This window comes from Pan troglodytes, chromosome 20 (genome assembly GCF_028858775.2).
Source record: "Pan troglodytes isolate AG18354 chromosome 20, NHGRI_mPanTro3-v2.0_pri, whole genome shotgun sequence".
Taxonomy (NCBI): Eukaryota; Metazoa; Chordata; class Mammalia; order Primates; family Hominidae; genus Pan; species Pan troglodytes.
Genome location: NC_072418.2, coordinates 29,877,444 through 29,949,532, shown reverse-complemented (window position 1 = coordinate 29,949,532; position 72,089 = coordinate 29,877,444).

Sequence of the window (72,089 nt, the reverse complement as noted above, 5' to 3'; positions counted from 1 at the left end):
ATACAAAGATATTTCCCTTTCTAAGATTGGCCTGAAATCGCTTGAAATCTCCACTTGCAAATTCCACAAAAAGAGTGTTTGCAAACTGCTCTGTCTAAAGGAAGGTTCAACTCTGTGAGTTGAATAGACACAACACAAAGAAGTTACTGGGAATTCATCTGTCTAGCATTATACTGAGAAATCCCGTTTCCAACGAAGGCCTCAAAGTGGTCCAAATATCCTCTTGCAAACTTAACAAACACAGTGTTTCCCAACTGCTCTATGAAAAGAAAGGTGAAACTCTGTGAGGTGAACGCACACATCACAAAGTAGTTTCTGAGAATGATTCTGTCTAGTTTTAAAACGAGGATATTTCCTTTACTACAATTGGCCTCAAATCCCTTGAAATCTCCACTTGTAAAATCCACAAAAAGAGTGTTTCAAATCTGCTCTGTCTAAAGAAAGGTTCAACTCTGTGAGTTGAATACACACAACACAAAGAAGTTACTGAGAATTCATGTGTCTAGCTGTAGATGAAGAAATCCCGTTTCCAACGAAGGCATCAAAGAGGTCTAAATATCCCCTTGCAGACTTAACAAACAGAGTGTTTCCAAACTGCTCTATGAAAAGAAAGGTTAAACTCTGTGAGTTGAACGCACACAACACAAAGTAGTTTCTGAGAATGATTCTGTCTAGTTTTTATACAAAGATATTTCCCTTTCTAAGATTGGCCTGAAATCGCTTGAAATCTCCACTTGCAGATTCCACAAAAAGAGTGTATGCAAACTGCTCTGTCTACAGGAAGGATCAACTCTGTGAGTTGAATAGACACAACACAAAAAGTTACTGGGAATTCATCTGTCTAGCATTGTCCTGAGGAATCCCTTTTCCAACGAAGGCCTCAAAGTGGTCCAAATATCCTCTTGCAAACTTAACAAACAGAGTGTTTCCAAACTGCTCTATGAAAAGAAAGGTGAAACTCTGTAAGTTCAACGCACACATCACAAAGTAGTTTCTGAGAATGATTCTGTCTAGCTTTTAAACGAGGATATTTCCTTTACTACGATTGGCCTCAAATCGCTTGAAATCTCCACTTGTAAAATCCACAAAAAGAGTGTTTCAAATCTGCTCTGTCTAAATAAAGGTTCAACTCTGTGAGTTGAATACACACAACACAAAGAAGTTACTGAGAATTCATGTGTCTAGCTGTAAATGAAGAAATCCCGTTTCCAACGAAGGCGTCAAAAAGTCCAAATATCCTCTTGCAAACTTAAGAAACAGAGTGTTCCCAAACTGCTCTATGAAAAGAAAGGTGAAACTCTGTGAGTTGAACGCACACATCACAAAGTAGTTTCTGAAAATGATTCTGTCTAGTTCTGAAACGAGGATATTTCCTTTACTACAATTGGCCTCAAATCGCTTGAAATCTCCACTTGTAAAATCCTCAAAAAGAGTGTTTCAAATCTGCTCTGTCTAAAGAAAGGTTCAACTCTGTGAGTTGAATACACACAACACAATGAAGTTACTGAGAATTCATGTGTCTAGCTGTAGATGAAGAAATCCCGTTTCCAACGAAGCCGTCAAAGAGGTCTAAATATCCCATTGCAGACTTAACAAACAGAGTGTTTCCAAAGTGCTCTATGAAAAGAAAGGTTAAACTCTGTGAGTGGAACGCACACAACACAAAGTAGTTTCTGAGAATGATTCTGTCTAGTTTTCATACAAAGATATTTCCCTTTCTAAGATTGGCCTGAAATCGCTTGAAATCTCCACTTGCAAATTCCACAAAAAGAGTGTTTGTAAACTGCTCTGTCTAAAGGAAGGTTCAACTCTGTGAGTTGAATAGACACAACACAAAGAAGGTACTGGGAATTCATCTGTCTAGCATTATCCTGAGAAATCCCGTTTCCAACGAAGGCCTCAAAGTGGTCCAAATATCCTCTTGCAAACTTAACAAACACAGTGTTTCCCAACTGCTCTATGAAAAGAAAGGTGAAACTCTGTGAGTTGAACGCACACATCACAAAGTAGTTTCTGAGAATGATTCTGTCTAGTTTTTAAACGAGGATATTTCCTTTACTACAATTGGCCTCAAATCGCTTGAAATCTCCACTTGTAAAATCCACAAAAAGAGTGTTTCAAATCTGCTCTGTCTAAAGAAAGGTTCAATTCTGTGAGTTGAAAACACACTACACAAAGAAGTTACTGAGAATTCATGTGTCTAGCTGTAGATGAAGAAATCCCGTTTCCAATGAAGGCGTCAAAGAGGTCTAAATATCCCCTTACAGACTTAACAAACAGAGTGTTTCCAAACTGCTCTATGAAAAGAAAGGTTAAACTCTGTGAGTGGAACGCACACAACACAAAGTAGTTTCTGAGAATGATTCTGTCTACTTTTTATACAAACATATTTCCCTTTCTAAGATTGGCCTGAAATCGCTTGAAATCTCCACTTGGAAATTCCACAAAAAGAGTGTATGCAAACTGCTCTGTCTAAAGGAAGGTTCAACTCTTTGAGTTGAATAAACACAACACAAAAAGTTACTGGGAATTCATCTGTCTAGCATTGTCCTGAGGAATCCCTTTTCCAACGAAGGCCTCAAAGTGGTCCAAATATCCTCTTGCAAACTTAACAAACAGAGTGTTTCCAAACTGCTCTATGAAAAGAAAGGTGAAACTCTGTAAGTTCAACACACACATCACAAAGTAGTTTCTGAGAATGATTCTGTCTAGTTTTTAAACGAGGATATTTCCTTTACTACGATTGGCCTCAAATCGCTTGAAATCTCCACTTGTAAAATCCACAAAAAGAGTGTTTCAAATCTGCTCTGTCTAAAGGAAGGTTCAACTCTGTGAGTTGAATACACACAACACAAAGAAGTTACTGAGAATTCATGTGTCTAGCTGTATATGAAGAAATCCCGTTTCCAACGAAGGCGTCAAAAAGTCCAAATATCCTCTTGCAAACTTAAGAAACAGAGTGTTCCCAAACTGCTCTATGAAAAGAAAGGTGAAACTCTGTGAGTTGAACGCACACATCACAAAGTAGTTTCTGAGAATGATTCTGTCTAGTTTTGAAACGAGGATATTTCCTTTACTACAATTGGCCTCAAATCGCTTGAAATCTCCACTTGTAAAATCCTCAAAAAGAGTGTTTCAAATCTGCTCTGTCTAAAGAAAGGTTCAACTCTGTGAGTTGAATACACACAACACAATGAAGTTACTGAGAATTCATGTGTCTAGCTGTAGATGAAGAAATCCCGTTTCCAACGAAGCCGTCAAAGAGGTCTAAATATCCCATTGCAGACTTAACAAACAGAGTGTTTCCAAACTGCTCTATGAAAAGAAAGGTTAAACTCTGTGAGTGGAACGCACACAACACAAAGTAGTTTCTGAGAATGATTCTGTCTAGTTTTCATACAAAGATATTTCCCTTTCTAAGATTGCCTGAAATCGCTTGAAGTCTCCACTTGCAAATTCCACAAAAAGAGTGTTTGTAAACTGCTCTGTCTAAAGGAAGGTTCAACTCTGTGAGTTGAATAGACACAACACAAAGAAGGTACTGGGATTTCATCTGTCTAGAATTATACTGAGAAATCCCGTTTCCAACGAAGGCCTCAAAGTGGTCCAAATATCCTCTTGCAAACTTAACAAACACAGTGTTTCCCAACTGCTCTATGAAAAGAAAGGTGAAACTCTGTGAGTTGAACGCACACATCACAAAGTAGTTTCTGAGAATGATTCTGTCTAGTTTTTAAACGAGGATATTTCCTTTACTACAATTGGCCTCAAATCGCTTGAAATCTCCACTTGTAAAATCCACAAAGAGAGTGTTTCAAATCTGCTCTGTCTAAAGAAAGGTTCAATTCTGTGAGTTGAACACACACAACACAAAGAAGTTATTGAGAATTCATGTGTCTAGCTGTAGATGAAGAAATCCCGTTTCCAATGAAGGCGTCAAAGAGGTCTAAATATCCCCTTACAGACTTAACAAACAGAGTGTTTCCAAACTGCTCTATGAAAAGAAAGGTTAAACTCTGTGAGTGGAACGCACACAACACAAAATAGTTTCTGAGAATGATTCTGTCTACTTTTTATACAAAGATATTTCCCTTTCTAAGATTGGCCTGAAATCGCTTGAAATCTCCACTTGGAAATTCCACAAAAAGAGTGTATGCAAACTGCTCTGTCTAAAGGAAGGTTCAACTCTTTGAGTTGAATAAACACAACACAAAAAGTTACTGGGAATTCATCTGTCTAGCATTGTCCTGAGGAATCCCTTTTCCAACGAAGGCCTCAAAGTGGTCCAAATATCCTCTTGCAAACTTAACAAACAGAGTGTTTCCAAACTGCTCTATGAAAAGAAAGGTGAAACTCTGTAAGTTCAACGCACACATCACAAAGTAGTTTCTGAGAATGATTCTGTCTAGTTTTTAAACGAGGATATTTCCTTTACTACGATTGGCCTCAAATCGCTTGAAATCTCCACTTGTAAAATCCACAAAAAAGTGTTTCAAATCTGCTCTGTCTAAATAAAGGTTCAACTCTGTGAGTTGAATACACACAACACAAAGAAGTTACTGAGAATTCATGTGTCTAGCTGTATATGAAGAAATCCCGTTTCCAACGAAGGCGTCAAAAAGTCCAAATATCCTCTTGCAAACTTAAGAAACAGAGTGTTCCCAAACTGCTCTATGAAAAGAAAGGTGAAACTCTGAGAGTTGAACGCACACATCACAAAGTAGTTTCTGAGAATGATTCTGTCTACTTTTGAAACGAGGATATTTCCTTTACTACAATTGGCCTCAAATCGCTTGAAATCTCCACTTGTAAAATCCTCAAAAAGAGTGTTTCAAATCTGCTCTGTCTAAAGAAAGGTTCAACTCTGTGAGTTGAATACACACAACACAATGAAGTTACTGAGAATTCATGTGTCTAGCTGTAGATGAAGAAATACCGTTTCCAACGAAGCCGTCAAAGAGGTCTAAATATCCCATTGCAGACTTAACAAACAGAGTGTTTCCAAACTGCTCTATGAAAAGAAAGGTTAAACTCTGTGAGTGGAACGCACACAACACAAAGTAGTTTCTGAGAATGATTCTGTCTAGTTTTCATACAAAGATATTTCCCTTTCTAAGATTGGCCTGAAATCGCTTGAAATCTCCACTTGCAAATTCCACAAAAAGAGTGTTTGTAAACTGCTCTGTCTCAAGGAAGGTTCAACTCTGTGAGTTGAATAGACACAACACAAAGAAGGTACTGGGATTTCATCTGTCTAGCATTATACAGAGAAATCCCGTTTCCAACGAAGGCCTCAAAGTGGTCCAAATATCCTCTTGCAAACTTAACAAACACAGTGTTTCCCAACTGCTCTATGAAAAGAAAGGTGAAACTCTGTGACTTCAACGCACACATCACAAAGTAGTTTCTGAGAATGATTCTGTCTAGTTTTTAAACGAGGATATTTCCTTTACTACAATTGGCCTCAAATCGCTTGAAATCTCCACTTGTAAAATCCACAAAAAGAGTGTTTCAAATCTGCTCTGTCTAAAGAAAGGTTCAATTCTGTGAGTTGAACACACACAACACAAAGAAGTTACTGAGAATTCATGTGTCTAGCTGTAGATGAAGAAATCCCGTTTCCAATGAAGGCGTCAAAGAGGTCTAAATATCCCCTTACAGACTTAACAAACAGAGTGTTTCCAAACTGCTCTATGAAAAGAAAGGTTAAACTCTGTGAGTGGAACGCACACAACACAAAGTAGTTTCTGAGAATGATTCTGTCTACTTTTTATACAAAGATATTTCCCTTTCTAAGATTGGCCTGAAATCGCTTGAAATCTCCACTTGGAAATTCCACAAAAAGAGTGTATGCAAACTGCTCTGTCTAAAGGAAGGTTCAACTCTTTGAGTTGAATAAACACAACACAAAAAGTTACTGGGAATTCATCTGTCTAGCATTGTCCTGAGGAATCCCGTTTCCAACGAAGGCCTCAAAGTGGTCCAAATATCCTCTTGCAAACTTAACAAACAGGGTGTTTCCAAACTGCTCTATGAAAAGAAAGGTGAAACTCTGTAAGTTCAACGCACACATCACAAAGTAGTTTCTGAGAATGATTCTGTCTAGTTTTTAAACGAGGATATTTCCTTTACTACGATTGGCCTCAAATCGCTTGAAATCTGCACTTCTAAAATCCACAAAAAGAGTGTTTCAAATCTGCTCTGTCTAAAGGAAGGTTCAACTCTGTGAGTTGAATACACACAACACAAAGAAGTTACTGAGAATTCATGTGTCTAGCTGTATATGAAGAAATCCCGTTTCCAACGAAGGCATCAAAAAGTCCAAATATCCTCTTGCAAACTTAAGAAACAGAGTGTTCCCAAACTGCTCTATGAAAAGAAAGGTGAAACTCTGTGAGTTGAACGCACACATCACAAAGTAGTTTCTGAGAATGATTCTGTCTAGTTTTGAAACGAGGATATTTCCTTTACTACAATTGGCCTCAAATCGCTTGAAATCTCCACTTGTAAAATCCTCAAAAAGAGTGTTTCAAATCTGCTCTGTCTAAAGAAAGGTTCAACTCTGTGAGTTGAATACACACAACACAATGAAGTTACTGAGAATTCATGTGTCTAGCTGTAGATGAAGAAATCCCGTTTCCAACGAAGCCGTCAAAGAGGTCTAAATATCCCATTGCAGACTTAACAAACAGAGTGTTTCCAAACTGCTCTATGAAAAGAAAGGTTAAAATCTGTGAGTGGAACGCACACAACACAAAGTAGTTTCTGAGAATGATTCTGTCTAGTTGTTATAAAAAGATATTTCCCTAAGATTGTCCTGAAATCGCTTGAAATCTCCACTTGCAAATTCCACAAAAAGAGTGTTTGCAAACTGCTCTGTCTAAAGGAAGGTTCAACTCTGTGAGTTGAATAGACACAACACAAAGAAGTTACTGGGAATTCATCTGACTAGCATTATACTGAGAAATCCCGTTTCCAACGAAGGCCTCAAAGTGGTCCAAATATCCTCTTGCAAACTTAGCAAACACAGTGTTTCCCAACTGCTCTATGAAAAGAAAGGTGAAACTCTGTGAGGTGAACGCACACATCACAAAGTAGTTTCTGAGAATGATTCTGTCTAGTTTTTAAACGAGGATATTTCCTTTACTACAATTGGCCTCAAATCGCTTGAAATCTCCACTTGTAAAATCCACAAAAAGAGTGTTTCAAATCTGCTCTGTCAAAAGAAATGTTCAACTATGTGAGTTGAATACACACAACACAAAGAAGTTACTGAGAATTCATGTGTCTAGCTGTAGATGAAGAAATCCCGTTTCCAACGAAGGTGCCAAAGAGGTCTAAATATCCCCTTGCAGACTTAACAAACAGAGGGTTTCCAAACTGCTCTATGAAAAGGAAGGTTAAACTCTGTGAGTGGAACGCACACAACACAAAGTAGTTTCTGACAATGATTCTGTCTAGTTTTCATACAAAGATATTTCCCTTTCTAAGATTGGCCTGAAATAGCTTGAAATCTCCACTTGCAAATTCCACAAAAAGAGTGTTTGCAAACTGCTCTGTCTAAAGGAAGGTTCAACTCTGTGAGTTGAATAGACACAACACAAAGAAGTTACTGGAAATTCATCTGTCTAGCATTATACTGAGAAATCCCGTTTCCAACGAAGGCCTCAAAGTGGTCCAAATATCCTCTTGCAAACTTAACAAACACAGTGTTTCCCAACTGCTCTATGAAAAGAAAGGTGAAACTCTGTGAGTTGAACGCACACATCACAAAGTAGTTTCTGAGAATGATTCTTTCTAGTTTTAAAACGAGGATATTTCCTTTACTACAATTGGCCTCAAATCCCTTGAAATCTCCACTTGTAAAATCCACAAAAAGAGTGTTTCAAATCTGCTCTGTCTAAAGAAAGGTTCAACTCTGTGAGTTGAATACACACAACACAAAGAAGTTACTGAGAATTCATGTGTCTAGCTGTATATGAAGAAATCCCGTTTCCAACGAAGGCGTCAAAAAGGTCCAAATATCCTCTTGCAAACTTAAGAAACAGATTGTTCCCAAACTGCTCTATGAAAAGAAAGGTGAAACTCTGTGAGTTGAACGCACACATCACAAAGTAGTTTCTGAGAATGATTCTGTCTAGTTTTGAAACGAGGATATTTCCTTTACTACAATTGGCCTCAAATCGCTTGAAATCTCCACTTGTAAAATCCTCAAAAAGAGTGTTTCAAATCTGCTCTGTCTAAAGAAAGGTTCAACTCTGTGAGTGGAATACACACAACACAATGAAGTTACTGAGAATTCATGTGTCTAGTTGTAGATGAAGAAATCCCGTTTCCAACGAAGGCGTCAAAGAGGTCTAAATATCCCCTTGCAGACTTAACAAACAGAGTGTTTCCAAACTGCTCTATGAAAAGAACGGTTAAACTCTGTGAGTGGAACGCACACAACACAAAGTAGTTTCTGAGAATGATTCTGTCTAGTTTTTATACAAAGATATTTCCCTTTCTAAGATTGGCCTGTAATCGCTTGAAATCTCCACTTGCAAATTCCACAAAAAGTGTGTTTGCAAACTGCTCTGTCTTAAGGAAGGTTCAACTCTGTGAGTTGAATAGACACAACACAAAGAAGTTACTGGGAATTCATCTGTCTATCCTTATACTGAGAAAACCCGTTTCCAACGAAGGCCCCAAAGTGGTCCAAATATCCTCTTGCAAACTTAACAAACAGAGTGTTTCCAAACTGCTGTATGAAAAGAAAGCTGAAACTCTGTGAGTTGAACGCACACATAACAAAGTAGTTTCTGAGAATGATTCTGTCTAGTTTTAAAACGAGGATATTTCCTTTACTACAATTGGCCTCAAATCTCTTGAAATCTCCACTTGTAAAATCCACAAAAAGAGTGTTTCAAATCTGCTCTGTCTAAAGAAATGTTCAACTATGTGAGTTGAATACACACAACACAAAGAAGTTACTGAGAATTCATGTGTCTAGCTGTAGATGAAGAAATCCCGTTTCCAACGAAGGTGCCAAAGAGGTCTAAATATCCCCTTGCAGACTTAACAAACAGAGGGTTTCCAAACTGCTCTATGAAAAGAAAGGTTAAACTCTGTGAGTTGAACGCACACATCACAAAGTAGTTTCTGAGAATGATTCTGTCTAGTTTTGAAACGAGGATATTTCCTTTACTACAATTGGCCTCAAATCGCTTGAAATCTCCACTTGTAAAATCCTCAAAAAGAGTGTTTCAAATCTGCTCTGTCTAAAGAAAGGTTCAACTCTGTGAGTGGAATACACACAACACAATGAAGTTACTGAGAATTCATGTGTCTAGCTGTAGATGAAGAAATCCCGTTTCCAACGAAGGTGCCAAAGAGGTCTAAATATCCCCTTGCAGACTTAACAAACAGAGGGTTTCCAAACTGCTCTATGAAAAGAAAGGTTAAACTCTGTGAGTGGAACGCACACAACACAAAGTAGTTTCTGAGAATGATTCTGTCTAGTTTTCATACAAAGATATTTCCCTTTCTAAGATTGGCCTGAAATCGCTTGAAATCTCCACTTGCAAATTCCACAAAAAGAGTGTTTGCAAACTGCTCTGTCTAAAGGAAGGTTCAACTCTGTGAGTTGAATAGACACAACACAAAGAAGTTACTGGGAATTCATCTGTCTAGCATTATCCTGAGAAATCCCGTTTCCAACGAAGGCCTCAAAGTGGTCCAAATATCCTCTTGCAAACTTAACAAACACAGTGTTTCCCAACTGCTCTATGAAAAGAAAGGTGAAACTCTGTGAGGTGAACGCACACATCACAAAGTAGTTTCTGAGAATGATTCTGTCTAGTTTTAAAACGAGGATATTTCCTTTACTACAATTGGCCTCAAATCGCTTGAAATCTCCACTTGTAAAATCCTCAAAAAGAGTGTTTCAAATCTGCTCTGTCTAAAGAAAGGTTCAACTCTGTGAGTGGAATACACACAACACAATGAAGTTACTGAGAATTCATGTGTCTAGCTGTATATGAAGAAATCCCGTTTCCAACGAAGGCGTCAAAAAGGTCCAAATATCCTCTTGCAAACTTAAGAAACAGATTGTTCCCAAACTGCTCTATGAAAAGAAAGGTGAAACTCTGTGAGTTGAACGCACACATCACAAAGTAGTTTCTGAGAATGATTCTGTCTAGTTTTGAAACGAGGATATTTCCTTTACTACAATTGGCCTCAAATCGCTTGAAATCTCCACTTGTAAAATCCTCAAAAAGAGTGTTTCAAATCTGCTCTGTCTAAAGAAAGGTTCAACTCTGTGAGTGGAATACACACAACACAATGAAGTTACTGAGAATTCATGTGTCTAGTTGTAGATGAAGAAATCCCGTTTCCAACGAAGGCGTCAAAGAGGTCTAAATATCCCCTTGCAGACTTAACAAACAGAGTGTTTCCAAACTGCTCTATGAAAAGAACGGTTAAACTCTGTGAGTGGAACGCACACATCACAAAGTAGTTTCTGAGAATGATTCTGTCTAGTTTTTATACAAAGATATTTCCCTTTCTAAGATTGGCCTGTAATCGCTTGAAATCTCCACTTGCAAATTCCACAAAAAGTGTGTTTGCAAACTGCTCTGTCTTAAGGAAGGTTCAACTCTGTGAGTTGAATAGACACAACACAAAGAAGTTACTGGGAATTCATCTGTCTATCCTTATACTGAAAAAACCCGTTTCCAACGAAGGCCTCAAAGTGGTCCAAATATCCTCTTGCAAACTTAACAAACAGAGTGTTTCCAAACTGCTGTATGAAAAGAAAGCTGAAACTCTGTGAGTTGAATGCACACATCACAAAGTAGTTTCTGAGAATGATTCTGTCTAGTTTTTAAACGAGGATATTTCCTTTACTACAATTGGCCTCAAATCGCTTGAAATCTCCACTTGTAAAATCCACAAAAAGAGTGTTTCAAATCTGCTCTGTCTAAAGAAATGTTCAACTATGTGAGTTGAATACACACAACACAAAGAAGTTACTGAGAATTCATGTGTCTAGCTGTAGATGAAGAAATCCCGTTTCCAACGAAGGTGCCAAAGAGGTCTAAATACCCCTTGCAGACTTAACAAACAGAGGGTTTCCAAACTGCTCTATGAAAAGAAAGGTTAAACTCTGTGAGTGGAACGCACACAACACAAAGTAGTTTCTGAGAATGATTCTGTCTAGTTTTCATACAAAGATATTTCCCTTTCTAAGATTGGCCTGAAATCGCTTGAAATCTCCACTTGCAAATTCCACAAAAAGAGTGTTTGCAAACTGCTCTGTCTAAAGGAAGGTTCAACTCTGTCAGTTGAATAGACACAACACAAAGAAGTTACTGGGAATTCATCTGTCTAGCATTATACTGAGAAATCCCGTTTACAACGAAGGCCTCAAAGTGTTCCAAATATCCTCTTGCAAACGTAACAAACACAGTGTTTCCCAACTGCTCTATGAAAAGAAAGGTGAAACTCTGTGAGTTGAACGCACACATCACAAAGTAGTTTCTGAGAATGATTCTGTCTAGTTTTAAAGCGAGGATATTTCCTTTACTACAATTGGCCTCAAATCCCTTGAAATCTCCACTTGTAAAATCCACAAAAAGAGTGTTTCAAATCTGCTCTGTCTAAAGAAAGGTTCAACTCTGTGAGTTGAATACACACAACACAAAGAAGTTACTGAGAATTCATGTGTCTAGCTGTAGATGAAGAAATCCCGTTTCCAACGAAGGCATCAAAGAGGTCTAAATATCCCCTTGCAGACTTAACAAACAGAGTGTTTCCAAACTGCTCTATGAAAAGAAAGGTTAAACTCTGTGAGTTGAACGCACACAACACAAAGTAGTTTCTGAGAATGATTCTGTCTAGTTTTTATACAAAGATATTTCCCTTTCTAAGATTGGCCTGAAATCGCTTGAAATCTCCACTTGCAGATTCCACAAAAAGAGTGTATGCAAACTGCTCTGTCTACAGGAAGGATCAACTCTGTGAGTTGAATAGACACAACACAAAAAGTTACTGGGAATTCATCTGTCTAGCATTGTCCTGAGGAATCCCTTTTCCAACGAAGGCCTCAAAGTGGTCCAAATATCCTCTTGCAAACTTAACAAACAGAGTGTTTCCAAACTGCTCTATGAAAAGAAAGGTGAAACTCTGTAGGTTCAACGCACACATCACAAAGTAGTTTCTGAGAATGATTCTGTCTAGTTTTTAAACGAGGATATTTCCTTTACTACGATTGGCCTCAAATCGCTTGAAATCTCCACTTGTAAAATCCACAAAAAGAGTGTTTCAAATCTGCTCTGTCTAAATAATTTTCAACTCTGTGAGTTGAATACACACAACACGAAGAAGTTACTGAGAATTCATGTGTCTAGCTGTATATGAAGAAATCGCGTTTCCAACGAAGGCGTCAAAAAGTCCAAATATCCTCTTGCAAACTTAAGAAACAGAGTGTTCCCAAACTGCTCTATGAAAAGAAAGGTGAAACTCTGTGAGTTGAACGCACACATCACAAAGTAGTTTCTGAAAATGATTCTGTCTAGTATTGAAACGAGGATATTTCCTTTACTACAATTGGCCTCAAATCGCTTGAAATCTCCACTTGTAAAATCCTCAAAAAGAGTGTTTCAAATCTGCTCTGTCTAAAGAAAGGTTCAACTCTGTGAGTTGAATACACACAACACAATGAAGTTACTGAGAATTCATGTGTCTAGCTGTAGATGAAGAAATCCCGTTTCCAACGAAGCCGTCAAAGAGGTCTAAATATCCCATTGCAGACTTAACAAACAGAGTGTTTCCAAACTGCTCTATGAAAAGAAAGGTGAAACTCTGTGAGTGGAACGCACACAACACCAAGTAGTTTCTGAGAATGATTCTGTCTAGTTTTCATACAAAGATATTTCCCTTTCTAAGATTGGCCTGAAATCGCTTGAAATCTCCACTTGCAAATTCCACAAAAAGAGTGTTTGTAAACTGCTCTGTCTAAAGGAAGGTTCAACTCTGTGAGTTGAATAGACACAACACAAAGAAGGTACTGGGAATTCATCTGTCTAGCATTATACTGAGAAATCCCGTTTCCAACGAAGGCCTCAAAGTGGTTCAAATATCCTCTTGCAAACTTAACAAACACAGTGTTTCCCAACTGCTCTATGAAAAGAAAGGTGAAACTCTGTGAGTTGAACGCACACATCACAAAGTAGTTTCTGAGAATGATTCTGTCTAGTTTTTAAACGAGGATATTTCCTTTACTACAATTGGCCTCAAATCGCTTGAAATCTCCACTTGTAAAATCCACAAAAAGAGTGTTTCAAATCTGCTCTGTCTAAAGAAAGGTTCAATTCTGTGAGTTGAAAACACACTACACAAAGAAGTTACTGAGAATTCATGTGTCTAGCTGTAGATGAAGAAATCCCGTTTCCAATGAAGGCGTCAAAGAGGTCTAAATATCCCCTTACAGACTTAACAAACAGAGTGTTTCCAAACTGCTCTATGAAAAGAAAGGTTAAACTCTGTGAGTGGAACGCACACAACACAAAGTAGTTTCTGAGAATGATTCTGTCTACTTTTTATACAAAGATATTTCCCTTTCTAAGATTGGCCTGAAATCGCTTGAAATCTCCACTTGGAAATTCCACAAAAAGAGTGTATGCAAACTGCTCTGTCTAAAGGAAGGTTCAACTCTTTGAGTTGAATAAACACAACACAAAAAGTTACTGGGAATTCATCTGTCTAGCATTGTCCTGAGGAATCCCGTTTCCAACGAAGGCCTCAAAGTGGTCCAAATATCCTCTTGCAAACTTAACAAACAGAGTGTTTCCAAACTGCTCTATGAAAAGAAAGGTGAAACTCTGTAAGTTCAACGCACACATCACAAAGTAGTTTCTGAGAATGATTCTGTCTAGTTTTTAAACGAGGATATTTCCTTTACTACGATTGGCCTCAAATCGCTTGAAATCTCCACTTGTAAAATCCACAAAAAGAGTGTTTCAAATCTGCTCTGTCTAAAGAAAGGTTCAACTCTGTGAGTTGAATACACACAACACAAAGAAGTTACTGAGAATTCATGTGTCTAGCTGTATATGAAGAAATCCCGTTTCCAACGAAGGCATCAAAAAGTCCAAATATCCTCTTCCAAACTTAAGAAACAGAGTGTTCCCAAACTGCTCTATGAAAAGAAAGGTGAAACTCTGTGAGTTGAACGCACACATCACAAAGTAGTTTCTGAGAATGATTCTGTCTAGTTTTGAAACGAGGATATTTCCTTTACTACAATTGGCCTCAAATCGCTTGAAATCTCCACTTGTAAAATCCTCAAAAAGAGTGTTTCAAATCTGCTCTGTCTAAAGAAAGGTTCAACTCTGTGAGTTGAATACACACAACACAATGAAGTTACTGAGAATTCATGTGTCTAGCTGTAGATGAAGAAATCCCGTTTCCAACGAAGCCGTCAAAGAGGTCTAAATATCCCATTGCAGACTTAACAAACAGAGTGTTTCCAAACTGCTCTATGAAAAGAAAGGTTAAAATCTGTGAGTGGAACGCACACAACACAAAGTAGTTTCTGAGAATGATTCTGTCTAGTTGTTATAAAAAGATATTTCCCTTTCTAAGATTGGCCTGAAATCGCTTGAAATCTCCACTTGCAAATTCCACAAAAAGAGTGTTTGCAAACTGCTCTGTCTAAAGGAAGGTTCAACTCTGTGAGTTGAATAGACACAACACAAAGAAGTTACTGGGAATTCATCTGTCTAGCATTATACTGAGAAATCCCGTTTCCAACGAAGGCCTCAAAGTGGTCCAAATATCCTCTTGCAAACTTAACAAACAGAGTGTTTCCAAACTGCTGTATGAAAAGAAAGCTGAAACTCTGTGAGTTGAACGCACTCATCACAAAGTAGTTTCTGAGAATGATTCTGTCTAGTTTTTAAACGAGGATATTTCCTTTACTACAATTGGCCTCAAATCGCTTGAAATCTCCACTTGTAAAATCCACAAAAAGAGTGTTTCAAATCTGCTCTGTCTAAAGAAATGTTCAACTATGTGAGTTGAATACACACAACACAAAGAAGTTACCGAGAATTCATGTGTCTAGCTGTAGATGAAGAAATCCCGTTTCCAACGAAGGTGCCAAAGAGGTCTAAATATCCCCTTGCAGACTTAACAAACAGAGGGTTTCCAAACTGCTCTATGAAAAGGAAGGTTAAACTCTGTGAGTGGAACGCACACAACACAAAGTAGTTTCTGAGAATGATTCTGTCTAGTTTTCATACAAAGATATTTCCCTTTCTAAGATTGGCCTGAAATAGCTTGAAATCTCCACTTGCAAATTCCACAAAAAGAGTCTTTGCAAACTGCTCTGTCTAAAGGAAGGTTCAACTCTGTGAGTTGAATAGACACAACACAAAGAAGTTACTGGGAATTCATCTGTCTAGCACTATACTGAGAAATCCCGTTTCCAACGAAGGCCTCAAAGTGGTCCAAATATCCTCTTGCAAACTTAACAAACACAGTGTTTCCCAACTGCTCTATGAAAAGAAAGGTGAAACTCTGTGAGTTGAACGCACACATCACAAAGTAGTTTCTGAGAATGATTCTGTCTAGTTTTAAAACGAGGATATTTCCTTTACTACAATTGGCCTCAAATCCCTTGAAATCTCCACTTGTAAAATCCACAAAAAGAGTGTTTCAAATCTGCTCTGTCTAAAGAAAGGTTCAACTCTGTGAGTTGAATACACACAACACAAAGAATTTACTGAGAATTCATGTGTCTAGCTGTAGATGAAGAAATCCCGTTTCCAACGAAGGCATCAAAGAGGTCTAAATATCCCCTTGCAGACTTAACAAACAGAGTGTTTCCAAACTGCTCTATGAAAAGAAAGGTTAAACTCTGTGAGTTGAACGCACACAACACAAAGTAGTTTCTGAGAATGATTCTGTCTAGTTTTTATACAAAGATATTTCCCTTTCTAAGATTGGCCTGAAATCGCTTGAAATCTCCACTTGCAGATTCCACAAAAAGAGTGTATGCAAACTGCTCTGTCTACAGGAAGGATCAACTCTGTGAGTTGAATAGACACAACACAAAAAGTTACTGGGAATTCATCTGTCTAGCATTGTCCTGAGGAATCCCGTTTCCAACGAAGGCCTCAAAGTGGTCCAAATATCCTCTTGCAAACTTAACAAACAGAGTGTTTCCAAACTGCTCTATGAAAAGAAAGGTGAAACTCTGTAAGTTCAACGCACACATCACAAAGTAGTTTCTGAGAATGATTCTGTCTAGTTTTTAAACGAGGATATTTCCTTTACTACGATTGGCCTCAAATCGCTTGAAATCTCCACTTGAAAAATCCACAAAAAGAGTGTTTCAAATCTGCTCTGTCTAAAGAAAGGTTCAACTCTGTGAGTTGAATACAAACAACACAAAGAAGTTACTGAGAATTCATGTGTCTAGCTGTATATGAAGAAATCCCGTTTCCAACGAAGGCGTCAAAAAGCCCCAAATATCCTCTTGCAAACTTAAGAAACAGAGTGTTCCCAAACTGCTCTATGAAAAGAAAGGTGAAACTCTGTGAGTTGAACGCACACATCACAAAGTAGTTTCTGAGAATGATTCTGTCTAGTTTTGAAACGAGGATATTTCCTTTACTACAATTGGCCTCAAATCGCTTGAAATCTCCACTTGTAAAATCCTCAAAAAGAGTGTTTCAAATCTGCTCTGTCTAAAGAAAGGTTCAACTCTGTGAGTGGAATACACACAACACAATGAAGTTACTGAGAATTCATGTGTCTAGCTGTATATGAAGAAATCCCGTTTCCAACGAAGGCGTCAAAAAGGTCCAAATATCCTCTTGCAAACTTAAGAAACAGAGTGTTCCCAAACTGCTCTATGAAAAGAAAGGTGAAACTCTGTGAGTTGAACGCACACATCACAAAGTAGTTTCTGAGAATGATTCTGTCTAGTTTTGAAACGAGGATATTTCCTTTACTACGATTGGCCTCAAATCGCTTGAAATCTCCACTTGTAAAATCCTCAAAAAGAGTGTTTCAAATCTGCTCTGTCTAAAGAAAGGTTCAACTCCGTGAGTGGAATACACACAACACAATGAAGTTACTGAGAATTCATGTGTCTAGCTGTAGATGAAGAAATCCCGTTTCCAACGAAGGCGTCAAAGAGGTCTAAATATCCCCTTGCAGACTTAACAAACAGAGTGTTTCCAAACTGCTCTATGAAAAGAACGGTTAAACTCTGTGAGTGGAACGCACACAACACAAAGTAGTTTCTGAGAATGATTCTGTCTAGTTTTTATACAAAGATATTTCCCTTTCTAAGATTGGCCTGTAATCGCTTGAAATCTCCACTTGCAAATTCCAAAAAGTGTGTTTGCAAACTGCTCTGTCTTAAGGAAGGTTCAACTCTGTGAGTTGAATAGACACAACACAAAGAAGTTACTGGGAATTCATCTGTCTATCCTTATACAAAAAAACCCGTTTCCAACGAAGGCCTCAAAGTGGTCCAAATATCCTCTTGCAAACTTAACTAACAGAGTGTTTCCAAACTGCTGTATGAAAAGAAAGCTGAAACTCTGTGAGTTGAATGCACACATCACAAAGTAGTTTCTGAGAATGATTCTGTCTAGTTTTTAAACGAGGATATTTCCTTTACTACAATTGGCCTCAAATCGCTTGAAATCTCCACTTGTAAAATCCACAACAAGAGTGTTTCAAATCTGCTCTGTCTAAAGAAACGTTCAACTATGTGAGTTGAATACACACAACACAAAGAAGTTACTGAGAATTCATGTGTCTAGCTGTAGATGAAGAAATCCCGTTTCCAACGAAGGCGCCAAAGAGGTCTAAATATCACCTTGCAGACTTAACAAACAGAGTGTTTCCAAACTGCTCTATGAAAAGAAAGGTTAAACTCTGTGAGTGGAACGCACACAACACAAAGTAGTTTCTGAGAATGATTCTGTCTAGTTTTCATACAAAGATATTTCCCTTTCTAAGATTGGCCTGAAATCGCTTGAAATCTCCACTTGCAAATTCCACAAAAAGAGTGTTTGCAAACTGCTCTGTCTAAAGGAAGGTTCAACTCTGTGAGTTGAATAGACACAACACAAAGAAGTTACTGGGAATTCATCTGTCTAGCATTATACTGAGAAATCCCGTTTGCAACGAAGGCCCCAAAGTGGTCCAAATATCCTCTTGCAAACTTAACAAACACAGTGTTTCCCAACTGCTCTATGAAAAGAAAGGTGAAACTCTGTGAGTTGAACGCACACATCACGAAGAAGTTTCTTAGAATGATTCTGTCTAGTTTTGAAACGAGGATATTTCCTTTACTACAATTGGCCTCAAATCGCTTGAAATCTCCACTTGTAAAATCCACAAAAAGAGTGTTTCAAATCTGCTCTGTCTAAAGAAAGGTTCAACTCTGTCAGTTGAATACACACAACACAAAGAAGTTACTGAGAATTCATGTGTCTAGCTGTAGATGAAGAAATCCCGTTTCCAATGAAGGCGTCAAAGAGGTCTAAATATCCCCTTACAGACTTAACAAACAGAGTGTTTCCAAACTGCTCTATGAAAAGAAAGGTTAAACTCTGTGAGTGGAACGCACACAACACAAAGTAGTTTCTGAGAATGATTCTGTCTAGTTTTTATACAAAGATATTTCCCTTTCTAAGATTGGCCTGAAATCGCTTGAAATCTCCACTTGCAAATTCCACAAAAAGAGTGTTTGCAAACTGCTCTGTCTAAAGGAAGGTTCAACTCTGTGAGTTGAATAGACACAACACAAAAAGTTACTGGGAATTCATCTGTCTAGCATTGTCCTGAGGAATCCCGTTTCCAAAGAAGGCCTCAAAGTGGTCCAAATATCCTCTTGCAAACTTAACAAACAGAGTGTTTCCAAACTGCTCTATGAAAAGAAAGGTGAAACTCTGTGAGTTGAACGCACACATCACAATGTAGTTTCTGAGATTGATTCTGCCTAGTTTTTAAACAAGGTTATTTCCTTTTCTACAATTGGCCTCAAATCGCTTGAAATCTCCACTTGTAAAATCCACAAAAAGAGTGTATCAAATCTGCTCCGTCTAAAGAAAGGTTCAACTCTGTGAGTTGAATACACACAACACAAAGAAGTTACTGAGAATTCATGTGTCTAGCTGTATATGAAGAAATCCCGTTTCCAACGAAGGCGTCAAAGAGGTCTAAATATCCCCTTGCAGACTTAACAAACAGAGTGTTTCCAAACTGCTCTATGAAAAGAAAGGTTAAACTCTGTCAGGGGAACGCACACAACACAAAGTAGTTTCTGAGAATTATTCTGTCTATTTTTTATACAAAGATATTTCCCTTTCTGAGATTGGCCTGAAATCGCTTGAAATCTCCACTTGCAAATTCCACAAAAAGAGTGTTTGCAAACTGCTCTGTCTAAAGGAAGGTTCAACTCTGTGAGTTGAATAGACACAACACAAAGAAGTTACTGGGAATTCATCTGTCTAGCAGTATACTGAGAAACCCCGTTTCCAAGGAAGGCCTCAAAGTGGTCCAAATATCCTCTTGCAAACTTAAGAAACAGAGTGTTCCCAAACTGCTCTATGAAAAGAAAGGTGAAACTCTGTGAGTTGAACGCACACATCACAAAGTAGTTTCTGAGAATGATTCTGTCTAGTTTTTAAACGAGGATATTTCCTTTACTACGATTGGCCTCAAATCGCTTGAAATCTCCACTTGTAAAATCCACAAAAAGAGTGTTTCAAATCTGCTCTGTCTAAAGAAAGGTTCAACTCTGTGAGTTGAATACACACAACACAAAGAAGTTACTGAGAATTCATCTGTCTAGCTGTATATGAAGAAATCCCGTTTCCAACGAAGGCGTCAAAAAGTCCAAATATCCTCTTGCAAACTTAAGAAACAGAGTGTTTCCCAACTGCTCTATGAAAAGAAAGGTGAAACTCTGTGAGTTGAACGCACACATCACAAAGTAGTTTCTGAGAATGATTCTGTCTAGTTTTGAAACGAGGATATTTCCTTTACTACGATTGGCCTCAAATCGCTTGAAATCTCCACTTGTAAAATCCACAAAAAGAGTGTTTCAAATCTGCTCTGTCTAAAGAAAGGTTCAACTCTGTGAGTTGAATACACACAACACAAAGAAGTTACTGAGAATTCATCTGTCTAGCTGTATATGAAGAAATCCCGTTTCCAACGAAGGCGTCAAAAAGTCCAAATATCCTCTTGCAAACTTAAGAAACAGAGTGTTCCCAAACTGCTCTATGAAAAGAAAGGTGAAACTCTGTGAGTTGAACGCACACATCGCAAAGTAGTTTCTGAGAATGATTCTGTCTAGTTTTTAAACGAGGATATTTCCTTTACTACAATTGGCCTCAAATCGCTTGAAATCTCCACTTGTAAAATCCTCAAAAAGAGTGTTTCAAATCTACTCTGTCTAAAGAAAGGTTCAATTCTGTGAGTTGAACACACACAACACAAAGAAGTTACTGAGAATTCATGTGTCTAGCTGTAGATGAAGAAATCCCGTTTCCAATGAAGGCGTCAAAGAGGTCTAAATATCCCCATACAGACTTAACAAACAGAGTGTTTCCAAACTGCTCTATGAAAAGAAAGGTTAAACTCTGTGAGTGGAACGCACACAACACAAAGTAGTTTCTGAGAATGATTCTGTCTACTTTTTATACAAAGATATTTCCCTTTCTAAGATTGGCCTGAAATCGCTTGAAATCTCCACTTGGAAATTCCACAAAAAGAGTGTATGCAAACTGCTCTGGCTAAAGGAAGGTTCAACTCTTTGAGTTGAATAAACACAACACAAAAAGTTACTGGGAATTCATCTGTCTAGCATTGTCCTGAGGAAACCCGTTTCCAACGAAGGCCTCAAAGTGGTCCAAATATCCTCTTGCAAACTTAACAAACAGAGTGTTTCCAAACTGCTCTATGAAAAGAAAGGTGAAACTCTGTAAGTTCAACGCACACATCACAAAGTAGTTTCTGAGAATGATTCTGTCTAGTTTTTAAACGAGGATATTTCCTTTACTACGATTGGCCTCAAATCGCTTGAAATCTCCACTTGTAAAATCCACAAAAAGAGTGTTTCAAATCTGCTCTGTCTAAAGAAAGCATCAACTCTGTGAGTTGAATACACACAACACAAAGAAGTTACTGAGAATTCATGTGTCTAGCTGTATATGAAGAAATCCCGTTTCCAACGAAGGCGTCAAAAAGGTCCAAATATCCTCTTGCAAACTTAAGAAACAGAGTGTTCCCAAACTGCTCTATGAAAAGAAAGTTGAAACTCTGTGAGTTGAACGCACACATCACAAAGTAGTTTCTGAGAATGATTCTGTCTAGTTTTGAAACGAGGATATTTCCTTTACTACAATTGGCCTCAAATCGCTTGAAATCTGCACTTGTAAAATCCTCAAAAAGAGTGTTTCAAATCTGCTCTGTCTAAAGAAAGGTTCAACTCTGTGAGTTGAATACACACAACACAATGAAGTTACTGAGAATTCATCTGTCTAGCTGTAGATGAAGAAATCCCGTTTCCAACGAAGGCGTCAAAGAGGTCTAAATATCCCCTTGCAGACTTAACAAACAGAGTGTTTCCAAACTGCTCTATGAAAAGAAAGGTTAAACTCTGTGAGTGGAACGCACACAACACAAAGTAGTTTCTGAGAATGATTCTGTCTACTTTTTATACAAAGATATTTCCCTTTCTAAGATTGGCCTGAAATCGCTTGAAATCTCCACTTGGAAATTCCACAAAAAGAGTGTATGCAAACTGCTCTGTCTAAAGGAAGGTTCAACTCTTTGAGTTGAATAAACACAACACAAAAAGTTACTGGGAATTCATCTGTCTAGCATTGTCCTGAGGAATCCCGTTTCCAACGAAGGCTTCAAACTGGTCCAAATATCCTCTTGCAAACTTAACAAACAGAGTTTTTCCAAACTGCTCTATGAAAAGAAAGGTGAAACTCTGTAAGTTCAACGCACACATCACAAAGTAGTTTCTGAGAATGATTCTGTCTAGTTTTTAAACGAGGATATATCCTTTACTACGATTGGCCTCAAATCGCTTGAAATCTCCACTTGTAAAATCCAGAAAAAGAGTGTTTCAAATCTGCTCTGTCTAAAGAAAGCTTCAACTCTGTGAGTTGAATACACACAACACAAAGAAGTTACTGAGAATTCATGTGTCTAGCTGTATATGAAGAAAACCCGTTTCCAAAGAAGGCGTCAAAAAGGTCCAAATATCCTCTTGCAAACTTAAGAAACAGTGTTCCCAAACTGCTCTATGAAAAGAAAGTTGAAACTCTGTGAGTTGAACGCACACATCACAAAGTAGTTTCTGAGAATGATTCTGTCTAGTTTTGAAACGAGGATATTTCCTTTACTACAATTGTCCTCAAATCGCTTGAAATCTCCACTTGTAAAATCCTCAAAAAGAGTGTTTCAAATCTGCTCTGTCTAAAGAAAGGTACACCTCTGTGAGTTGAATACACACAACACAATGAAGTTACTGAGAATTCATGTGTCTAGCTGTATATGAAGAAATCCCGTTTCCAACAAAGGCGTCAAAAAGGTCCAAATATCCTCTTGCAAACGTAACAAACACAGTGTTTCCCAACTGCTCTATGAAAAGAAAGGTGAAACTCTGTGAGTTGAACGCACACATCACAAAGTAGTTTCTGAGAATGATTCTGTCTAGTTTTAAAGCGAGGATATTTCCTTTACTACAATTGGCCTCAAATCCCTTGAAATCTCCACTTGTAAAATCCACAAAAAGAGTGTTTCAAATCTGCTCTGTCTAAAGAAAGGTTCAACTCTGTGAGTTGAATACACACAACACAAAGAAGTTACTGAGAATTCATGTGTCTAGCTGTAGATGAAGAAATCCCGTTTCCAACGAAGGCATCAAAGAGGTCTAAATATCCCCTTGCAGACTTAACAAACAGAGTGTTTCCAAACTGCTCTATGAAAAGAAAGGTTAAACTCTGTGAGTTGAACGCACACAACACAAAGTAGTTTCTGAGAATGATTCTGTCTAGTTTTTATACAAAGATATTTCCCTTTCTAAGATTGGCCTGAAATCGCTTGAAATCTCCACTTGCAGATTCCACAAAAAGAGTGTATGCAAACTGCTCTGTCTACAGGAAGGATCAACTCTGTGAGTTGAATAGACACAACACAAAAAGTTACTGGGAATTCATCTGTCTAGCATTGTCCTGAGGAATCCCTTTTCCAACGAAGGCCTCAAAGTGGTCCAAATATCCTCTTGCAAACTTAACAAACAGAGTGTTTCCAAACTGCTCTATGAAAAGAAAGGTGAAACTCTGTAGGTTCAACGCACACATCACAAAGTAGTTTCTGAGAATGATTCTGTCTAGTTTTTAAACGAGGATATTTCCTTTACTACGATTGGCCTCAAATCGCTTGAAATCTCCACTTGTAAAATCCACAAAAAGAGTGTTTCAAATCTGCTCTGTCTAAATAATTTTCAACTCTGTGAGTTGAATACACACAACACGAAGAAGTTACTGAGAATTCATGTGTCTAGCTGTATATGAAGAAATCGCGTTTCCAACGAAGGCGTCAAAAAGTCCAAATATCCTCTTGCAAACTTAAGAAACAGAGTGTTCCCAAACTGCTCTATGAAAAGAAAGGTGAAACTCTGTGAGTTGAACGCACACATCACAAAGTAGTTTCTGAAAATGATTCTGTCTAGTATTGAAACGAGGATATTTCCTTTACTACAATTGGCCTCAAATCGCTTGAAATCTCCACTTGTAAAATCCTCAAAAAGAGTGTTTCAAATCTGCTCTGTCTAAAGAAAGGTTCAACTCTGTGAGTTGAATACACACAACACAATGAAGTTACTGAGAATTCATGTGTCTAGCTGTAGATGAAGAAATCCCGTTTCCAACGAAGCCGTCAAAGAGGTCTAAATATCCCATTGCAGACTTAACAAACAGAGTGTTTCCAAACTGCTCTATGAAAAGAAAGGTGAAACTCTGTGAGTGGAACGCACACAACACAAAGTAGTTTCTGAGAATGATTCTGTCTAGTTTTCATACAAAGATATTTCCCTTTCTAAGATTGGCCTGAAATCGCTTGAAATCTCCACTTGCAAATTCCACAAAAAGAGTGTTTGTAAACTGCTCTGTCTAAAGGAAGGTTCAACTCTGTGAGTTGAATAGACACAACACAAAGAAGGTACTGGGAATTCATCTGTCTAGCATTATACTGAGAAATCCCGTTTCCAACGAAGGCCTCAAAGTGGTTCAAATATCCTCTTGCAAACTTAACAAACACAGTGTTTCCCAACTGCTCTATGAAAAGAAAGGTGAAACTCTGTGAGTTGAACGCACACATCACAAAGTAGTTTCTGAGAATGATTCTGTCTAGTTTTTAAACGAGGATATTTCCTTTACTACAATTGGCCTCAAATCGCTTGAAATCTCCACTTGTAAAATCCACAAAAAGAGTGTTTCAAATCTGCTCTGTCTAAAGAAAGGTTCAATTCTGTGAGTTGAAAACACACTACACAAAGAAGTTACTGAGAATTCATGTGTCTAGCTGTAGATGAAGAAATCCCGTTTCCAATGAAGGCGTCAAAGAGGTCTAAATATCCCCTTACAGACTTAACAAACAGAGTGTTTCCAAACTGCTCTATGAAAAGAAAGGTTAAACTCTGTGAGTGGAACGCACACAACACAAAGTAGTTTCTGAGAATGATTCTGTCTACTTTTTATACAAAGATATTTCCCTTTCTAAGATTGGCCTGAAATCGCTTGAAATCTCCACTTGGAAATTCCACAAAAAGAGTGTATGCAAACTGCTCTGTCTAAAGGAAGGTTCAACTCTTTGAGTTGAATAAACACAACACAAAAAGTTACTGGGAATTCATCTGTCTAGCATTGTCCTGAGGAATCCCGTTTCCAACGAAGGCCTCAAAGTGGTCCAAATATCCTCTTGCAAACTTAACAAACAGAGTGTTTCCAAACTGCTCTATGAAAAGAAAGGTGAAACTCTGTAAGTTCAACGCACACATCACAAAGTAGTTTCTGAGAATGATTCTGTCTAGTTTTTAAACGAGGATATTTCCTTTACTACGATTGGCCTCAAATCGCTTGAAATCTCCACTTGTAAAATCCACAAAAAGAGTGTTTCAAATCTGCTCTGTCTAAAGAAAGGTTCAACTCTGTGAGTTGAATACACACAACACAAAGAAGTTACTGAGAATTCATGTGTCTAGCTGTATATGAAGAAATCCCGTTTCCAACGAAGGCATCAAAAAGTCCAAATATCCTCTTCCAAACTTAAGAAACAGAGTGTTCCCAAACTGCTCTATGAAAAGAAAGGTGAAACTCTGTGAGTTGAACGCACACATCACAAAGTAGTTTCTGAGAATGATTCTGTCTAGTTTTGAAACGAGGATATTTCCTTTACTACAATTGGCCTCAAATCGCTTGAAATCTCCACTTGTAAAATCCTCAAAAAGAGTGTTTCAAATCTGCTCTGTCTAAAGAAAGGTTCAACTCTGTGAGTTGAATACACACAACACAATGAAGTTACTGAGAATTCATGTGTCTAGCTGTAGATGAAGAAATCCCGTTTCCAACGAAGCCGTCAAAGAGGTCTAAATATCCCATTGCAGACTTAACAAACAGAGTGTTTCCAAACTGCTCTATGAAAAGAAAGGTTAAAATCTGTGAGTGGAACGCACACAACACAAAGTAGTTTCTGAGAATGATTCTGTCTAGTTGTTATAAAAAGATATTTCCCTTTCTAAGATTGGCCTGAAATCGCTTGAAATCTCCACTTGCAAATTCCACAAAAAGAGTGTTTGCAAACTGCTCTGTCTAAAGGAAGGTTCAACTCTGTGAGTTGAATAGACACAACACAAAGAAGTTACTGGGAATTCATCTGTCTAGCATTATACTGAGAAATCCCGTTTCCAACGAAGGCCTCAAAGTGGTCCAAATATCCTCTTGCAAACTTAACAAACAGAGTGTTTCCAAACTGCTGTATGAAAAGAAAGCTGAAACTCTGTGAGTTGAACGCACTCATCACAAAGTAGTTTCTGAGAATGATTCTGTCTAGTTTTTAAACGAGGATATTTCCTTTACTACAATTGGCCTCAAATCGCTTGAAATCTCCACTTGTAAAATCCACAAAAAGAGTGTTTCAAATCTGCTCTGTCTAAAGAAATGTTCAACTATGTGAGTTGAATACACACAACACAAAGAAGTTACCGAGAATTCATGTGTCTAGCTGTAGATGAAGAAATCCCGTTTCCAACGAAGGTGCCAAAGAGGTCTAAATATCCCCTTGCAGACTTAACAAACAGAGGGTTTCCAAACTGCTCTATGAAAAGGAAGGTTAAACTCTGTGAGTGGAACGCACACAACACAAAGTAGTTTCTGAGAATGATTCTGTCTAGTTTTCATACAAAGATATTTCCCTTTCTAAGATTGGCCTGAAATAGCTTGAAATCTCCACTTGCAAATTCCACAAAAAGAGTCTTTGCAAACTGCTCTGTCTAAAGGAAGGTTCAACTCTGTGAGTTGAATAGACACAACACAAAGAAGTTACTGGGAATTCATCTGTCTAGCACTATACTGAGAAATCCCGTTTCCAACGAAGGCCTCAAAGTGGTCCAAATATCCTCTTGCAAACTTAACAAACACAGTGTTTCCCAACTGCTCTATGAAAAGAAAGGTGAAACTCTGTGAGTTGAACGCACACATCACAAAGTAGTTTCTGAGAATGATTCTGTCTAGTTTTAAAACGAGGATATTTCCTTTACTACAATTGGCCTCAAATCGCTTGAAATCTCCACTTGTAAAATCCACAAAAAGAGTGTTTCAAATCTGCTCTGTCTAAAGAAAGGTTCAACTCTGTGAGTTGAATACACACAACACAAAGAAGTTACTGAGAATTCATGTGTCTAGCTGTAGATGAAGAAATCCCGTTTCCAACGAAGGCATCAAAGAGGTCTAAATATCCCCTTGCAGACTTAAGAAACAGAGTGTTCCCAAACTGCTGTATGAAAAGAAAGGTGAAACTCTGTGAGTTGAACGCACACATCACAAAGTAGTTTCTGAGAATGATTCTGTCTAGTTTTGAAACGAGGATATTTCCTTTACTACAATTGGCCTCAAATCGCTTGAAATCTCCACTTGTAAAATCCTCAAAAAGAGTGTTTCAAATCTGCTCTGTCTAAAGAAAGGTTCAACTCTGTGAGTGGAATACACACAACACAATGAAGTTACTGAGAATTCATGTGTCTAGCTGTATATGAAGAAATCCCGTTTCCAACGAAGGCGTCAAAAAGGTCCAAATATCCTCTTGCAAACTTAAGAAACAGAGTGTTCCCAAACTGCTCTATGAAAAGAAAGGTGAAACTCTGTTAGTTGAACGCACACATCACAAAGTAGTTTCTGAGAATGATTCTGTCTAGTTTTGAAACGAGGATATTTCCTTTACTACAATTGGCCTCAAATCGCTTGAAATCTCCACTTGTAAAATCCTCAAAAAGAGTGTTTCAAATCTGCTCTGTCTAAAGAAAGGTTCAACTCCGTGAGTGGAATACACACAACACAATGAAGTTACTGAGAATTCATGTGTCTAGCTGTAGATGAAGAAATCCCGTTTCCAACGAAGGCGTCAAAGAGGTCTAAATATCCCCTTGCAGACTTAACAAACAGAGTGTTTCCAAACTGCTCTATGAAAAGAACGGTTAAACTCTGTGAGTGGAACGCACACAACACAAAGTAGTTTGTGAGAATGATTCTGTCTAGTTTTTATACAAAGATATTTCCCTTTCTAAGATTGGCCTGTAATCGCTTGAAATCTCCACTTGCAAATTCCAAAAAGTGTGTTTGCAAACTGCTCTGTCTTAAGGAAGGTTCAACTCTGTGAGTTGAATAGACACAACACAAAGAAGTTACTGGGAATTCATCTGTCTATCCTTATACAAAAAAACCCGTTTCCAACGAAGGCCTCAAAGTGGTCCAAATATCCTCTTGCAAACTTAACTAACAGAGTGTTTCCAAACTGCTGTATGAAAAGAAAGCTGAAACTCTGTGAGTTGAATGCACACATCACAAAGTAGTTTCTGAGAATGATTCTGTCTAGTTTTTAAACGAGGATATTTCCTTTACTACAATTGGCCTCAAATCGCTTGAAATCTCCACTTGTAAAATCCACAACAAGAGTGTTTCAAATCTGCTCTGTCTAAAGAAACGTTCAACTATGTGAGTTGAATACACACAACACAAAGAAGTTACTGAGAATTCATGTGTCTAGCTGTAGATGAAGAAATCCCGTTTCCAACGAAGGCGCCAAAGAGGTCTAAATATCCCCTTGCAGACTTAACAAACAGAGTGTTTCCAAACTGCTCTATGAAAAGAAAGGTTAAACTCTGTGAGTGGAACGCACACAACACAAAGTAGTTTCTGAGAATGATTCTGTCTAGTTTTCATACAAAGATATTTCCCTTTCTAAGATTGGCCTGAAATCGCTTGAAATCTCCACTTGCAAATTCCACAAAAAGAGTGTTTGCAAACTGCTCTGTCTAAAGGAAGGTTCAACTCTGTGAGTTGAATAGACACAACACAAAGAAGTTACTGGGAATTCATCTGTCTAGCATTATACTGAGAAATCCCGTTTGCAACGAAGGCCCCAAAGTGGTCCAAATATCCTCTTGCAAACTTAACAAACACAGTGTTTCCCAACTGCTCTATGAAAAGAAAGGTGAAACTCTGTGAGTTGAACGCACACATCACGAAGAAGTTTCTTAGAATGATTCTGTCTAGTTTTGAAACGAGGATATTTCCTTTACTACAATTGGCCTCAAATCGCTTGAAATCTCCACTTGTAAAATCCACAAAAAGAGTGTTTCAAATCTGCTCTGTCTAAAGAAAGGTTCAACTCTGTCAGTTGAATACACACAACACAAAGAAGTTACTGAGAATTCATGTGTCTAGCTGTAGATGAAGAAATCCCGTTTCCAATGAAGGCGTCAAAGAGGTCTAAATATCCCCTTACAGACTTAACAAACAGAGTGTTTCCAAACTGCTCTATGAAAAGAAAGGTTAAACTCTGTGAGTGGAACGCACACAACACAAAGTAGTTTCTGAGAATGATTCTGTCTAGTTTTTATACAAAGATATTTCCCTTTCTAAGATTGGCCTGAAATCGCTTGAAATCTCCACTTGCAAATTCCACAAAAAGAGTGTATGCAAACTGCTCTGTCTAAAGGAAGGTTCAACTCTGTGAGTTGAATAGACACAACACAAAAAGTTACTGGGAATTCATCTGTCTAGCATTGTCCTGAGGAATCCCGTTTCCAAAGAAGGCCTCAAAGTGGTCCAAATATCCTCTTGCAAACTTAACAAACAGAGTGTTTCCAAACTGCTCTATGAAAAGAAAGGTGAAACTCTGTGAGTTGAACGCACACATCACAATGTAGTTTCTGAGATTGATTCTGCCTAGTTTTTAAACAAGGTTATTTCCTTTTCTACAATTGGCCTCAAATCGCTTGAAATCTCCACTGGTAAAATCCACAAAAAGAGTGTATCAAATCTGCTCCGTCTAAAGAAAGGTTCAACTCTGTGAGTTGAATACACACAACACAAAGAAGTTACTGAGAATTCATGTGTCTAGCTGTATATGAAGAAATCCCGTTTCCAACGAAGGCGTCAAAGAGGTCTAAATATCCCCTTGCAGACTTAACAAACAGAGTGTTTCCAAACTGCTCTATGAAAAGAAAGGTTAAACTCTGTCAGGGGAACGCACACAACACAAAGTAGTTTCTGAGAATTATTCTGTCTATTTTTTATACAAAGATATTTCCCTTTCTGAGATTGGCCTGAAATCGCTTGAAATCTCCACTTGCAAATTCCACAAAAAGAGTGTTTGCAAACTGCTCTGTCTAAAGGAAGGTTCAACTCTGTGAGTTGAATAGACACAACACAAAGAAGTTACTGGGAATTCATCTGTCTAGCAGTATACTGAGAAACCCCGTTTCCAAGGAAGGCCTCAAAGTGGTCCAAATATCCTCTTGCAAACTTAAGAAACAGAGTGTTCCCAAACTGCTCTATGAAAAGAAAGGTGAAACTCTGTGAGTTGAACGCACACATCACAAAGTAGTTTCTGAGAATGATTCTGTCTAGTTTTTAAACGAGGATATTTCCTTTACTACGATTGGCCTCAAATCGCTTGAAATCTCCACTTGTAAAATCCACAAAAAGAGTGTTTCAAATCTGCTCTGTCTAAAGAAAGGTTCAACTCTGTGAGTTGAATACACACAACACAAAGAAGTTACTGAGAATTCATCTGTCTAGCTGTATATGAAGAAATCCCGTTTCCAACGAAGGCGTCAAAAAGTCCAAATATCCTCTTGCAAACTTAAGAAACAGAGTGTTTCCCAACTGCTCTATGAAAAGAAAGGTGAAACTCTGTGAGTTGAACGCACACATCACAAAGTAGTTTCTGAGAATGATTCTGTCTAGTTTTGAAACGAGGATATTTCCTTTACTACGATTGGCCTCAAATCGCTTGAAATCTCCACTTGTAAAATCCACAAAAAGAGTGTTTCAAATCTGCTCTGTCTAAAGAAAGGTTCAACTCTGTGAGTTGAATACACACAACACAAAGAAGTTACTGAGAATTCATCTGTCTAGCTGTATATGAAGAAATCCCGTTTCCAACGAAGGCGTCAAAAAGTCCAAATATCCTCTTGCAAACTTAAGAAACAGAGTGTTCCCAAACTGCTCTATGAAAAGAAAGGTGAAACTCTGTGAGTTGAACGCACACATCACAAAGTAGTTTCTGAGAATGATTCTGTCTAGTTTTTAAACGAGGATATTTCCTTTACTACAATTGGCCTCAAATCGCTTGAAATCTCCACTTGTAAAATCCTCAAAAAGAGTGTTTCAAATCTACTCTGTCTAAAGAAAGGTTCAATTCTGTGAGTTGAACACACACAACACAAAGAAGTTACTGAGAATTCATGTGTCTAGCTGTAGATGAAGAAATCCCGTTTCCAATGAAGGCGTCAAAGAGGTCTAAATATCCCCATACAGACTTAACAAACAGAGTGTTTCCAAACTGCTCTATGAAAAGAAAGGTTAAACTCTGTGAGTGGAACGCACACAACACAAAGTAGTTTCTGAGAATGATTCTGTCTACTTTTTATACAAAGATATTTCCCTTTCTAAGATTGGCCTGAAATCGCTTGAAATCTCCACTTGGAAATTCCACAAAAAGAGTGTATGCAAACTGCTCTGGCTAAAGGAAGGTTCAACTCTTTGAGTTGAATAAACACAACACAAAAAGTTACTGGGAATTCATCTGTCTAGCATTGTCCTGAGGAAACCCGTTTCCAACGAAGGCCTCAAAGTGGTCCAAATATCCTCTTGCAAACTTAACAAACAGAGTGTTTCCAAACTGCTCTATGAAAAGAAAGGTGAAACTCTGTAAGTTCAACGCACACATCACAAAGTAGTTTCTGAGAATGATTCTGTCTAGTTTTTAAACGAGGATATTTCCTTTACTACGATTGGCCTCAAATCGCTTGAAATCTCCACTTGTAAAATCCACAAAAAGAGTGTTTCAAATCTGCTCTGTCTAAAGAAAGCATCAACTCTGTGAGTTGAATACACACAACACAAAGAAGTTACTGAGAATTCATGTGTCTAGCTGTATATGAAGAAATCCCGTTTCCAACGAAGGCGTCAAAAAGGTCCAAATATCCTCTTGCAAACTTAAGAAACAGAGTGTTCCCAAACTGCTCTATGAAAAGAAAGTTGAAACTCTGTGAGTTGAACGCACACATCACAAAGTAGTTTCTGAGAATGATTCTGTCTAGTTTTGAAACGAGGATATTTCCTTTACTACAATTGGCCTCAAATCGCTTGAAATCTGCACTTGTAAAATCCTCAAAAAGAGTGTTTCAAATCTGCTCTGTCTAAAGAAAGGTTCAACTCTGTGAGTTGAATACACACAACACAATGAAGTTACTGAGAATTCATCTGTCTAGCTGTAGATGAAGAAATCCCGTTTCCAACGAAGGCGTCAAAGAGGTCTAAATATCCCCTTGCAGACTTAACAAACAGAGTGTTTCCAAACTGCTCTATGAAAAGAAAGGTTAAACTCTGTGAGTGGAACGCACACAACACAAAGTAGTTTCTGAGAATGATTCTGTCTACTTTTTATACAAAGATATTTCCCTTTCTAAGATTGGCCTGAAATCGCTTGAAATCTCCACTTGGAAATTCCACAAAAAGAGTGTATGCAAACTGCTCTGTCTAAAGGAAGGTTCAACTCTTTGAGTTGAATAAACACAACACAAAAAGTTACTGGGAATTCATCTGTCTAGCATTGTCCTGAGGAATCCCGTTTCCAACGAAGGCTTCAAACTGGTCCAAATATCCTCTTGCAAACTTAACAAACAGAGTTTTTCCAAACTGCTCTATGAAAAGAAAGGTGAAACTCTGTAAGTTCAACGCACACATCACAAAGTAGTTTCTGAGAATGATTCTGTCTAGTTTTTAAACGAGGATATATCCTTTACTACGATTGGCCTCAAATCGCTTGAAATCTCCACTTGTAAAATCCAGAAAAAGAGTGTTTCAAATCTGCTCTGTCTAAAGAAAGCTTCAACTCTGTGAGTTGAATACACACAACACAAAGAAGTTACTGAGAATTCATGTGTCTAGCTGTATATGAAGAAAACCCGTTTCCAAAGAAGGCGTCAAAAAGGTCCAAATATCCTCTTGCAAACTTAAGAAACAGTGTTCCCAAACTGCTCTATGAAAAGAAAGTTGAAACTCTGTGAGTTGAACGCACACATCACAAAGTAGTTTCTGAGAATGATTCTGTCTAGTTTTGAAACGAGGATATTTCCTTTACTACAATTGTCCTCAAATCGCTTGAAATCTCCACTTGTAAAATCCTCAAAAAGAGTGTTTCAAATCTGCTCTGTCTAAAGAAAGGTACACCTCTGTGAGTTGAATACACACAACACAATGAAGTTACTGAGAATTCATGTGTCTAGCTGTATATGAAGAAATCCCGTTTCCAACAAAGGCGTCAAAAAGGTCCAAATATCCTCTTGCAAACTTAAGAAACAGAGTGTTCCCAAACTGCTCTATGAAAAGAAAGTTGAAACTCTGTGAGTTGAACGCACACATCACAAAGTAGTTTCTGAGAATGATTCTGTCTAGTTTTGAAACGAGGATATTTCCTTTACTACAATTGTCCTCAAATCGCTTGAAATCTCCACTTGTAAAATCCTCAAAAAGAGTGTTTCAAATCTGCTCTGTCTAAAGAAAGGTTCAACTCTGTGAGTTGAATACACACAACACAATGAAGTTACTGAGAATTCATGTGTCTAGCTGTAGATGAAGAAATCCCGTTTCCAACGAAGGCGTCAAAGAGGTCTAAATATCCCCTTGCAGACTTAACAAACAGAGTGTTTCCAAACTGCTCTATGAAAAGAAAGGTTAACTCTGTGACTGGAACGCACACAACACAAAGTAGTTTCTGAGAATGATTCTGTTTAGTTTTTATACAAAGATATTTCCCTTTCTAAGATTGGCCTGTAATCGCTTGAAATCTCCACTTGCAAATTCCACAAAAAGTGTGTTTGCAAACTGCTCTGTCTTAAGGAAGGTTCAACTCTGTGAGTTGAATAGACACAACACAAAGAAGTTACTGGGAATTCATCTGTCTATCCTTATACTGAGAAATCCCGTTTCCAAAGAAGGCCTCAAAGTGGTCCAAATATCCTCTTGCAAACTTAACAAACAGAGTGTTTCCCAACTGCTCTATGAAAGGAAAGGTGAAACTCTGTGAGTTGAACGCACACATCACACAGTAGTTTCTGAGAATGATTCTGTCTAGTTTTTAAACGAGGATATTTCCTTTACTACAATTGGCCTCAAATCGCTTGAAATCTCCACTTGTAAAATCCACAAAAAGAGTGTTTCAAACCTGCTCTGTCTAAAGAAAGGTTCAACTCTGTGAGTTGAATACACACAACACAAAGAAGTTACTGAGAATTCATGTGTCTAGCTGTATATGAAGAAATCCCGTTTCCAACGAAGGCGTCAAAAAGGTCCAAATATCCTCTTGCAAACTTAAGAAACAGAGTGTTCCCAAACTGCTCTATGAAAAGAAAGTTGAAACTCTGTGAGTTGAACGCACACATCACAAAGTAGTTTCTGAGAATGATTCTGTCTAGTTTTGAAATGAGGATATTTCCTTTACTACAATTGGCCTCAAATCGCTTGAAATCTCCACTTGTAAAATCCACAAAAAGAGTGTTTCAAATCTGCTCTGTCTAAAGAAAGGTTCAAATCTGTGAGTTGAATACACACAACACAAAGAAGTTACTGAGAATCCATGTGTCTAGCTGTATATGAAGAAATCCCGTTTCCAACGAAGGCGTCTAAAAGGTCCAAATATCCTCTTGCAAACTTAAGAAACAGAGTGTTCCCAAACTGCTCTATGAAAAGAAAGGTGAAACTCTGTGAGTTGAACGCACACATCACAAAGTAGTTTCTGAGAATGATTCTGTCTAGTTTTGAAACGAGGATATTTCCTTTACTACAATTGGCCTCAAATCGCTTGAAATCTCCACTTGTAAAATCCTCAAAAAGAGTGTTTCAAATCTGCTCTGTCTAAAGAAAGGTTCAACTCCGTGAGTGGAATACACACAACACAATGAAGTTACTGAGAATTCATGTGTCTAGCTGTAGATGAAGAAATCCCGTTTCCAACGAAGGCGTCAAAGAGGTCTAAATATCCCCTTGCAGACTTAACAAACAGAGTGTTTCCAAACTGCTCTATGAAAAGAACGGTTAAACTCTGTGAGTGGAACGCACACAACACAAAGTAGTTTCTGAGAATGATTCTGTCTAGTTTTTATACAAAGATATTTCCCTTTCTAAGATTGGCCTGTAATCGCTTGAAATCTCCACTTGCAAATTCCACAAAAAGTGTGTTTGCAAACTGCTCTGTCTTAAGGAAGGTTCACCTCTGTGAGTTGAATAGACACAACACAAAGAAGTTACTGGGAATTCATCTGTCTATCCTTATACAAAAAAACCCATTTCCAACGAAGGCCTCAAAGTGGTCCAAATATCCTCTTGCAAACTTAACTAACAGAGTGTTTCCAAACTGCTGTATGAAAAGAAAGCTGAAACTCTGTGAGTTGAGCGCACTCATCACAAAGTAGTTTCTGAGAATGATTCTGTCTAGTTTTTAAACGAGGATATTTCCTTTACTACAATTGGCCTCAAATCGCTTGAAATCTCCACTTGTAAAATCCACAACAAGAGTGTTTCAAATCTGCTCTGTCTAAAGAAACGTTCAACTATGTGAGTTGAATACACACAACACAAAGAAGTTACTGAGAATTCATGTGTCTAGCTGTAGATGAAGAAATCCCGTTTCCAACGAAGGCGCCAAAGAGGTCTAAATATCCCCTTGCAGACTTAACAAACAGAGTGTTTCCAAACTGCTCTATGAAAAGAAAGGTTAAACTCTGTGAGTGGAACGCACACAACACAAAGTAGTTTCTGAGAATGATTCTGTCTAGTTTTCATACAAAGATATTTCCCTTTCTAAGATTGGCCTGAAATCGCTTGAAATCTCCACTTGCAAATTCCACAAAAAGAGTGTTTGCAAACTGCTCTGTCTAAAGGAAGGTTCAACTCTGTGAGTTGAATAGACACAACACAAAGAAGTTACTGGGAATTCATCTGTCTAGCATTATACTGAGAAATCCCGTTTGCAACGAAGGCCCCAAAGTGGTCCAAATATCCTCTTGCAAACTTAACAAACACAGTGTTTCCCAACTGCTCTATGAAAAGAAAGGTGAAACTCTGTGAGTTGAACGCACACATCACGAAGAAGTTTCTTAGAATGATTCTGTCTAGTTTTGAAATGAGGATATTTCCTTTACTACAATTGGCCTCAAATCGCTTGAAATCTCCACTTGTAAAATCCACAAAAAGAGTGTTTCAAATCTGCTCTGTCTAAAGAAAGGTTCAACTCTGTGAGTTGAATACACACAACACAAAGAAGTTACTGAGAATTCATGTGTCTAGCTGTAGATGAAGAAATCCCGTTTCCAATGAAGGCGTCAAAGAGGTCTAAATATCCCCTTACAGACTTAACAAACAGAGTGTTTCCAAACTGCTCTATGAAAAGAAAGGTTAAACTCTGTGAGTGGAACGCACACAACACAAAGTAGTTTCTGAGAATGATTCTGTCTAGTTTTTATACAAAGATATTTCCCTTTCTAAGATTGGCCTGAAATCGCTTGAAATCTCCACTTGCAAATTCCACAAAAAGAGTGTATGCAAACTGCTCTGTCTAAAGGAAGGTTCAACTCTGTGAGTTGAATAGACACAACACAAAAAGTTACTGGGAATTCATCTGTCTAGCATTGTCCTGAGGAATCCCGTTTCCAAAGAAGGCCTCAAAGTGGTCCAAATATCCTCTTGCAAACTTAACAAACAGAGTGTTTCCAAACTGCTCTATGAAAAGAAAGGTGAAACTCTGTCAGTTGAACGCACACATCACAATGTAGTTTCTGAGATTGATTCTGCCTAGTTTTTAAACAAGGTTATTTCCTTTTCTACAATTGGCCTCAAATCGCTTGAAATCTCCACTTGTAAAATCCACAAAAAGAGTGTATCAAATCTGCTCCGTCTAAAGAAAGGTTCAACTCTGTGAGTTGAATACACACAACACAAAGAAGTTACTGAGAATTCATGTGTCAAGCTGTATATGAAGAAATCCCGTTTCCAACGAAGGCGTCAAAGAGGTCTAAATATCCCCTTCCAGACTTAACAAACAGAGTGTTTCCAAACTGCTCTATGAAAAGAAAGGTTAAACTCTGTCAGGGGAACGCACACAACACAAAGTAGTTTCTGAGAATTATTCTGTCTATTTTTTATACAAAGATATTTCCCTTTCTGAGATTGGCCTGAAATCGCTTGAAATCTCCACTTGCAAATTCCACAAAAAGAGTGTTTGCAAACTGCTCTGTCTAAAGGAAGGTTCAACTCTGTGAGTTGAATAGACACAACACAAAGAAGTTACTGGGAATTCATCTGTCTAGCAGTATACTGAGAAATCCCGTTTCCAAGGAAGGCCTCAAAGTGGTCCAAATATCCTGTTGCAAACTTAAGAAACAGAGTGTTCCCAAACTGCTCTATGAAAAGAAAGGTGAAACTCTGTGAGTTGAACGCACACATCACAAAGTAGTTTCTGAGAATGATTCTGTCTAGTTTTTAAACGAGGATATTTCCTTTACTACGATTGGCCTCAAATCGCTTGAAATCTCCACTTGTAAAATCCACAAAAAGAGTGTTTCAAATCTGCTCTGTCTAAAGAAAGGTTCAACTCTGTGAGTTGAATACACACAACACAAAGAAGTTACTGAGAATTCATCTGTCTAGCTGTATATGAAGAAATCCCGTTTCCAACGAAGGCGTCAAAAAGTCCAAATATCCTCTTGCAAACTTAAGAAACAGAGTGTTCCCAAACTGCTCTATGAAAAGAAAGGTGAAACTCTGTGTGTTGAACGCACACATCACAAAGTAGTTTCTGAGAATGATTCTGTCTAGTTTTTAAACGAGGATATTTCCTTTACTACAATTGGCCTCAAATCGCTTGAAATCTCCACTTGTAAAATCCTCAAAAAGAGTGTTTCAAATCTACTCTGTCTAAAGAAAGGTTCAATTCTGTGAGTTGAACACACACAACACAAAGAAGTTACTGAGAATTCATGTGTCTAGCTGTATATGAAGAAATCCCGTTTCCAACGAAGGCGTCAAAAAGGTCCAAATATCCTCTTGCAAACTTAAGAAACAGAGTGTTCCCAAACTGCTCTATGAAAAGAAAGTTGAAACTCTGTGAGTTGAACGCACACATCACAAAGTAGTTTCTGAGAATGATTCTGTCTAGTTTTGAAACGAGGATATTTCCTTTACTACAATTGGCCTCAAATCGCTTGAAATCTGCACTTGTAAAATCCTCAAAAAGAGTGTTTCAAATCTGCTCTGTCTAAAGAAAGGTTCAACTCTGTGAGTTGAATACACACAACACAATGAAGTTACTGAGAATTCATCTGTCTAGCTGTAGATGAAGAAATCCCGTTTCCAACGAAGGCGTCAAAGAGGTCTAAATATCCCCTTGCAGACTTAACAAACAGAGTGTTTCCAAACTGCTCTATGAAAAGAAAGGTTAAACTCTGTGAGTGGAACGCACACAACACAAAGTAGTTTCTGAGAATGATTCTGTCTACTTTTTATACAAAGATATTTCCCTTTCTAAGATTGGCCTGAAATCGCTTGAAATCTCCACTTGGAAATTCCACAAAAAGAGTGTATGCAAACTGCTCTGTCTAAAGGAAGGTTCAACTCTTTGAGTTGAATAAACACAACACAAAAAGTTACTGGGAATTCATCTGTCTAGCATTGTCCTGAGGAATCCCGTTTCCAACGAAGGCTTCAAACTGGTCCAAATATCCTCTTGCAAACTTAACAAACAGAGTGTTTCCAAACTGCTCTATGAAAAGAAAGGTGAAACTCTGTAAGTTCAACGCACACATCACAAAGTAGTTTCTGAGAATGATTCTGTCTAGTTTTTAAACGTGGATATATCCTTTACTACGATTGGCCTCAAATCGCTTGAAATCTCCACTTGTAAAATCCAGAAAAAGAGTGTTTCAAATCTGCTCTGTCTAAAGAAAGCTTCAACTCTGTGAGTTGAATACACACAACACAAAGAAGTTACTGAGAATTCATGTGTCTAGCTGTATATGAAGAAAACCCGTTTCCAAAGAAGGCGTCAAAAAGGTCCAAATATCCTCTTGCAAACTTAAGAAACAGTGTTCCCAAACTGCTCTATGAAAAGAAAGTTGAAACTCTGTGAGTTGAACGCACACATCACAAAGTAGTTTCTGAGAATGATTCTGTCTAGTTTTGAAACGAGGATATTTCCTTTACTACAATTGTCCTCAAATCGCTTGAAATCTCCACTTGTAAAATCCTCAAAAAGAGTGTTTCAAATCTGCTCTGTCTAAAGAAAGGTACACCTCTGTGAGTTGAATACACACAACACAATGAAGTTACTGAGAATTCATGTGTCTAGCTGTATATGAAGAAATCCCGTTTCCAACAAAGGCGTCAAAAAGGTCCAAATATCCTCTTGCAAACTTAAGAAACAGAGTGTTCCCAAACTGCTCTATGAAAAGAAAGTTGAAACTCTGTGAGTTGAACGCACACATCACAAAGTAGTTTCTGAGAATGATTCTGTCTAGTTTTGAAACGAGGATATTTCCTTTACTACAATTGTCCTCAAATCGCTTGAAATCTCCACTTGTAAAATCCTCAAAAAGAGTGTTTCAAATCTGCTCTGTCTAAAGAAAGGTTCAACTCTGTGAGTTGAATACACACAACACAATGAAGTTACTGAGAATTCATGTGTCTAGCTGTAGATGAAGAAATCCCGTTTCCAACGAAGGCGTCAAAGAGGTCTAAATATCCCCTTGCAGACTTAACAAACAGAGTGTTTCCAAACTGCTCTATGAAAAGAAAGGTTAACTCTGTGAGTGGAACGCACACAACACAAAGTAGTTTCTGAGAATGATTCTGTTTAGTTTTTATACAAAGATATTTCCCTTTCTAAGATTGGCCTGTAATCGCTTGAAATCTCCACTTGCAAATTCCACAAAAAGTGTGTTTGCAAACTGCTCTGTCTTAAGGAAGGTTCAACTCTGTGAGTTGAATAGACACAACACAAAGAAGTTACTGGGAATTCATCTGTCTATCCTTATACTGAGAAATCCCGTTTCCAAAGAAGGCCTCAAAGTGGTCCAAATATCCTCTTGCAAACTTAACAAACAGAGTGTTTCCCAACTGCCCTATGAAAGGAAAGGTGAAACTCTGTGAGTTGAACGCACACATCACACAGTAGTTTCTGAGAATGATTCTGTCTAGTTTTTAAACGAGGATATTTCCTTTACTACAATTGGCCTCAAATCGCTTGAAATCTCCACTTGTAAAATCCACAAAAAGAGTGTTTCAAACCTGCTCTGTCTAAAGAAAGGTTCAACTCTGTGAGTTGAATACACACAACACAAAGAAGTTACTGAGAATTCATGTGTCTAGCTGTATATGAAGAAATCCCGTTTCCAACGAAGGCGTCAAAAAGGTCCAAATATCCTCTTGCAAACTTAAGAAACAGAGTGTTCCCAAACTGCTCTATGAAAAGAAAGTTGAAACTCTGTGAGTTGAACGCACACATCACAAAGTAGTTTCTGAGAATGATTCTGTCTAGTTTTGAAATGAGGATATTTCCTTTACTACAATTGGCCTCAAATCGCTTGAAATCTCCACTTGTAAAATCCACAAAAAGAGTGTTTCAAATCTGCTCTGTCTAAAGGAAGGTTCAAATCTGTGAGTTGAATACACACAACACAAAGAAGTTACTGAGAATCCATGTGTCTAGCTGTATATGAAGAAATCCCGTTTCCAACGAAGGCGTCAAAAAGGTCCAAATATCCTCTTGCAAACTTAAGAAACAGAGTGTTCCCAAACTGCTCTATGAAAAGAAAGGTGAAACTCTGTGAGTTGAACGCACACATCAGAAAGTAGTTTCTGAGAATGATTCTGTCTAGTTTTGAAACGAGGATATTTCCTTTACTACAATTGGCCTCAAATCGCTTGAAATCTCCACTTGTAAAATCCTCAAAAAGAGTGTTTCAAATCTGCTCTGTCTAAAGAAAGGTTCAACTCTGTGAGTCGAATACACACAACACAATGAAGTTACTGAGAATTCATGTGTCTAGCTGTAGATGAAGAAATCCCGTTTCCAACGAAGGCGTCAAAGAGGTCTAAATATCCCCTTGCAGACTTAACAAACAGAGTGTTTCCAAACTGCTCTATGAAAGGAAAGGTTAAACTCTGTGAGTGGAACGCACACAACACAAAGTAGTTTCTGAGAATGATTCTGTCTAGTTTTTATACAAAGATATTTCCGTTTCTAAGATTGGCCTGAAATCGCTTGAAATCTCCACTTGCAAATTCCACAAAAAGAGTGTTTGCAAACTGCTCTGTCTAAAGGAAGGTTCAACTCTGTGAGTTGAATAGACACAACACAAAGAAGTTACTGGGAATTCATCTGTCTAGCATAATACTCAGAAATCCCGTTTCCAACGAAGGCCTCAAAGTGGGTCAAATATCCTCTTGCAAACTTCAGAAAGAGAGTGTTTCCAAACTGCTCTATGAAAAGAAAGGTGAAACTCTGTGAGTTGAACGCACACATCACAAAGTAGTTTCTGAGAATGATTCTGTCTAGTTTTTAAACGACGATATTTCCTTTACTACAGTTGGCCTCAAATCGCTTTAAATCTCCACTTGCAAAATCCACAAAAAGAGTGTTTCAAATCTGCTCTGTCTAAAGAAAGGTTCAACTCGGTGAGTTGAATACACACAACACAAAGAAGTTACTCAGAATTCATGTGTCAAGCTGTATATGAAGAAATCCCGTTTCCAACGAAGGCGTCAAAGAGGTCTAAATATCCCCTTGCAGACTTAACAAACAGAGTGTTTCCAAACTGCTCTATGAAAAGAAAGGTTAAACTCTGTGAGTGGAACGCACACAACACAAAGTAGTTTCTGAGAATGATTCTGTCTAGTTTTTATACAAAATGTTTCCCTTTCTAACATTGGCCTGAAATCGCTTGAAATCTCCACTTGCAAATTCCACAAAAAGAGTGTTTGCAAACTGCTCCGTCTAAAGGAAGGTTCAACTTTGTGAGTTGAATAGACACAACACAAAGAAGTTACTGGGAATTCATCTGTCTAGCCTTATACTGAGAAATCCCGTTTCCAACGAAGGCCTCAAAGTGGTCCAAATATCCTCTTGCAAACATAACAAACAGAGTATTTCCAAACTGCTCTATGAAAAGAAAGGTGAAACTCTGTGAGTTGAACGCACACATCACAATGTAGTTTCTGAGATTGATTCTGTCTAGTTTTTAAACAAGGTTATTTCCTTTTCTACAATTGGCCTCAAATCGCTTGAAATCTCCACTTGTAAAATCCACAAAAAGAGTGTATCAAATCTGCTCCGTCTAAGGAAAGGTTCAACTCTGTGATTTGAATACACACAACACAAAGAAGTTACTGAGAATTCATGTGTCTAGCTGTATATGAAGAAATCCCGTTTCCAACGAAGGTGCCAAAGAGGTCTAAATATCCCCTTGCAGACTTAACAAACAGAGTGTTTCCAAACTGCTCTATGAAAAGAAAGGTTAAACTCTGTCAGGGGAACGCACACAACACAAAGTAGTTTCTGAGAATTATTCTGTCTATTTTTTATACAAAGATATTTCCCTTTCTGAGATTGGCCTGAAATCGCTTGAAATCGCCACTTGCAAATTCCACAAAAAGAGTGTTTGCAAACTGCTCTGTCTAAAGGGAGGTTCAACTCTGTAAGTTGAATAGACACAACACAAAGAAGTTACTGGGAATTCATCTGTCTAGCAGTATACTGAGAAATCCCGTTTCCAACGAAGGCCTCAAAGTGGTCCAAATATCCTCTTGCAAACTTAACAAACACAGTGTTTCCCAACTGCTCTATGAAAAGAAAGGTGAAACTCTGTGAGTTGAACGCACACATCACAAAGTAGTTTCTGAGAATGATTCTGTCTACTTTTTAAACGAGGATATTTCCTTTACTACGATTGGCCTCAAATCGCTTGAAATCTCCACTTGTAAAATCCACAAAAAGAGTGTTTCAAATCTGCTCTGTCTACAGAAAGGTTCAACTCTGTGAGTTGAATACACACAACACAAAGAAGTTACTGAGAATTCATCTGTCTAGATGTATATGAAGAAATCCCGTTTCCAACGAAGGCGTCAAAAAGTCCAAATATCCTCTTGCAAACTTAAGAAACAGAGTGTTCCCAAACTGCTCTATGAAAAGAAAGGTGAAACTCTGTGAGTTGAACGCACACATCACAAAGTAGTTTCTGAGAATGATTCTGTCTAGTTTTGAAACGAGGATATTTCCTTTACTACAATTGGCCTCAAATCGCTTGAAATCTCCACTTGTAAAATCCTCAAAAAGAGTGTTTCAAATCTGCTCTGTCTAAAGAAAGGTTCAACTCTGTGAGTGGAATACACACAACACAATGAAGTTACTGAGAATTCATGTGTCTAGCTGTAGATGAAGAAATCCCGTTTCCAACGAAGCCGTCAAAGAGGTCTAAATATCCCATTGCAGACTTAACAAACAGAGTGTTTCCAAACTGCTCTATGAAAAGAAAGGTTAAACTCTGTGAGTGGAACGCACACAACACAAAGTAGTTTCTGAGAATGATTCTGTCTACTTTTTATACAAAGATATTTCCCTTTCTAAGATTGGCCTGAAATCGCTTGAAATCTCCACTTGCAAATTCCACAAAAAGAGTGTATGCAAACTGCTCTGTCTAAAGGAAGGTTCAACTCTGTGAGTTGAATAAACACAACACAAAAAGTTACTGGGAATTCATCTGTCTAGCATTGTCCTGAGGAATCCCGTTTCCAACGAAGGCCTCAAACTGATCCAAATATCCTCTTGCAAACTTAACAAACAGAGTGTTCCCAAACTGCTCTATGAAAAGAAAGGTGAAACTCTGTAAGTTCAACGCACACATCACAAAGTAGTTTCTGAGAATGATTCTGTCTAGTTTTTAAACGAGGATATTTCCTTTACTACGATTGGCCTCAAATCGCTTGAAATCTCCACTTGTAAAATCCACAAAAAGAGTGTTTCAAATCTGCTCTGTCTAAAGAAAGCATCAACTCTGTGAGTTGAATACACACAACACAAAGAAGTTACTGAGAATTCATGTGTCTAGCTGTATATGAAGAAATCCCGTTTCCAACGAAGGCGTCAAAAAGGTCCAAATATCCTCTTGCAAACTTAAGAAACAGAGTGTTCCCAAACTGCTCTATGAAAAGAAAGGTGAAACTCTGTGAGTTGAACGCACACATCACAAAGTAGTTTCTGAGAATGATTCTGTCTAGTTTTGAAACGAGGATATTTCCTTTACTACAATTGGCCTCAAATCGCTTGAAATCTGCACTTGTAAAATCCTCAAAAAGAGTGTTTCAAATCTGCTCTGTCTAAAGAAAGGTTCAACTCTGTGAGTTGAATACACACAACACAATGAAGTTACTGAGAATTCATCTGTCTAGCTGTAGATGAAGAAATCCCGTTTCCAACGAAGGCGTCAAAGAGGTCTAAATATCCCCTTGCAGACTTAACAAACAGAGTGTTTCCAAACTGCTCTATGAAAAGAAAGGTTAAACTCTGTGAGTGGAACGCACACAACACAAAGTAGTTTCTGAGAATGATTCTGTTTAGTTTTTATACAAAGATATTTCCCTTTCTAAGATTGGCCTGTAATCGCTTGAAATCTCCACTTGCAAATTCCACAAAAAGTGTGTTTGCAAACTGCTCTGTCTTAAGGAAGGTTCAACTCTGTGAGTTGAATAGACACAACACAAAGAAGTTACTGGGAATTCATCTGTCTATCCTTATACTGAGAAATCCCGTTTCCAAAGAAGGCCTCAAAGTGGTCCAAATATCCTCTTGCAAACTTAACAAACAGAATGTTTCCAAACTGCTGTATGAAAAGAAAGGTGAAACTCTGTGAGTTGAACGCACACATCACAAAGTAGCTTCTGAGAATGATTCTGACTAGTTTTTAAACGAGGATATTTCCTTTACTACAATTGTCCTCAAATCGCTTGAAATCTCCACTTGTAAAATCCACAAAAAGAGTGTTTCAAATCTGCTCTGTCTAAAGAAAGGTTCAACTATGTGACTTGAATACACACAACACAAAGAAGTTACTGATAATTCATGTGTCTAGCTGTATATGAAGAAATCCGTTTCCAACGAAGGCGTCAAAGAGGTCTAAATATCCCATTGCAGACTTAACTAACAGAGTGTTTCCAAACTGCTCTATGAAAAGAAAGGTTAAACTCTGTGAGTGGAACGCACACAACACAAAGTACTTTCTGAGAATGATTCTGTCTAGTTTTTATACAAAGATATTTCCCTTTCTAAGATTGGCCTGCAATCGCTTGAAATCTCCACTTGCAAATTCCACAAAAAGTGTGTTTGCAAACTGCTCTGTCTTAAGGAAGGTTCAACTCTGTGAGTTCAATAGACACAACACAAAGAAGTTACTGGGAATTCATCTGTCCATCCTTATACTGAGAAATCCCTTTTCCAAAGAAGGCCTCAAAGTGGTCCAAATATCCTCATGCAAACTTAACAAACAGAGTGTTTCCAAACTGCTCTATGAAAAGAAAGGTGAAACTCTGTAAGTTCAACGCACACATCACAAAGTAGTTTCTGAGAATAATTCTGTCTATTTTTTAAACGAGGATATTTCCTTTAATACGATTGGCCTCAAATCGCTTGAAATCTCCACTTATAAAATCCACAAAAAGAGTGTTTCAAATCTGCTCTGTCTAAAGAAGGTTCAAATCTGTGAGTTGAATACACACAACACAAAGAAGTTACTGAGAATTCATGTGTCTAGCTGTATATGAAGAAATCCCGTTTCCAACGAAGGCGTCAAAAAGGTCCAAATATCCTCTTGCAAACTTAAGAAACAGAGTGTTCCCAAACTGCTCTATGAAAAGAAAGTTGAAACTCTGTGAGTTGAACGCACACATCTCAAAGTAGTTTCTGAGAATGATTCTGTCTAGTTTTGAAATGAGGATATTTCCTTTACTACAATTGGCCTCAAATCGCTTGAAATCTCCACTTGTAAAATCCACAAAAAGAGTGTTTCAAATCTGCTCTGTCTAAAGAAAGGTTCAAATCTGTGAGTTGAATACACACAACACAAAGAAGTTACTGAGAATCCATGTGTCTAGCTGTATATGAAGAAATCCCGTTTCCAACGAAGGCGTCAAAAAGGTCCAAATATCCTCTTGCAAACTTAAGAAACAGAGTGTTCCCAAACTGCTCTATGAAAAGAAAGGTGAAACTCTGTGAGTTGAACGCACACATCAGAAAGTAGTTTCTGAGAATGATTCTGTCTAGTTTTGAAACGAGGATATTTCCTTTACTACAATTGGCCTCAAATCGCTTGAAATCTCCACTTGTAAAATCCTCAAAAAGAGTGTTTCAAATCTGCTCTGTCTAAAGAAAGGTTCAACTCTGTGAGTCGAATACACACAACACAATGAAGTTACTGAGAATTCATGTGTCTAGCTGTAGATGAAGAAATCCCGTTTCCAACGAAGGCGTCAAAGAGGTCTAAATATCCCCTTGCAGACTTAACAAACAGAGTGTTTCCAAACTGCTCTATGAAAGGAAAGGTTAAACTCTGTGAGTGGAACGCACACAACACAAAGTAGTTTCTGAGAATGATTCTGTCTAGTTTTTATACAAAGATATTTCCGTTTCTAAGATTGGCCTGAAATCGCTTGAAATCTCCACTTGCAAATTCCACAAAAAGAGTGTTTGCAAACTGCTCTGTCTAAAGGAAGGTTCAACTCTGTGAGTTGAATAGACACAACACAAAGAAGTTACTGGGAATTCATCTGTCTAGCATAATACTCAGAAATCCCGTTTCCAACGAAGGCCTCAAAGTGGGTCAAATATCCTCTTGCAAACTTCAGAAAGAGAGTGTTTCCAAACTGCTCTATGAAAAGAAAGGTGAAACTCTGTGAGTTGAACGCACACATCACAAAGTAGTTTCTGAGAATGATTCTGTCTAGTTTTTAAACGACGATATTTCCTTTACTACAGTTGGCCTCAAATCGCTTTAAATCTCCACTTGCAAAATCCACAAAAAGAGTGTTTCAAATCTGCTCTGTCTAAAGAAAGGTTCAACTCGGTGAGTTGAATACACACAACACAAAGAAGTTACTCAGAATTCATGTGTCAAGCTGTATATGAAGAAATCCCGTTTCCAACGAAGGCGTCAAAGAGGTCTAAATATCCCCTTGCAGACTTAACAAACAGAGTGTTTCCAAACTGCTCTATGAAAAGAAAGGTTAAACTCTGTGAGTGGAACGCACACAACACAAAGTAGTTTCTGAGAATGATTCTGTCTAGTTTTTATACAAAATGTTTCCCTTTCTAACATTGGCCTGAAATCGCTTGAAATCTCCACTTGCAAATTCCACAAAAAGAGTGTTTGCAAACTGCTCTGTCTAAAGGAAGGTTCAACTTTGTGAGTTGAATAGACACAACACAAAGAAGTTACTGGGAATTCATCTGTCTAGCCTTATACTGAGAAATCCCGTTTCCAACGAAGGCCTCAAAGTGGTCCAAATATCCTCTTGCAAACATAACAAACAGAGTATTTCCAAACTGCTCTATGAAAAGAAAGGTGAAACTCTGTGAGTTGAACGCACACATCACAATGTAGTTTCTGAGATTGATTCTGTCTAGTTTTTAAACAAGGTTATTTCCTTTTCTACAATTGGCCTCAAATCGCTTGAAATCTCCACTTGTAAAATCCACAAAAAGAGTGTATCAAATCTGCTCCGTCTAAAGAAAGGTTCAACTCTGTGATTTGAATACACACAACACAAAGAAGTTACTGAGAATTCATGTGTCTAGCTGTATATGAAGAAATCCCGTTTCCAACGAAGGTGCCAAAGAGGTCTAAATATCCCCTTGCAGACTTAACAAACAGAGTGTTTCCAAACTGCTCTATGAAAAGAAAGGTTAAACTCTGTCAGGGGAACGCACACAACACAAAGTAGTTTCTGAGAATTATTCTGTCTATTTTTTATACAAAGATATTTCCCTTTCTGAGATTGGCCTGAAATCGCTTGAAATCGCCACTTGCAAATTCCACAAAAAGAGTGTTTGCAAACTGCTCTGTCTAAAGGGAGGTTCAACTCTGTAAGTTGAATAGACACAACACAAAGAAGTTACTGGGAATTCATCTGTCTAGCAGTATACTGAGAAATCCCGTTTCCAACGAAGGCCTCAAAGTGGTCCAAATATCCTCTTGCAAACTTAAGAAACAGAGTGTTTCCCAACTGCTCTATGAAAAGAAAGGTGAAACTCTGTGAGTTGAACGCACACATCACAAAGTAGTTTCTGAGAATGATTCTGTCTACTTTTTAAACGAGGATATTTCCTTTACTACGATTGGCCTCAAATCGCTTGAAATCTCCACTTGTAAAATCCACAAAAAGAGTGTTTCAAATCTGCTCTGTCTAAAGAAAGGTTCAACTCTGTGAGTTGAATACACACAACACAAAGAAGTTACTGAGAATTCATCTGTCTAGCTGTATATGAAGAAATCCCGTTTCCAACGAAGGCGTCAAAAAGTCCAAATATCCTCTTGCAAACTTAAGAAACAGAGTGTTCCCAAACTGCTCTATGAAAAGAAAGGTGAAACTCTGTGAGTTGAAAGCACACATCACAAAGTAGTTTCTGAGAATGATTCTGTCTAGTTTTGAAACGAGGATATTTCCTTTACTACAATTGGCCTCAAATCGCTTGAAATCTCCACTTGTAAAATCCTCAAAAAGAGTGTTTCAAATCTGCTCTGTCTAAAGAAAGGTTCAACTCTGTGAGTGGAATACACACAACACAATGAAGTTACTGAGAATTCATGTGTCTAGCTGTAGATGAAGAAATCCCGTTTCCAACGAAGCCGTCAAAGAGGTCTAAATATCCCATTGCAGACTTAACAAACAGAGTGTTTCCAAACTGCTCTATGAAAAGAAAGGTTAAACTCTGTGAGTGGAACGCACACAACACAAAGTAGTTTCTGAGAATGATTCTGTCTACTTTTTATACAAAGATATTTCCCTTTCTAAGATTGGCCTGAAATCGCTTGAAATCTCCACTTGGAAATTCCACAAAAAGAGTGTATGCAAACTGCTCTGTCTAAAGGAAGGTTCAACTCTTTGAGTTGAATAAACACAACACAAAAAGTTACTGGGAATTCATCTGTCTAGCATTGTCCTGAGGAAACCCGTTTCCAACGAAGGCCTCAAAGTGGTCCAAATATCCTGTTGCAAACTTAACAGAGTGTTTCCAAACTGCTCTATGAAAAGAAAGGTGAAACTCTGTAAGTTCAACGCACACATCACAAAGTAGTTTCTGAGAATGATTCTGTCTAGTTTTTAAACGAGGATATTTCCTTTACTACGATTGGCCTCAAATCGCTTGAAATCTCCACTTGTAAAATCCACAAAAAGAGTGTTTCAAATCTGCTCTGTCTAAAGAAAGCATCAACTCTGTGAGTTGAATACACACAACACAAAGAAGTTACTGAGAATTCATGTGTCTAGCTGTATATGAAGAAATCCCGTTTCCAACGAAGGCGTCAAAAAGGTCCAAATATCCTCTTGCAAACTTAAGAAACAGAGTGTTCCCAAACTGCTCTATGAAAAGAAAGTTGAAACTCTGTGAGTTGAACGCACACATCACAAAGTAGTTTCTGAGAATGATTCTGTCTAGTTTTGAAACGAGGATATTTCCTTTACTACAATTGGCCTCAAATCGCTTGAAATCTGCACTTGTAAAATCCTCAAAAAGAGTGTTTCAAATCTGCTCTGTCTAAAGAAAGGTTCAACTCTGTGAGTTGAATACACACAACACAATGAAGTTACTGAGAATTCATCTGTCTAGCTGTAGATGAAGAAATCCCGTTTCCAACGAAGGCGTCAAAGAGGTCTAAATATCCCCTTGCAGACTTAACAAACAGAGTGTTTCCAAACTGCTCTATGAAAAGAAAGGTTAAACTCTGTGAGTGGAACGCACACAACACAAAGTAGTTTCTGAGAATGATTCTGTCTACTTTTTATACAAAGATATTTCCCTTTCTAAGATTGGCCTGAAATCGCTTGAAATCTCCACTTGGAAATTCCACAAAAAGAGTGTATGCAAACTGCTCTGTCTAAAGGAAGGTTCAACTCTTTGAGTTGAATAAACACAACACAAAAAGTTACTGGGAATTCATCTGTCTAGCATTGTCCTGAGGAATCCCGTTTCCAACGAAGGCTTCAAACTGGTCCAAATATCCTCTTGCAAACTTAACAAACAGAGTGTTTCCAAACTGCTCTATGAAAAGAAAGGTGAAACTCTGTAAGTTCAACGCACACATCACAAAGTAGTTTCTGAGAATGATTCTGTCTAGTTTTTAAACGAGGATATATCCTTTACTACGATTGGCCTCAAATCGCTTGAAATCTCCACTTGTAAAATCCAGAAAAAGAGTGTTTCAAATCTGCTCTGTCTAAAGAAAGCTTCAACTCTGTGAGTTGAATACACACAACACAAAGAAGTTACTGAGAATTCATGTGTCTAGCTGTATATGAAGAAAACCCGTTTCCAAAGAAGGCGTCAAAAAGGTCCAAATATCCTCTTGCAAACTTAAGAAACAGTGTTCCCAAACTGCTCTATGAAAAGAAAGTTGAAACTCTGTGAGTTGAACGCACACATCACAAAGTAGTTTCTGAGAATGATTCTGTCTAGTTTTGAAACGAGGATATTTCCTTTACTACAATTGTCCTCAAATCGCTTGAAATCTCCACTTGTAAAATCCTCAAAAAGAGTGTTTCAAATCTGCTCTGTCTAAAGAAAGGTACAACTCTGTGAGTTGAATACACACAACACAATGAAGTTACTGAGAATTCATGTGTCTAGCTGTATATGAAGAAATCCCGTTTCCAACAAAGGCGTCAAAAAGGTCCAAATATCCTCTTGCAAACTTAAGAAACAGAGTGTTCCCAAACTGCTCTATGAAAAGAAAGTTGAAACTCTGTGAGTTGAACGCACACATCACAAAGTAGTTTCTGAGAATGATTCTGTCTAGTTTTGAAACGAGGATATTTCCTTTACTACAATTGTCCTCAAATCGCTTGAAATCTCCACTTGTAAAATCCTCAAAAAGAGTGTTTCAAATCTGCTCTGTCTAAAGAAAGGTTCAACTCTGTGAGTTGAATACACACAACACAATGAAGTTACTGAGAATTCATGTGTCTAGCTGTAGATGAAGAAATCCCGTTTCCAACGAAGGCGTCAAAGAGGTCTAAATATCCCCTTGCAGACTTAACAAACAGAGTGTTTCCAAACTGCTCTATGAAAAGAAAGGTTAACTCTGTGAGTGGAACGCACACAACACAAAGTAGTTTCTGAGAATGATTCTGTTTAGTTTTTATACAAAGATATTTCCCTTTCTAAGATTGGCCTGTAATCGCTTGAAATCTCCACTTGCAAATTCCACAAAAAGTGTGTTTGCAAACTGCTCTGTCTTAAGGAAGGTTCAACTCTGTGAGTTGAATAGACACAACACAAAGAAGTTACTGGGAATTCATCTGTCTATCCTTATACTGAGAAATCCCGTTTCCAAAGAAGGCCTCAAAGTGGTCCAAATATCCTCTTGCAAACTTAACAAACAGAGTGTTTCCCAACTGCTCTATGAAAGGAAAGGTGAAACTCTGTGAGTTGAACGCACACATCACACAGTAGTTTCTGAGAATGATTCTGTCTAGTTTTTAAACGAGGATATTTCCTTTACTACAATTGGCCTCAAATCGCTTGAAATCTCCACTTGTAAAATCCACAAAAAGAGTGTTTCAAACCTGCTCTGTCTAAAGAAAGGTTCAACTCTGTGAGTTGAATACACACAACACAAAGAAGTTACTGAGAATTCATGTGTCTAGCTGTATATGAAGAAATCCCGTTTCCAACGAAGGCGTCAAAAAGGTCCAAATATCCTCTTGCAAACTTAAGAAACAGAGTGTTCCCAAACTGCTCTATGAAAAGAAAGTTGAAACTCTGTGAGTTGAACGCACACATCACAAAGTAGTTTCTGAGAATGATTCTGTCTAGTTTTGAAATGAGGATATTTCCTTTACTACAATTGGCCTCAAATCGCTTGAAATCTCCACTTGTAAAATCCACAAAAAGAGTGTTTCAAATCTGCTCTGTCTAAAGAAAGGTTCAAATCTGTGAGTTGAATACACACAACACAAAGAAGTTACTGAGAATCCATGTGTCTAGCTGTATATGAAGAAATCCCGTTTCCAACGAAGGCGTCAAAAAGGTCCAAATATCCTCTTGCAAACTTAAGAAACAGAGTGTTCCCAAACTGCTCTATGAAAAGAAAGGTGAAACTCTGTGAGTTGAACGCACACATCAGAAAGTAGTTTCTGAGAATGATTCTGTCTAGTTTTGAAACGAGGATATTTCCTTTACTACAATTGGCCTCAAATCGCTTGAAATCTCCACTTGTAAAATCCTCAAAAAGAGTGTTTCAAATCTGCTCTGTCTAAAGAAAGGTTCAACTCTGTGAGTCGAATACACACAACACAATGAAGTTACTGAGAATTCATGTGTCTAGCTGTAGATGAAGAAATCCCGTTTCCAACGAAGGCGTCAAAGAGGTCTAAATATCCCCTTGCAGACTTAACAAACAGAGTGTTTCCAAACTGCTCTATGAAAGGAAAGGTTAAACTCTGTGAGTGGAACGCACACAACACAAAGTAGTTTCTGAGAATGATTCTGTCTAGTTTTTATACAAAGATATTTCCGTTTCTAAGATTGGCCTGAAATCGCTTGAAATCTCCACTTGCAAATTCCACAAAAAGAGTGTTTGCAAACTGCTCTGTCTAAAGGAAGGTTCAACTCTGTGAGTTGAATAGACACAACACAAAGAAGTTACTGGGAATTCATCTGTCTAGCATAATACTCAGAAATCCCGTTTCCAACGAAGGCCTCAAAGTGGGTCAAATATCCTCTTGCAAACTTCAGAAAGAGAGTGTTTCCAAACTGCTCTATGAAAAGAAAGGTGAAACTCTGTGAGTTGAACGCACACATCACAAAGTAGTTTCTGAGAATGATTCTGTCTAGTTTTTAAACGACGATATTTCCTTTACTACAGTTGGCCTCAAATCGCTTTAAATCTCCACTTGCAAAATCCACAAAAAGAGTGTTTCAAATCTGCTCTGTCTAAAGAAAGGTTCAACTCGGTGAGTTGAATACACACAACACAAAGAAGTTACTCAGAATTCATGTGTCAAGCTGTATATGAAGAAATCCCGTTTCCAACGAAGGCGTCAAAGAGGTCTAAATATCCCCTTGCAGACTTAACAAACAGAGTGTTTCCAAACTGCTCTATGAAAAGAAAGGTTAAACTCTGTGAGTGGAACGCACACAACACAAAGTAGTTTCTGAGAATGATTCTGTCTAGTTTTTATACAAAATGTTTCCCTTTCTAACATTGGCCTGAAATCGCTTGAAATCTCCACTTGCAAATTCCACAAAAAGAGTGTTTGCAAACTGCTCTGTCTAAAGGAAGGTTCAACTTTGTGAGTTGAATAGACACAACACAAAGAAGTTACTGGGAATTCATCTGTCTAGCCTTATACTGAGAAATCCCGTTTCCAACGAAGGCCTCAAAGTGGTCCAAATATCCTCTTGCAAACATAACAAACAGAGTATTTCCAAACTGCTCTATGAAAAGAAAGGTGAAACTCTGTGAGTTGAACGCACACATCACAATGTAGTTTCTGAGATTGATTCTGTCTAGTTTTTAAACAAGGTTATTTCCTTTTCTACAATTGGCCTCAAATCGCTTGAAATCTCCACTTGTAAAATCCACAAAAAGAGTGTATCAAATCTGCTCCGTCTAAAGAAAGGTTCAACTCTGTGATTTGAATACACACAACACAAAGAAGTTACTGAGAATTCATGTGTCTAGCTGTATATGAAGAAATCCCGTTTCCAACGAAGGTGCCAAAGAGGTCTAAATATCCCCTTGCAGACTTAACAAACAGAGTGTTTCCAAACTGCTCTATGAAAAGAAAGGTTAAACTCTGTCAGGGGAACGCACACAACACAAAGTAGTTTCTGAGAATTATTCTGTCTATTTTTTATACAAAGATATTTCCCTTTCTGAGATTGGCCTGAAATCGCTTGAAATCGCCACTTGCAAATTCCACAAAAAGAGTGTTTGCAAACTGCTCTGTCTAAAGGGAGGTTCAACTCTGTAAGTTGAATAGACACAACACAAAGAAGTTACTGGGAATTCATCTGTCTAGCAGTATACTGAGAAATCCCGTTTCCAACGAAGGCCTCAAAGTGGTCCAAATATCCTCTTGCAAACTTAAGAAACAGAGTGTTTCCCAACTGCTCTATGAAAAGAAAGGTGAAACTCTGTGAGTTGAACGCACACATCACAAAGTAGTTTCTGAGAATGATTCTGTCTACTTTTTAAACGAGGATATTTCCTTTACTACGATTGGCCTCAAATCGCTTGAAATCTCCACTTGTAAAATCCACAAAAAGAGTGTTTCAAATCTGCTCTGTCTAAAGAAAGGTTCAACTCTGTGAGTTGAATACACACAACACAAAGAAGTTACTGAGAATTCATCTGTCTAGCTGTATATGAAGAAATCCCGTTTCCAACGAAGGCGTCAAAAAGTCCAAATATCCTCTTGCAAACTTAAGAAACAGAGTGTTCCCAAACTGCTCTATGAAAAGAAAGGTGAAACTCTGTGAGTTGAACGCACACATCACAAAGTAGTTTCTGAGAATGATTCTGTCTAGTTTTGAAACGAGGATATTTCCTTTACTACAATTGGCCTCAAATCGCTTGAAATCTCCACTTGTAAAATCCTCAAAAAGAGTGTTTCAAATCTGCTCTGTCTAAAGAAAGGTTCAACTCTGTGAGTGGAATACACACAACACAATGAAGTTACTGAGAATTCATGTGTCTAGCTGTAGATGAAGAAATCCCGTTTCCAACGAAGCCGTCAAAGAGGTCTAAATATCCCATTGCAGACTTAACAAACAGAGTGTTTCCAAACTGCTCTATGAAAAGAAAGGTTAAACTCTGTGAGTGGAACGCACACAACACAAAGTAGTTTCTGAGAATGATTCTGTCTACTTTTTATACAAAGATATTTCCCTTTCTAAGATTGGCCTGAAATCGCTTGAAATCTCCACTTGCAAATTCCACAAAAAGAGTGTATGCAAACTGCTCTGTCTAAAGGAAGGTTCAACTCTGTGAGTTGAATAAACACAACACAAAAAGTTACTGGGAATTCATCTGTCTAGCATTGTCCTGAGGAATCCCGTTTCCAACGAAGGCCTCAAACTGATCCAAATATCCTCTTGCAAACTTAACAAACAGAGTGTTCCCAAACTGCTCTATGAAAAGAAAGGTGAAACTCTGTAAGTTCAACGCACACATCACAAAGTAGTTTCTGAGAATGATTCTGTCTAGTTTTGAAACGAGGATATTTCCTTTACTACGATTGGCCTCAAATCGCTTGAAATCTCCACTTGTAAAATCCACAAAAAGAGTGTTTCAAATCTGCTCTGTCTAAAGAAAGGTTCAACTCTGTGAGTTGAATACACACAACACAAAGAAGTTACTGAGAATTCATCTGTCTAGCTGTATATGAAGAAATCCCGTTTCCAACGAAGGCGTCAAAAAGTCCAAATATCCTCTTGCAAACTTAAGAAACAGAGTGTTCCCAAACTGCTCTATGAAAAGAAAGGTGAAACTCTGTGTGTTGAACGCACACATCACAAAGTAGTTTCTGAGAATGATTCTGTCTAGTTTTTAAACGAGGATATTTCCTTTACTACAATTGGCCTCAAATCGCTTGAAATCTCCACTTGTAAAATCCTCAAAAAGAGTGTTTCAAATCTACTCTGTCTAAAGAAAGGTTCAATTCTGTGAGTTGAACACACACAACACAAAGAAGTTACTGAGAATTCATGTGTCTAGCTGTAGATGAAGAAATCCCGTTTCCAATGAAGGCGTCAAAGAGGTCTAAATATCCCCATACAGACTTAACAAACAGAGTGTTTCCAAACTGCTCTATGAAAAGAAAGGTTAAACTCTGTGAGTGGAACGCACACAACACAAAGTAGTTTCTGAGAATGATTCTGTCTACTTTTTATACAAAGATATTTCCCTTTCTAAGATTGGCCTGAAATCGCTTGAAATCTCCACTTGGAAATTCCACAAAAAGAGTGTATGCAAACTGCTCTGTCTAAAGGAAGGTTCAACTCTTTGAGTTGAATAAACACAACACAAAAAGTTACTGGGAATTCATCTGTCTAGCATTGTCCTGAGGAAACCCGTTTCCAACGAAGGCCTCAAAGTGGTCCAAATATCCTGTTGCAAACTTAACAGAGTGTTTCCAAACTGCTCTATGAAAAGAAAGGTGAAACTCTGTAAGTTCAACGCACACATCACAAAGTAGTTTCTGAGAATGATTCTGTCTAGTTTTTAAACGAGGATATTTCCTTTACTACGATTGGCCTCAAATCGCTTGAAATCTCCACTTGTAAAATCCACAAAAAGAGTGTTTCAAATCTGCTCTGTCTAAAGAAAGCATCAACTCTGTGAGTTGAATACACACAACACAAAGAAGTTACTGAGAATTCATGTGTCTAGCTGTATATGAAGAAATCCCGTTTCCAACGAAGGCGTCAAAAAGGTCCAAATATCCTCTTGCAAACTTAAGAAACAGAGTGTTCCCAAACTGCTCTATGAAAAGAAAGTTGAAACTCTGTGAGTTGAACGCACACATCACAAAGTAGTTTCTGAGAATGATTCTGTCTAGTTTTGAAACGAGGATATTTCCTTTACTACAATTGGCCTCAAATCGCTTGAAATCTCCACTTGTAAAATCCTCAAAAAGAGTGTTTCAAATCTGCTCTGTCTAAAGAAAGGTTCAACTCTGTGAGTTGAATACACACAACACAATGAAGTTACTGAGAATTCATCTGTCTAGCTGTAGATGAAGAAATCCCGTTTCCAACGAAGGCGTCAAAGAGGTCTAAATATCCCCTTGCAGACTTAACAAACAGAGTGTTTCCAAACTGCTCTATGAAAAGAAAGGTTAAACTCTGTGAGTGGAACGCACACAACACAAAGTAGTTTCTGAGAATGATTCTGTCTACTTTTTATACAAAGATATTTCCCTTTCTAAGATTGGCCTGAAATCGCTTGAAATCTCCACTTGGAAATTCCACAAAAAGAGTGTATGCAAACTGCTCTGTCTAAAGGAAGGTTCAACTCTTTGAGTTGAATAAACACAACACAAAAAGTTACTGGGAATTCATCTGTCTAGCATTGTCCTGAGGAATCCCGTTTCCAACGAAGGCTTCAAACTGGTCCAAATATCCTCTTGCAAACTTAACAAACAGAGTGTTTCCAAACTGCTCTATGAAAAGAAAGGTGAAACTCTGTAAGTTCAACGCACACATCACAAAGTAGTTTCTGAGAATGATTCTGTCTAGTTTTTAAACGAGGATATATCCTTTACTACGATTGGCCTCAAATCGCTTGAAATCTCCACTTGTAAAATCCAGAAAAAGAGTGTTTCAAATCTGCTCTGTCTAAAGAAAGCTTCAACTCTGTGAGTTGAATACACACAACACAAAGAAGTTACTGAGAATTCATGTGTCTAGCTGTATATGAAGAAAACCCGTTTCCAAAGAAGGCGTCAAAAAGGTCCAAATATCCTCTTGCAAACTTAAGAAACAGTGTTCCCAAACTGCTCTATGAAAAGAAAGTTGAAACTCTGTGAGTTGAACGCACACATCACAAAGTAGTTTCTGAGAATGATTCTGTCTAGTTTTGAAACGAGGATATTTCCTTTACTACAATTGTCCTCAAATCGCTTGAAATCTCCACTTGTAAAATCCTCAAAAAGAGTGTTTCAAATCTGCTCTGTCTAAAGAAAGGTACAACTCTGTGAGTTGAATACACACAACACAATGAAGTTACTGAGAATTCATGTGTCTAGCTGTATATGAAGAAATCCCGTTTCCAACAAAGGCGTCAAAAAGGTCCAAATATCCTCTTGCAAACTTAAGAAACAGAGTGTTCCCAAACTGCTCTATGAAAAGAAAGTTGAAACTCTGTGAGTTGAACGCACACATCACAAAGTAGTTTCTGAGAATGATTCTGTCTAGTTTTGAAACGAGGATATTTCCTTTACTACAATTGTCCTCAAATCGCTTGAAATCTCCACTTGTAAAATCCTCAAAAAGAGTGTTTCAAATCTGCTCTGTCTAAAGAAAGGTTCAACTCTGTGAGTTGAATACACACAACACAATGAAGTTACTGAGAATTCATGTGTCTAGCTGTAGATGAAGAAATCCCGTTTCCAACGAAGGCGTCAAAGAGGTCTAAATATCCCCTTGCAGACTTAACAAACAGAGTGTTTCCAAACTGCTCTATGAAAAGAAAGGTTAACTCTGTGAGTGGAACGCACACAACACAAAGTAGTTTCTGAGAATGATTCTGTTTAGTTTTTATACAAAGATATTTCCCTTTCTAAGATTGGCCTGTAATCGCTTGAAATCTCCACTTGCAAATTCCACAAAAAGTGTGTTTGCAAACTGCTCTGTCTTAAGGAAGGTTCAACTCTGTGAGTTGAATAGACACAACACAAAGAAGTTACTGGGAATTCATCTGTCTATCCTTATACTGAGAAATCCCGTTTCCAAAGAAGGCCTCAAAGTGGTCCAAATATCCTCTTGCAAACTTAACAAACAGAGTGTTTCCCAACTGCCCTATGAAAGGAAAGGTGAAACTCTGTGAGTTGAACGCACACATCACACAGTAGTTTCTGAGAATGATTCTGTCTAGTTTTTAAACGAGGATATTTCCTTTACTACAATTGGCCTCAAATCGCTTGAAATCTCCACTTGTAAAATCCACAAAAAGAGTGTTTCAAACCTGCTCTGTCTAAAGAAAGGTTCAACTCTGTGAGTTGAATACACACAACACAAAGAAGTTACTGAGAATTCATGTGTCTAGCTGTATATGAAGAAATCCCGTTTCCAACGAAGGCGTCAAAAAGGTCCAAATATCCTCTTGCAAACTTAAGAAACAGAGTGTTCCCAAACTGCTCTATGAAAAGAAAGTTGAAACTCTGTGAGTTGAACGCACACATCACAAAGTAGTTTCTGAGAATGATTCTGTCTAGTTTTGAAATGAGGATATTTCCTTTACTACAATTGGCCTCAAATCGCTTGAAATCTCCACTTGTAAAATCCACAAAAAGAGTGTTTCAAATCTGCTCTGTCTAAAGGAAGGTTCAAATCTGTGAGTTGAATACACACAACACAAAGAAGTTACTGAGAATCCATGTGTCTAGCTGTATATGAAGAAATCCCGTTTCCAACGAAGGCGTCAAAAAGGTCCAAATATCCTCTTGCAAACTTAAGAAACAGAGTGTTCCCAAACTGCTCTATGAAAAGAAAGGTGAAACTCTGTGAGTTGAACGCACACATCACAAAGTAGTTTCTGAGAATGATTCTGTCTAGTTTTGAAACGAGGATATTTCCTTTACTACAATTGGCCTCAAATCGCTTGAAATCTCCACTTGTAAAATCCTCAAAAAGAGTGTTTCAAATCTGCTCTGTCTAAAGAAAGGTTCAACTCTGTGAGTCGAATACACACAACACAATGAAGTTACTGAGAATTCATGTGTCTAGCTGTAGATGAAGAAATCCCGTTTCCAACGAAGGCGTCAAAGAGGTCTAAATATCCCCTTGCAGACTTAACAAACAGAGTGTTTCCAAACTGCTCTATGAAAGGAAAGGTTAAACTCTGTGAGTGGAACGCACACAACACAAAGTAGTTTCTGAGAATGATTCTGTCTAGTTTTTATACAAAGATATTTCCGTTTCTAAGATTGGCCTGAAATCGCTTGAAATCTCCACTTGCAAATTCCACAAAAAGAGTGTTTGCAAACTGCTCTGTCTAAAGGAAGGTTCAACTCTGTGAGTTGAATAGACACAACACAAAGAAGTTACTGGGAATTCATCTGTCTAGCATAATACTCAGAAATCCCGTTTCCAACGAAGGCCTCAAAGTGGGTCAAATATCTTCTTGCAAACTTCAGAAAGAGAGTGTTTCCAAACTGCTCTATGAAAAGAAAGGTGAAACTCTGTGAGTTGAACGCACACATCACAAAGTAGTTTCTGAGAATGATTCTGTCTAGTTTTTAAACGACGATATTTCCTTTACTACAGTTGGCCTCAAATCGCTTTAAATCTCCACTTGCAAAATCCACAAAAAGAGTGTTTCAAATCTGCTCTGTCTAAAGAAAGGTTCAACTCGGTGAGTTGAATACACACAACACAAAGAAGTTACTCAGAATTCATGTGTCAAGCTGTATATGAAGAAATCCCGTTTCCAAAGAAGGCGTCAAAGAGGTCTAAATATCCCCTTGCAGACTTAACAAACAGAGTGTTTCCAAACTGCTCTATGAAAAGAAAGGTTAAACTCTGTGAGTGGAACGCACACAACACAAAGTAGTTTCTGAGAATGATTCTGTCTAGTTTTTATACAAAATGTTTCCCTTTCTAACATTGGCCTGAAATCGCTTGAAATCTCCACTTGCAAATTCCACAAAAAGAGTGTTTGCAAACTGCTCTGTCTAAAGGAAGGTTCAACTTTGTGAGTTGAATAGACACAACACAAAGAAGTTACTGGGAATTCATCTGTCTAGCCTTATACTGAGAAATCCCGTTTCCAACGAAGGCCTCAAAGTGGTCCAAATATCCTCTTGCAAACATAACAAACAGAGTATTTCCAAACTGCTCTATGAAAAGAAAGGTGAAACTCTGTGAGTTGAACGCACACATCACAATGTAGTTTCTGAGATTGATTCTGTCTAGTTTTTAAACAAGGTTATTTCCTTTTCTACAATTGGCCTCAAATCGCTTGAAATCTCCACTTGTAAACTCCACAAAAAGAGTGTATCAAATCTGCTCCGTCTAAAGAAAGGTTCAACTCTGTGATTTGAATACACACAACACAAAGAAGTTACTGAGAATTCATGTGTCTAGCTGTATATGAAGAAATCCCGTTTCCAACGAAGGTGCCAAAGAGGTCTAAATATCCCCTTGCAGACTTAACAAACAGAGTGTTTCCAAACTGCTCTATGAAAAGAAAGGTTAAACTCTGTCAGGGGAACGCACACAACACAAAGTAGTTTCTGAGAATTATTCTGTCTATTTTTTATACAAAGATATTTCCCTTTCTGAGATTGGCCTGAAATCGCTTGAAATCGCCACTTGCAAATTCCACAAAAAGAGTGTTTGCAAACTGCTCTGTCTAAAGGGAGGTTCAACTCTGTAAGTTGAATAGACACAACACAAAGAAGTTACTGGGAATTCATCTGTCTAGCAGTATACTGAGAAATCCCGTTTCCAACGAAGGCCTCAAAGTGGTCCAAATATCCTCTTGCAAACTTAAGAAACAGAGTGTTTCCCAACTGCTCTATGAAAAGAAAGGTGAAACTCTGTGAGTTGAACGCACACATCACAAAGTAGTTTCTGAGAATGATTCTGTCTACTTTTTAAACGAGGATATTTCCTTTACTACGATTGGCCTCAAATCGCTTGAAATCTCCACTTGTAAAATCCACAAAAAGAGTGTTTCAAATCTGCTCTGTCTAAAGAAAGCTTCAACTCTGTGAGTTGAATACACACAACACAAAGAAGTTACTGAGAATTCATGTGTCTAGCTGTATATGAAGAAAACCCGTTTCCAAAGAAGGCGTCAAAAAGGTCCAAATATCCTCTTGCAAACTTAAGAAACAGTGTTCCCAAACTGCTCTATGAAAAGAAAGTTGAAACTCTGTGAGTTGAACGCACACATCACAAAGTAGTTTCTGAGAATGATTCTGTCTAGTTTTGAAACGAGGATATTTCCTTTACTACAATTGTCCTCAAATCGCTTTAAATCTCCACTTGTAAAATCCTCAAAAAGAGTGTTTCAAATCTGCTCTGTCTAAAGAAAGGTACAACTCTGTGAGTTGAATACACACAACACAATGAAGTTACTGAGAATTCATGTGTCTAGCTGTATATGAAGAAATCCCGTTTCCAACAAAGGCGTCAAAAAGGTCCAAATATCCTCTTGCAAACTTAAGAAACAGAGTGTTCCCAAACTGCTCTATGAAAAGAAAGTTGAAACTCTGTGAGTTGAACGCACACATCACAAAGTAGTTTCTGAGAATGATTCTGTCTAGTTTTGAAACGAGGATATTTCCTTTACTACAATTGTCCTCAAATCGCTTGAAATCTCCACTTGTAAAATCCTCAAAAAGAGTGTTTCAAATCTGCTCTGTCTAAAGAAAGGTTCAACTCTGTGAGTTGAATACACACAACACAATGAAGTTACTGAGAATTCATGTGTCTAGCTGTAGATGAAGAAATCCCGTTTCCAACGAAGGCGTCAAAGAGGTCTAAATATCCCCTTGCAGACTTAACAAACAGAGTGTTTCCAAACTGCTCTATGAAAAGAAAGGTTAACTCTGTGAGTGGAACGCACACAACACAAAGTAGTTTCTGAGAATGATTCTGTTTAGTTTTTATACAAAGATATTTCCCTTTCTACGATTGGCCTGTAATCGCTTGAAATCTCCACTTGCAAATTCCACAAAAAGTGTGTTTGCAAACTGCTGTGTCTTAAGGAAGGTTCAACTCTGTGAGTTGAATAGACACAACACAAAGAAGTTACTGGGAATTCATCTGTCTATCCTTATACTGAGAAATCCCGTTTCCAAAGAAGGCCTCAAAGTGGTCCAAATATCCTCTTGCAAACTTAACAAACAGAGTGTTTCCCAACTGCTCTATGAAAGGAAAGGTGAAACTCTGTGAGTTGAACGCACACATCACACAGTAGTTTCTGAGAATGATTCTGTCTAGTTTTTAAACGAGGATATTTCCTTTACTACAATTGGCCTCAAATCGCTTGAAATCTCCACTTGTAAAATCCACAAAAAGAGTGTTTCAAACCTGCTCTGTCTAAAGAAAGGTTCAACTCTGTGAGTTGAATACACACAACACAAAGAAGTTACTGAGAATTCATGTGTCTAGCTGTATATGAAGAAATCCCGTTTCCAACGAAGGCGTCAAAAAGGTCCAAATATCCTCTTGCAAACTTAAGAAACAGAGTGTTCCCAAACTGCTCTATGAAAAGAAAGTTGAAACTCTGTGAGTTGAACGCACACATCACAAAGTAGTTTCTGAGAATGATTCTGTCTAGTTTTGAAATGAGGATATTTCCTTTACTACAATTGGCCTCAAATCGCTTGAAATCTCCACTTGTAAAATCCACAAAAAGAGTGTTTCAAATCTGCTCTGTCTAAAGAAAGGTTCAAATCTGTGAGTTGAATACACACAACACAAAGAAGTTACTGAGAATCCATGTGTCTAGCTGTATATGAAGAAATCCCGTTTCCAACGAAGGCGTCAAAAAGGTCCAAATATCCTCTTGCAAACTTAAGAAACAGAGTGTTCCCAAACTGCTCTATGAAAAGAAAGGTGAAACTCTGTGAGTTGAACGCACACATCAGAAAGTAGTTTCTGAGAATGATTCTGTCTAGTTTTGAAACGAGGATATTTCCTTTACTACAATTGGCCTCAAATCGCTTGAAATCTCCACTTGTAAAATCCTCAAAAAGAGTGTTTCAAATCTGCTCTGTCTAAAGAAAGGTTCAACCCTGTGAGTCGAATACACACAACACAATGAAGTTACTGAGAATTCATGTGTCTAGCTGTAGATGAAGAAATCCCGTTTCCAACGAAGGCGTCAAAGAGGTCTAAATATCCCCTTGCAGACTTAACAAACAGAGTGTTTCCAAACTGCTCTATGAAAGGAAAGGTTAAACTCTGTGAGTGGAACGCACACAACACAAAGTAGTTTCTGAGAATGATTCTGTCTAGTTTTTATACAAAGATATTTCCGTTTCTAAGATTGGCCTGAAATCGCTTGAAATCTCCACTTGCAAATTCCACAAAAAGAGTGTTTGCAAACTGCTCTGTCTAAAGGAAGGTTCAACTCTGTGAGTTGAATAGACACAACACAAAGAAGTTACTGGGAATTCATCTGTCTAGCATAATACTCAGAAATCCCGTTTCCAACGAAGGCCTCAAAGTGGGTCAAATATCCTCTTGCAAACTTCAGAAAGAGAGTGTTTCCAAACTGCTCTATGAAAAGAAAGGTGAAACTCTGTGAGTTGAACGCACACATCACAAAGTAGTTTCTGAGAATGATTCTGTCTAGTTTTTAAACGACGATATTTCCTTTACTACAGTTGGCCTCAAATCGCTTTAAATCTCCACTTGCAAAATCCACAAAAAGAGTGTTTCAAATCTGCTCTGTCTAAAGAAAGGTTCAACTCGGTGAGTTGAATACACACAACACAAAGAAGTTACTCAGAATTCATGTGTCAAGCTGTATATGAAGAAATCCCGTTTCCAACGAAGGCGTCAAAGAGGTCTAAATATCCCCTTGCAGACTTAACAAACAGAGTGTTTCCAAACTGCTCTATGAAAAGAAAGGTTAAACTCTGTGAGTGGAACGCACACAACACTAAGTAGTTTCTGAGAATGATTCTGTCTAGTTTTTATACAAAATGTTTCCCTTTCTAACATTGGCCTGAAATCGCTTGAAATCTCCACTTGCAAATTCCACAAAAAGAGTGTTTGCAAACTGCTCTGTCTAAAGGAAGGTTCAACTTTGTGAGTTGAATAGACACAACACAAAGAAGTTACTGGGAATTCATCTGTCTAGCCTTATACTGAGAAATCCCGTTTCCAACGAAGGCCTCAAAGTGGTCCAAATATCCTCTTGCAAACATAACAAACAGAGTATTTCCAAACTGCTCTATGAAAAGAAAGGTGAAACTCTGTGAGTTGAACGCACACATCACAATGTAGTTTCTGAGATTGATTCTGTCTAGTTTTTAAACAAGGTTATTTCCTTTTCTACAATTGGCCTCAAATCGCTTGAAATCTCCACTTGTAAAATCCACAAAAAGAGTGTATCAAATCTGCTCCGTCTAAAGAAAGGTTCAACTCTGTGATTTGAATACACACAACACAAAGAAGTTACTGAGAATTCATGTGTCTAGCTGTATATGAAGAAATCCCGTTTCCAACGAAGGTGCCAAAGAGGTCTAAATATCCCCTTGCAGACTTAACAAACAGAGTGTTTCCAAACTGCTCTATGAAAAGAAAGGTTAAACTCTGTCAGGGGAACGCACACAACACAAAGTAGTTTCTGAGAATTATTCTGTCTATTTTTTATACAAAGATATTTCCCTTTCTGAGATTGGCCTGAAATCGCTTGAAATCGCCACTTGCAAATTCCACAAAAAGAGTGTTTGCAAACTGCTCTGTCTAAAGGGAGGTTCAACTCTGTAAGTTGAATAGACACAACACAAAGAAGTTACTGGGAATTCATCTGTCTAGCAGTATACTGAGAAATCCCGTTTCCAACGAAGGCCTCAAAGTGGTCCAAATATCCTCTTGCAAACTTAAGAAACAGAGTGTTTCCCAACTGCTCTATGAAAAGAAAGGTGAAACTCTGTGAGTTGAACGCACACATCACAAAGTAGTTTCTGAGAATGATTCTGTCTACTTTTTAAACGAGGATATTTCCTTTACTACGATTGGCCTCAAATCGCTTGAAATCTCCACTTGTAAAATCCACAAAAAGAGTGTTTCAAATCTGCTCTGTCTAAAGAAAGGTTCAACTCTGTGAGTTGAATACACACAACACAAAGAAGTTACTGAGAATTCATCTGTCTAGCTGTATATGAAGAAATCCCGTTTCCAACGAAGGCGTCAAAAAGTCCAAATATCCTCTTGCAAACTTAAGAAACAGAGTGTTCCCAAACTGCTCTATGAAAAGAAAGGTGAAACTCTGTGAGTTGAACGCACACATCACAAAGTAGTTTCTGAGAATGATTCTGTCTAGTTTTGAAACGAGGATATTTCCTTTACTACAATTGGCCTCAAATCGCTTGAAATCTCCACTTGTAAAATCCTCAAAAAGAGTGTTTCAAATCTGCTCTGTCTAAAGAAAGGTTCAACTCTGTGAGTGGAATACACACAACACAATGAAGTTACTGAGAATTCATGTGTCTAGCTGTAGATGAAGAAATCCCGTTTCCAACGAAGCCGTCAAAGAGGTCTAAATATCCCATTGCAGACTTAACAAACAGAGTGTTTCCAAACTGCTCTATGAAAAGAAAGGTTAAACTCTGTGAGTGGAACGCACACAACACAATGTAGTTTCTGAGAATGATTCTGTCTACTTTTTATACAAAGATATTTCCCTTTCTAAGATTGGCCTGAAATCGCTTGAAATCTCCACTTGCAAATTCCACAAAAAGAGTGTATGCAAACTGCTCTGTCTAAAGGAAGGTTCAACTCTGTGAGTTGAATAAACACAACACAAAAAGTTACTGGGAATTCATCTGTCTAGCATTGTCCTGAGGAATCCCGTTTCCAACGAAGGCCTCAAACTGATCCAAATATCCTCTTGCAAACTTAACAAACAGAGTGTTCCCAAACTGCTCTATGAAAAGAAAGGTGAAACTCTGTAAGTTCAACGCACACATCACAAAGTAGTTTCTGAGAATGATTCTGTCTAGTTTTGAAACGAGGATATTTCCTTTACTACGATTGGCCTCAAATCGCTTGAAATCTCCACTTGTAAAATCCACAAAAAGAGTGTTTCAAATCTGCTCTGTCTAAAGAAAGCATCAACTCTGTGAGTTGAATACACACAACACAAAGAAGTTACTGAGAATTCATGTGTCTAGCTGTATATGAAGAAATCCCGTTTCCAACGAAGGCGTCAAAAAGGTCCAAATATCCTCTTGCAAACTTAAGAAACAGAGTGTTCCCAAACTGCTCTATGAAAAGAAAGTTGAAACTCTGTGAGTTGAACGCACACATCACAAAGTAGTTTCTGAGAATGATTCTGTCTAGTTTTGAAACGAGGATATTTCCTTTACTACAATTGGCCTCAAATCGCTTGAAATCTGCACTTGTAAAATCCTCAAAAAGAGTGTTTCAAATCTGCTCTGTCTAAAGAAAGGTTCAACTCTGTGAGTTGAATACACACAACACAATGAAGTTACTGAGAATTCATCTGTCTAGCTGTAGATGAAGAAATCCCGTTTCCAACGAAGGCGTCAAAGAGGTCTAAATATCCCCTTGCAGACTTAACAAACAGAGTGTTTCCAAACTGCTCTATGAAAAGAAAGGTTAAACTCTGTGAGTGGAACGCACACAACACAAAGTAGTTTCTGAGAATGATTCTGTTTAGTTTTTATACAAAGATATTTCCCTTTCTAAGATTGGCCTGTAATCGCTTGAAATCTCCACTTGCAAATTCCACAAAAAGTGTGTTTGCAAACTGCTCTGTCTTAAGGAAGGTTCAACTCTGTGAGTTGAATAGACACAACACAAAGAAGTTACTGGGAATTCATCTGTCTATCCTTATACTGAGAAATCCCGTTTCCAAAGAAGGCCTCAAAGTGGTCCAAATATCCTCTTGCAAACTTAACAAACAGAATGTTTCCAAACTGCTGTATGAAAAGAAAGGTGAAACTCTGTGAGTTGAACGCTCACATCACAACGTAGCTTCTGAGAATGATTCTGACTAGTTTTTAAACGAGGATATTTCCTTTACTACAATTGTCCTCAAATCGCTTGAAATCTCCACTTGTAAAATCCACAAAAAGAGTGTTTCAAATCTGCTCTGTCTAAAGAAAGGTTCAACTATGTGACTTGAATACACACAACACAAAGAAGTTACTGATAATTCATGTGTCTAGCTGTATATGAAGAAATCCGTTTCCAACGAAGGCGTCAAAGAGGTCTAAATATCCCATTGCAGACTTAACTAACAGAGTGTTTCCAAACTGCTCTATGAAAAGAAAGGTTAAACTCTGTGAGTGGAACGCACACAACACAAAGTACTTTCTGAGAATGATTCTGTCTAGTTTTTATACAAAGATATTTCCCTTTCTAAGATTGGCCTGCAATCGCTTGAAATCTCCACTTGCAAATTCCACAAAAAGTGTGTTTGCAAACTGCTCTGTCTTAAGGAAGGTTCAACTCTGTGAGTTCAATAGACACAACACAAAGAAGTTACTGGGAATTCATCTGTCCATCCTTATACTGAGAAATCCCTTTTCCAAAGAAGGCCTCAAAGTGGTCCAAATATCCTCATGCAAACTTAACAAACAGAGTGTTTCCAAACTGCTCTATGAAAAGAAAGGTGAAACTCCGTAAGTTCAACGCACACATCACAAAGTAGTTTCTGAGAATAATTCTGTCTATTTTTTAAACGAGGATATTTCCTTTAATACGATTGGCCTCAAATCGCTTGAAATCTCCACTTATAAAATCCACAAAAAGAGTGTTTCAAATCTGCTCTGTCTAAAGAAGGTTCAAATCTGTGAGTTGAATACACACAACACAAAGAAGTTACTGAGAATTCATGTGTCTAGCTGTATATGAAGAAATCCCGTTTCCAACGAAGGCGTCAAAAAGGTCCAAATATCCTCTTGCAAACTTAAGAAACAGAGTGTTCCCAAACTGCTCTATGAAAAGAAAGTTGAAACTCTGTGAGTTGAACGCACACATCTCAAAGTAGTTTCTGAGAATGATTCTGTCTAGTTTTGAAATGAGGATATTTCCTTTACTACAATTGGCCTCAAATCGCTTGAAATCTCCACTTGTAAAATCCACAAAAAGAGTGTTTCAAATCTGCTCTGTCTAAAGAAAGGTTCAAATCTGTGAGTTGAATACACACAACACAAAGAAGTTACTGAGAATCCATGTGTCTAGCTGTATATGAAGAAATCCCGTTTCCAACGAAGGCGTCAAAAAGGTCCAAATATCCTCTTGCAAACTTAAGAAACAGAGTGTTCCCAAACTGCTCTATGAAAAGAAAGGTGAAACTCTGTGAGTTGAACGCACACATCAGAAAGTAGTTTCTGAGAATGATTCTGTCTAGTTTTGAAACGAGGATATTTCCTTTACTACAATTGGCCTCAAATCGCTTGAAATCTCCACTTGTAAAATCCTCAAAAAGAGTGTTTCAAATCTGCTCTGTCTAAAGAAAGGTTCAACTCTGTGAGTCGAATACACACAACACAATGAAGTTATTGAGAATTCATGTGTCTAGCTGTAGATGAAGAAATCCCGTTTCCAACGAAGGCGTCAAAGAGGTCTAAATATCCCCTTGCAGACTTAACAAACAGAGTGTTTCCAAACTGCTCTATGAAAGGAAAGGTTAAACTCTGTGAGTGGAACGCACACAACACAAAGTAGTTTCTGAGAATGATTCTGTCTAGTTTTTATACAAAGATATTTCCGTTTCTAAGATTGGCCTGAAATCGCTTGAAATCTCCACTTGCAAATTCCACAAAAAGAGTGTTTGCAAACTGCTCTGTCTAAAGGAAGGTTCAACTCTGTGAGTTGAATAGACACAACACAAAGAAGTTACTGGGAATTCATCTGTCTAGCATAATACTCAGAAATCCCGTTTCCAACGAAGGCCTCAAAGTGGGTCAAATATCCTCTTGCAAACTTCAGAAAGAGAGTGTTTCCAAACTGCTCTATGAAAAGAAAGGTGAAACTCTGTGAGTTGAACGCACACATCACAAAGTAGTTTCTGAGAATGATTCTGTCTAGTTTTTAAACGACGATATTTCCTTTACTACAGTTGGCCTCAAATCGCTTTAAATCTCCACTTGCAAAATCCACAAAAAGAGTGTTTCAAATCTGCTCTGTCTAAAGAAAGGTTCAACTCGGTGAGTTGAATACACACAACACAAAGAAGTTACTCAGAATTCATGTGTCAAGCTGTATATGAAGAAATCCCGTTTCCAACGAAGGCGTCAAAGAGGTCTAAATATCCCCTTGCAGACTTAACAAACAGAGTGTTTCCAAACTGCTCTATGAAAAGAAAGGTTAAACTCTGTGAGTGGAACGCACACAACACAAAGTAGTTTCTGAGAATGATTCTGTCTAGTTTTTATACAAAATGTTTCCCTTTCTAACATTGGCCTGAAATCGCTTGAAATCTCCACTTGCAAATTCCACAAAAAGAGTGTTTGCAAACTGCTCTGTCTAAAGGAAGGTTCAACTTTGTGAGTTGAATAGACACAACACAAAGAAGTTACTGGGAATTCATCTGTCTAGCCTTATACTGAGAAATCCCGTTTCCAACGAAGGCCTCAAAGTGGTCCAAATATCCTCTTGCAAACATAACAAACAGAGTATTTCCAAACTGCTCTATGAAAAGAAAGGTGAAACTCTGTGAGTTGAACGCACACATCACAATGTAGTTTCTGAGATTGATTCTGTCTAGTTTTTAAACAAGGTTATTTCCTTTTCTACAATTGGCCTCAAATCGCTTGAAATCTCCACTTGTAAAATCCACAAAAAGAGTGTATCAAATCTGCTCCGTCTAAAGAAAGGTTCAACTCTGTGATTTGAATACACACAACACAAAGAAGTTACTGAGAATTCATGTGTCTAGCTGTATATGAAGAAATCCCGTTTCCAACGAAGGTGCCAAAGAGGTCTAAATATCCCCTTGCAGACTTAACAAACAGAGTGTTTCCAAACTGCTCTATGAAAAGAAAGGTTAAACTCTGTCAGGGGAACGCACACAACACAAAGTAGTTTCTGAGAATTATTCTGTCTATTTTTTATACAAAGATATTTCCCTTTCTGAGATTGGCCTGAAATCGCTTGAAATCGCCACTTGCAAATTCCACAAAAAGAGTGTTTGCAAACTGCTCTGTCTAAAGGGAGGTTCAACTCTGTAAGTTGAATAGACACAACACAAAGAAGTTACTGGGAATTCATCTGTCTAGCAGTATACTGAGAAATCCCGTTTCCAACGAAGGCCTCAAAGTGGTCCAAATATCCTCTTGCAAACTTAAGAAACAGAGTGTTTCCCAACTGCTCTATGAAAAGAAAGGTGAAACTCTGTGAGTTGAACGCACACATCACAAAGTAGTTTCTGAGAATGATTCTGTCTACTTTTTAAACGAGGATATTTCCTTTACTACGATTGGCCTCAAATCGCTTGAAATCTCCACTTGTAAAATCCACAAAAAGAGTGTTTCAAATCTGCTCTGTCTAAAGAAAGGTTCAACTCTGTGAGTTGAATACACACAACACAAAGAAGTTACTGAGAATTCATCTGTCTAGCTGTATATGAAGAAATCCCGTTTCCAACGAAGGCGTCAAAAAGTCCAAATATCCTCTTGCAAACTTAAGAAACAGAGTGTTCCCAAACTGCTCTATGAAAAGAAAGGTGAAACTCTGTGAGTTGAACGCACACATCACAAAGTAGTTTCTGAGAATGATTCTGTCTAGTTTTGAAACGAGGATATTTCCTTTACTACAATTGGCCTCAAATCGCTTGAAATCTCCACTTGTAAAATCCTCAAAAAGAGTGTTTCAAATCTGCTCTGTCTAAAGAAAGGTTCAACTCTGTGAGTGGAATACACACAACACAATGAAGTTACTGAGAATTCATGTGTCTAGCTGTAGATGAAGAAATCCCGTTTCCAACGAAGCCGTCAAAGAGGTCTAAATATCCCATTGCAGACTTAACAAACAGAGTGTTTCCAAACTGCTCTATGAAAAGAAAGGTTAAACTCTGTGAGTGGAACGCACACAACACAATGTAGTTTCTGAGAATGATTCTGTCTACTTTTTATACAAAGATATTTCCCTTTCTAAGATTGGCCTGAAATCGCTTGAAATCTCCACTTGCAAATTCCACAAAAAGAGTGTATGCAAACTGCTCTGTCTAAAGGAAGGTTCAACTCTGTGAGTTGAATAAACACAACACAAAAAGTTACTGGGAATTCATCTGTCTAGCATTGTCCTGAGGAATCCCGTTTCCAACGAAGGCCTCAAACTGATCCAAATATCCTCTTGCAAACTTAACAAACAGAGTGTTCCCAAACTGCTCTATGAAAAGAAAGGTGAAACTCTGTAAGTTCAACGCACACATCACAAAGTAGTTTCTGAGAATGATTCTGTCTAGTTTTTAAACGAGGATATTTCCTTTACTACGATTGGCCTCAAATCGCTTGAAATCTCCACTTGTAAAATCCACAAAAAGAGTGTTTCAAATCTGCTCTGTCTAAAGAAAG